This window comes from Malaclemys terrapin, chromosome 2 (assembly GCF_027887155.1).
Source record: "Malaclemys terrapin pileata isolate rMalTer1 chromosome 2, rMalTer1.hap1, whole genome shotgun sequence".
In the NCBI taxonomy this organism is placed as follows: Eukaryota; Metazoa; Chordata; order Testudines; family Emydidae; genus Malaclemys; species Malaclemys terrapin.
Genome location: NC_071506.1, coordinates 69,607,956 through 69,680,044, shown reverse-complemented (window position 1 = coordinate 69,680,044; position 72,089 = coordinate 69,607,956). Strand labels below are relative to the sequence as shown.

The window sequence follows — 72,089 nt, the reverse complement described above, 5'->3', positions numbered from 1 at the left end:
TCCCACTGACATAGGTGGATCCATCTTTTGGTTATATAGCATCGTTACTACTATAGGTTCTTTCCTTCTGTTTTCCAATAGGAAATTGTCCAGTTTTCACTGGTTATAGAAGACTAAAAAGTTTTTGAGAAGGGGTTATGGCCTATATTTACATTAATAAAGTTCTTTATGTCTCCTTCTAGGAAGAAGAGTTTAAATGACTTTTCTTATATTAGAATAGGGTTATAAGAGACCGCAAGGATCATCTGGTCTAACCCCCTGCCGAGATGCAGGATTTGTTGTGTCTAAACCATCCAGGACAGATGGTTACCAAGTCTCTTTTTGAAATCCTCCAGTGAAAGAGCTTTTCTATGCATATTCATATGCATATTGACAATGTTCAACCAGAAATTCCAAGAAACCACTAGTAAAATAAATAAACTGATGACTTTTTGCTCTTAAAGATGACTGAAAAGGAAATTAACAATCTGTGTAAAGTTGTTGAGCACAGAGAAGATACTTCCCTTTGCCCCATCAGTGTCTTCAGTGACCTTTCGTCCAGTGAGGAGGAGGTTCCCTACTGAGCCTAGAAAAGCAATGTCTTCATTCTGCCAGAGGTTGCCTGCATAGTGATATGAAACATTCTCCTTCAATGGGTCAAAGTGCTATCTTTTGACTAACCATCCTGAGAGCTATGGCAAAGATTTCAGAATTAGTGCATGATGCTGTCACTAGGCCACGGAGCTGATCTCTAATGGAGCATCTTTCAAAGATTATGGGAGTGCTATTATTTGTATTGTAGTAGCATCTTGAAATCTCCATTGAGACTGAATTCCCACTGAGCTAGACGCTGTGCATATAAGAGCTTGTCGACACTTAAAACTCTACAGTGGCACCACCGCGTCTGTGACACTGCGGCGCTTCAATGTAGACACTACCTACACTGAAGGGAGGGATGCTCCTGTCAACATAGGTAATCCACCTCCCCGAGAGGTGGTAGCTAGATTAATGGAAGAATTCTTCTGTTGACCTAGTGCTGTCTACGCAAGGATTTAGGTCAGTTTATCTATGCCGCTTAGGGGTCTGGATTTTTCACATTGCTGACCAACTAAGTTAAACAGATCTAATTTTCTAGTGTAGACCAGGCCTAAGAGACAACCTCTGTCCCCAAAAGTTTATATTCTAAACAGACAGGACTCCCAAATGAGAGAGGGGAAACTGAGGCACAGATAAATAAACTGACTTGCCCAAGATTGCAGAACAAGGAATAAGATCCAGATCACCTGACTCCCTAGCTACTAGACCATACTGCCTTTCTCATAACTTCTGTCATATTATATATGCAGATATACTAAGTTGCATGGGCCTGCTTCTGATCTCACTTACAGAAGAATTAAACCAATGTCATGCCTTTTGGCTTCAGTAGAGTAACTTCTGATTTACATGGGAATACATAAAACCAAAAATCAAGGCCTGACTCATTGATCTCAGTTCCATTTTAGATATTTCACTGTATTGCCAGTGGTGCTATTTGAGAGAAGTTGTAGACTTCCAAATAGATTACAGTCTTTGAGTTAAAAGACAGCATAGACAACTTTAAGACAGATCAACTTGTCATATTATTCCCTACAGCAGATTCTGGTCATAATTAAGTGTGAAATAAAACAGAATACATCCTCCAAACATATCAGTTCATTCATATCCAAGATATTGCTAGAAAGTAACTAATTTTTGACTCAGAGAAGAAAAAATTGGACAGATAGCTTTGCTAAAATGCAGGAATGATCATTTGAAGAAGCTTAAATGACTGCTTATTTTAAGGGAGGCATCAGACAGACAGCCACACACGATGTAAACGCAGATTAGTATCTCACTGTTTTGTCAGTGGAATCCACCAGGTGTCAGCAAAGTTTATGGCTGAATTTTTAGCATACACAAGCTATGCGCTACAACAAAATTAACCAGATGGTTGGGCAGCAGTCACCTGAATCAGCTGCACTTGGACCACAAACCAAAATAGAATAAGATCTCCTCATGCAACTGTGCTTGGCTATTAGAGGAACCAAAACAATTTTGCCATGATTTTCAAGTCCTTTACCTTCTTATATGTTGGTTTTCAGCTACCTGCTCATAGGATACCATTTTAACTTAAGTAAGTCTATATTCAAGCATTTCCCAAATTTTCATTCCCATTTTACCAGTTGTTCTAGTACTTATCAATTCTATTACTGGCTATTATAGTACAGCAAAATGTTATCTTATAAAACTACCTCTAGGTGTCAGTAGTGAACTTTTCACTTAGTGGAAAGATAAATCAAAGGTCTGGCTAATGCTAGCTATTTATTTTCTGAGTTGTTCCCCTACAAGTGTTTAGAGTGCTTTTCCAGCATCACTAGAGGGGTAGGAACCAGTTACAGAATATCCCCACTGCCTGAAAATGGAGCAACTCTCTTCATAACAATGAATTAAATCAGGAAAACCTGCACTCTGTTGAAACACAGCTTTAGGGGCGAGGACAAAAAGATCATGAAGTGGAAAGAGACCATTCATTCAAACTTGATAAGTAACATCTAGTTTCAAAAAGGAATAGTTTATTTTTAAATTATTAAAATAAAACAATATACTGTACTGTGTAACTACTTTTGGTACACTTGTTAGCATACATAAAAAAAGGCCTGTTACGCACTGATCAAGTCTGTGTAGCTGTTATTTAAAGCAATTGGGTAGTTGGCTATTACAGCCCTGCTCAAATCAAGACAGTTTTACCCTGTATGTTTTACATTTCCCAAACACCTATTGACATCTGTCATGTGACAGGGGCATTTGGCTCCAGAGCTCTAATCCAAGCTGTAACGGGGACCTAGCTTTGAAATTTGGTTCTTGCTTGCACACCTGTGTCAGACCCCCATATCAGATGATACCAGCAAGTGACCCTCAGGCCACCAATGGTCCACAGACCAAAGCTGGGAGATACTTAGTGAGTTGGATGTATGTTTCATGGAAGATGGCACTGTGTATCAGTTAACTGGATTGTCCAGTTTAGCTGCTGTAGAGGTAGTTGTTGGCCTTGATGTAGGGGAAAAATATGGTTGGCATGAATCCATTTCAAATATAGTGGTTAAAAACGGGAAAAAGTGGCATTGCACATAGAACAAGCAGTACCTGTAAAAATGATGGTCGTACACTTGAACAGAAATAATCTATTCAGTGTTCACCAGTCAGTATAAAAGGCTTTGATCTAAAAACAGTAACTCCAAATGTAATCTCAGTTGTGGGGTTAGTCTTGGATTTAACACTGTTGCTCCTGTACCAGGGAGCTGTAAATCTAGAAACTCTTTCCCCCAGCTGGATCAGCAGCACTCCGGTCTGAGGGGCAGGCAAAAGACATTGAAAAATGAGTTCTGCTATCTCACTGATCTGAAGAGATGCACAAGAAATGGGGTTACTCTCATAGCTCAGTGAGTGGAGGATTTAACCTTTATGTAGTTTTTGATCAACCACTAACGTGTTTCATTTACAGTGGGAAATGAACCATAAACCCCAATTTACCTCAAATGAAGATCTTTCTAATTTGACATTGTACAGCAGACATGTATATACCTTAAAATTATCTCGACGGTATTTCTTGTTATAATATCACATTAGCAATGATCATTCTGGTGAAAAGCATTTCTAAACAACCAGTGAATAGAGCTGGACGGAGAATGGAAAGTCCTTTTCATGGAAGATTTCAAAATTTGTTTGTGTCCTGATTAGGAACAAATCTGCTCACACCCTACATTTCCATTGAAAGCTTTCATGATAGTACATTTCAGGGGGGAAATGTTTTGGGGTGATCTGCTTATTTTGATTTTGACATTTTTAATATCATTGTGATGGGGTGGACTCCCCACACTAGCCCTGCAAGGGCTGAATTAGGACACTTGGGCCCAATCAGCTAATTAGGCTGCACACAGGGGAAATTTAGTTTGGAGGCAGCTAATTAAGGACAGGCTTACCAGTGCAGGAACAGGCAGACCATTATAAAGCCAGGTAGCTGGCTGCAGAAAGGCAGGGAAGTAAGCTGTAGACATCTCCTCAGTGGAGGGAGTTGGAGGCTGGCAAACCCAGAGAGTGAGGAAGCCAGATATGTAGGAAGAAGCCCAGGGAAACAGCAGCAAGTGGAAGGACTGTATAGGGATTGGGGCTGCTTGTAATAGGGTCCCTGAGCTAGAATCTAGTGTAGTGAGTGGGCCTGGGTTCCCCTACTAGCCACTGGGGAGTGGCAAGGGCATTGGAGGTGCCAGCCAGACAGCAGGTCTGGAAAGACTGTTGAATTCCCCAGAAGGGGATGACTTTAGTGAGCTGGCTGGAGGGCCAAGCCACAGAGAGGAAGCTGCAGACCTGGGAGTGAGCAGGGCAGCAGAGCAGGACAAGGTGGGAGAAGACAACATCAGAGGGAAAGCACAAGCTGGCAGAGCTGATGGCCAGCAGGAGGTGCTGCTCACAGTGAGTGAACCCCATGACAATACTACAAAATAAAAAAATAACATTTCAGAACCAAAAATAAAAAAAAACCCTTTTGAAAGGAAATACTGAAATGTTGTTCCAAGAAAATGTCAAAACTGTACATTTCAATGGGGTCAGAAACTTCCTTGCCCCCCAGACTTCAGCAAAATTCACAAAGCATTCTGATTTCACTGGAGCTGCATTTTGACAGAAAATGGTTCCAGCAAAATGTTTCCAACGAGCTCTACCAGTAACACTCACCCCAGTATGTTTACAATTATCATGCACAAATAATGTCAGTCGACCATTAGTTTCATTGAGAGAGCAACAGCAAGGCTAAGATTCATAAATTCAGAAATGACCATTAGACATATAGTCTGAAATTCTCTACCATAAGCCGTTAAGCTTCACCCACTAACTTCTTTTTGGCTAAAGCATATCTTCCAGAAAGGCACCTAGACTTGATCTGAAGACATCAAGAGATGGAGAATCCGTTACTTCCCTGGTTAGCTGGTTCCAAAGGTTCATCACCTGCACTTTAAAAAAAAAAAAAGTTGTGCCTTATTTGTCTGGTTTCAGCTTGCAGTCACTGGTTTTCATTATGCCAGTCTCTGCTAGATTAAAGAACTCTTTACTATCCAGTATTTCCTCTCCTTGAAGGTAACTAGACACTAATCAAGTCACCTCTCAGTCTGCTTTTACAGCTCAATCTGTTTAGTTTATTCAAAGTCTCTCACTATAAGACATTTTTCTGAAGCTCTTTTCTGCATCTGCTCCAATTTTACAACATCCTTTTTAAAACATAGACACCAGAATTGTATGCAGTATTCCAGTGTCAGTCTCACTAATGCCATATTCTGAAGTCAAAATCACCTTTCTACTTCTATTCCTCTGTTTTATATAGCTATTAATCACATTAGCCCTTTTTTGCCACAGCACTGTACTGGGAGCTCATATTTGAGTTGCTTTCCAATATGGCCCCTAAATCCTTCTCAGAGTCACTGTTTTCCAGGATATAGTTCCTCATTCTGTGAGCATGGCCTGCATTCCCTGTTCATCATGTTTTGGGGAATGATTGTTTTAATAGTCAATCTCAGAGATGCTAAATTAAAAGAGAAGGATGTATACTACATCTTTTTCCAGCCAGAGCTGGCTGAATTAACCCAACTCACCATTGTAGATCCTAGTGGACCAAAGCAGAAAGCAGCTGACTCCTTCACTCTGCCAGCTTCAGGGGATCAGTGATGTCTAAAAATGGGATTGTTATAGCAACCAGGGCATATGCTGATTCGGTGTATTGCCGCTGCAGGTGGGGATTCTATAGAAGCCTCGCTGGAACTTGTGACAGAGTGCATCTTTAAGCAGATTCCCTGAGGGAGGGTTGTCCTGGAGGCACCACTTGCCTTCCCTCCTCTGGGTGCATTTCTTAAAGTCAGCTAGCACCAGGGCCGGCTCCAGGCACCAGCATAGGAAGCTGGTACTTGGGGCGGCCAATTGAAAGGGGAGGCACTCCATCCGCTATTGGGGCGGCACGTCCGGGTCTTTGGTGGGAATTTGGCAGCGGGTCCCTCATTCCCTCTCATCCTCTTTGAGCTACCGCCGAATTGCTACCGAAGATGAAGAGAGGGAGGACCCGCTGCTGAAGTGCCGCCGCTCGCCTTTTTATTTTTATTTTTTTTTTCCCCGCTTGAGACGGCAGAAAACCTGGAGCCAGCCCTGGCTAGCACCAGTGGGGTGAATTTGGCCCAGTTGCTTTAAATGATCAGGTAATAGGTCTTATGCCACAGCATCTTATATAGAAGCACAATTCGTTTCTTTCCTTAAAAATCACACAGGGAATATGAAAGCTTTCAGCAATAAAACATCAAAACAAAAATGTATTGTAGACTAGAAAAAAGGTACAGGAGAAAGCGTGGAGTTAACTGCACTGTTCTGCGACTTTATCTCATCGTCCAGTTTGCTGGTGTGTGTGAGAAAGAACTGTTTTGTCTGGGCAATTTGGAATTTAAGCTTTTTGAAACCAAGATTGCATCTTTCTATGTTTTGTATGTCAGTGGTGCTCAATTCAAAATAGTGGTAACCATTTTTTTTCCAGATGGATTCGTCCTGAATTCCTGATTGTGACACCTAATTTCAGAAAGAAATAATCTGAGTATAAACAGGGTTAAATCGTAGAGATGAAGAAAGTTAATCCTTCAAATTGAAGATTATTCTAGCTTTCCTAAAACAAAGAAAGCAGTTACTTTAATAAACTTGTGTAAAATGTCATGTTTCTAGGGGTTAGAAATCTTTTAAAGTGCAGATAATTCGTTATGTATTGTAAAGATCTATCTTTTAAATGATCTATTAAAAGGATGTCCGTGGCATCAGTGAAAATATACCAGTTTAATAAGTTGCATCTTTGTCTCTCACACAGGGCCGGCTCTAACTTTTTTGCCGCCCCAAGCAAAAAACAAAAACAAAAAAACCCGAGTGCCGCCCCACCATAACAACCCCCCCAAGCGCCGCCTTGCTAAAACAAAACAAAACCCCCTGAGCTCCAGCCCACCGAACCAAAAAAAACAAAAAAAAAAACCCCGAGCGCCGCCCCGCTGAAACAAAACAAAACAAAAAAACTGGAGCGCTACCCCACCACCCCAATATTAGCTGCCCCTTAGAAGGTGCCGCCCCAAGCACGTGCTTGGTCGGCTGGTGCCTGGAGCCGGCCCTGCTCTCACACACATGTGAAGTACACCTGTACCCCGATATAACGCTGTCCTTGGGAGCCAAAAAATCTTACCGCGTTATAGGTGAAACCGCATTACATCGAACTTGCTTTGATCTGCCAGAGCACACAGCCCCACCCCCCCAGAGCGCTGCTTTACTGCGTTATATCCGAATTCCTGTTATATTGGGTTGTGTTATATCGGGGTAGAGGTGTATTGCCCTTTGTGACTTTGTTTTATTGCATGTTTAATACAATAGTATTCTTGAGATGCTGAAATGTATTCATCAGTACAGTATGTAAAAAGACTTAGATAACATGAATATGCCATCAATTGTCTTAAGTATTTGCAGCTTATGCAAATATAGTGTAAAGTAATTGAAGAAGTATGACCAGCCTATTTTCTTGTAAGGAGCAATGTAGTTTTGACTATGTACATCACTGTAATGTTCATAGGGGTATATTCTGATCTTAATTCATGAACAAGCTCCCGAGTGGCAGCGGGGTCATGGTCCATGACTAGGGCTCCTAGGCACTACAGTAATACAAATTTGTAATTATAATGTAATTATTAAGTCATCCTAATGTATATTGTAGACTTTGTCACAAGCATCACGTAAAATATTACGGCATTCTGACCAGTGAAAAAAAGGCTTCTGCATCCTTAAAACGGCAAGAATATTAATAAATTTGCATGTACAATGCCTCTGGGAAGATAGAGATCGCTCTGCGGAAGCAGGAATCAACAATAGGATTCCAGGTGTACATGGAGGAAAGGATGTGGGACAATGAGAGGATGTTGCACCCAGCTATAGTAAAAATTCCCAGTAAACTTTAGAGTCTGCAGCTTCAATAAACTTAAACAAACATTTGTGTATGCCAGAGAGATTGTTTGAGGCTGTAGCACATGTTGTGGTAAGTATTGTAGTGTTTCCCAGCCTGAGCAGAGCACCAGCTGGACTGATGCCTTGCTGTATGCACCCACTAATCCACAAAGGAATAAGGGGCCTACTGAAAAGCATTCTATTCTTCTCTTCCCCCTGAAGAAGTGAAGTGTTTTTTGTCATTATTATTATTATTTTTTTTTTGTTATTCCCTGTCACTGTGGGCCAGAAGCACATTTTTGGTGCTAAACAAATAAATGATGATGATATTAATGCTTTTTTGTTTCCTGCTGAGCAACATTAAGTTCAAAGGTGAAAAAAGAAGAAAACAGTCTTGAATTACAAAGAAAAAGCAGACTTTTTTTTTTCTTGGCCAAAATAGAATTGTCAAAAAGCCAAGATACAGTAGTCAATTGCTGGGCCAAGAGGGTTTCTCACAGCTCATGTGTTGACTAGCCTTCATTTTCTGGGGAGAAAAAATTACATTCTACATATTTTATCCCTTTAACAGATCTTATAGAGCTGCACTTTTCTTCGGCCCTTTCCTGGATCTATTAACCATGACATCAGGTTCCATCTGGGCCATTGGCTCCTACCTTTAATTTAAAATAGCTTTGTTAATGTGTTCCAGTCTTTGTTGGCATTCCCTGCAGAGTTCTAGGATGGATTCCATCTGAACCTGACGTCTGGCTAGTCTTCAGATATCCAGTTCCCTTGTTCTCCTCTTCTGGTAAGAATGTGATTGTCTTCAGGTTTTCCCCATCCCTCCCTTTTCTGAAATACATTTTCCTCCTCTGGAATCTGCATTTTATCTTCCTTTATGAATCTAAAAGTAAATAATTAAATTTTAAAGAATTCTAGGAATAGTCAGTGCTCTGCTTAAAAACCAGAACCAGCCTGGACTTCATTTCTTTTTCTCTAAATATATATATTTTTAAATACTAAAAGATATCTTTAACTTAAGTTTTCCCTTCCTGTAAAACACTTCTTATTTTATTCCACTCTACGGTCTGCAGTCTCTTTTGGCCAGAACCAGTTCAGTACTAGTTCAGACAGCCTAGCAGTCCTGCATAAGCTACTATTATGTCTCTTGCAAACAAGATAGTAAACTCATTGTATCTTTTACTGTATGTTTGTACTGTGATTAACATAATGGGGCCCTGTCCCAGCCTTTACGCAATTCTTAATTCAAAAAATGAGTTATAATAAAAAATCGTAGTATGTCACAACCCTCAAAACTTTACTGTCAAGTTAACTATAGATTCCAGTCACCCATCCAGCCAATTCAATACTGCATTTTAAAAATTTATAGATCGGAACCAATGTCAAAGAGGTGCACATCACTGAGATGAAAAAAGCTGGGAGTAGCATGTGATGTTTTACTGCTAAGTGACCACATGAAACTCTTCAATTCACAGCCTTCCTGACCCTCTCCATCATTGCAGATTTGTTTGATCTCCCCCAACACCAGTGTAACAAGAGTGTAGACCAGGGTGATCAGATAGCAAGTGTGAAAAATCAGGCCAGAGAGTGGAGGGTAATAGGCATCTATATAATACAAAGCCTGGAATATCAGGTCTGACCCTATAAAATTGGGATATTTGGTCACCCTAGTGCAGACTAGCCGGACTTGGTGACTAGGCAAACTGTGTCAACTGGATAATCAGTCAGAATCATAAGCTTTAAGGCCAGAAGGGACCACTGTATTATCTAGACAGATCTCCTGTGTAACAAAGGGCATAGGATTTCATCCAGTACTCCTGTACTGAGCCCATGAGATTGTGATAAGGTAAACACAATCTGTGACAGAAATGGCAGTTTCTTGAAATATCTTTGGGAGATTTTACTCTATTAAGTTTATATATCATTGTGGGCCAGGGATTGCATGTAATTCCAGGGATCAGGGTGGCCACAGTTCTTCAGAAACTAAGGGTGTGTGTGGGGAGGGCGGGGGGGGGGAGATTGGGCAAATTATCTCAGGTTGTAACCCCTTCAGAGAAGTATCACCACTTGGAGAGACTTTCATATACTAGTTCAACAGACAAGGAATGGACTTTTGGATAAATAGCCTGAGTTTAGACTGACTCAGGACCTTATATCCAAGGGGGGCTCCAACCTTTCTTGGCCTACTTAAACCCCATAAGGCTGATGGGTGACCTCTGGTAAGCTTTTGGCATACATATAGGAACTTTTATTTTCTCTGTAATGCTTTCACCTTAAGAATAAATGTGCTTGCTTAGAAAGAGTTGTGTGCTGACTTGTGACTGCTGGCAATTACAGGTGTTCATAGCCTTCAAAGAGAAACCAAAGTGCAGATGCTGGCTCATTTAAGCAGTCTGGCTTGCTGGGAATATCACAGTATAGGCAGGGAACTGTGTAGCCTAGGAAAAACCCTTTCAGCAATCAGAAAGACATAGATCACTGTCCAAGAGAGGTATTAATAAAGGAGCCAGGTACAGCAAGTGGGTGTCCTTGAGGGTCCACAGATGGGGAATACAGGTGCAGTGTCCTGAACTGTGAAAGACATCCAGTCTGATTTGAAGACATGAAAAGATGGAGAATCCACCACTTCTCTTGGTAGTTTCCGCCAATGATTAATCATCCTTCCTGCTAAAAAATTGTGCCTTTAAAGCCCACCTATATCTTTGCCACCTAGAAGAATGAGTGTATTTGGTGTGCAAAAACAGCTGCAAAATTCATGAGCAAGTGGCAAGAATTAATCTCACTCGGGGCATGAATCTGGCAGAGACACTAGTAATGAGCAACTCTGTCAAGTTTAAGACCCCCCGTGTGGCCAGTCTCATCCTAGATTGCCCATACTTCCATTCATTATCTCAATCCAGACTCCACAGACTTGTTTGGATGGTGTCTTTATCTATGCCCCAATCTCATGTAGACATTGAATTATTTATTCTAATGCTGCAGCTGGGGCATATGCAATGGAAGTGTGGAGCGGGGGGCTTCTAGCATGATGAATACACGGCAGCTTTTATCACCTGGTTAACTCAGTCAATGGCCTCATATACATGTGCAACAGGAGAGTTAACAGAACAGATACCGCCATAGTGTCTGAGAATGCACTTGGGGCAGGAAAGCAATTGCTCAACACTACACTCCAGACCTTTTCACAAAGATAGCATTTGAGCTATGCAAGAACAATGTTTGCCAGGGGTCTGAAGTTGCTGTTGCTCCCATTGCTTTTACCCCCTGCAAGGAAGCGAAGGAACTTTGCCACTGTCTGTGCCCCATGCTCGGGAATGACAACAAATCCTCTACTCCTGCTCCAGCAGCCTGGCCCCACTGACCTGCTCCTTGTAGGGTGCTAAGGACCTACAGCCAGTCTCCCCATTTCCTGGTTCTGTCCCTTTAACTTTTTGTGCATCAAATTTTGATTTTTTGGGGGGTGTGGGGGAAACATATACACTTAGCTGTAATTCACAACTCATGTATACAACAGAAACTCTGGCAGTGTGTGACTTTCTATGAAGTTTTTATTGTTTTAAGTTCATGATGACTGCAGTACTTGCAAGAGGCAGAACCACAAATTCCAGTCTTTTTCAACATATGGTAATACACATGTTATTGCATGCTACATTAAATATTTCTTTTATGCTTCATATTTTTTTCATTGTGTCAGTTTTTACTGCTTTGCTTCTTGAATTCCTTTTGGATCAAGGAGTTTTAATCACTTTTTTGATTCTTAAATGAAAGGATCTAAGCAAGTGCAACCAATTATTTTTCATTAGAATTAGCAGTAGCAATCATCCATCAGACATTTTCTGTCAATTTTATTGTATTTTCCTGGCACATTAAGGAGTTTCCAACTTTAAACTTTTAGAACTTTTAAATACCAATACACGAAGTTATAGCAATGATCTAAACTATAGCTTTTGCTAATCTGCTGTAGGAGTGGTTTAGCAGTTTAAGCTGTTTTTAGATTTAAAGTGTTTAAGCTGCTCTGAGAGTGAGATTCACACAATCTAGAGCACCCTCTGAGAGGCCCTAGTCACCTATTAAGATCTGCTTCAAAGTTGTGAGTAGCCCTTAAATAGGTTTTACATGGGGCTTAGTCTTTGTGTGGCATATTGGAGTGAATATAAAAAAACAAAGCTATTTCTGTTGTAAGATGGACTTCATGTAATTGGAAAGAAGGAACATTTCCCTAGACTCCCAGATTTACAGCACCATTAATTTTTGTTTTGACTGTATTCTGCATGTTTGTTCAGGAGTCAGGATGAGTCGTGGCAACACTTACTTATGCAAAAAGATTAATTGATCGCTTATGGGAAGTGGGTCTTATGTGAATAACGGGTCATAAAATGAGACCCATAGATTGTAATAAGGTACAAAAATACAGTAGCTATATACTTACAATACATGCATTTCAACCATGTTATCTATCTTGTTGTTTTCCAAACATAGGATGTAATCATTAAACACAAGGGGTTGTCATGAGAGCATTGTGGCAAGATTTTTTTCAGAATTCCCTTGCCTTTTTAGACTGTTATAGCCTCACCATTACTTTGCCATATTATTTGATATCTCTGTAATTCATATAACACTGGCATTCATTAAGGTCAAGGTGGTTCCTGCCATGAAGTGAATATATATACTTGTTATTAAGCAGCCAACACACATTACTATAACCTCTGGGTTATATTTCCATCCATACTTGAACTACAGCCTTTTCTTTCTGCATTCTAAAGGAACAAGAAAGTTAAAAGGACAAAAAAAATCTCTATTGGTACCATCTGCCAAGATCCTCATTCCTGGGCCTTAGTTCCCTAGCATGAGATTAGCAGAACTCCCCCCACTGCTTTTATAGACTGTTTCCCTCTGGGGCCGCGGTAGTGGAGAAAGAGCATTAGCCATGCCCACTAATGGCTATTTATACTGTCCCCTGCAGGGTACAAATGCTGTCCTCTGAACATTCCACTGAGATCTTTCCTGGCCATGCTTGGGGAAAGAGATCCCTGTGGCTATGCATCTGCACTGCGTTAGCTTTTCTATATGATCTCCATGTGTTCCTACCTACTATATAGCCCCATTGTCCACATTGTATAGCCTTTGCCTTCAGCTGCTCTATTGTATTCTTGTAGTCTTTCTATGCCTTCTTTCTGTCTCTGTGCTCTAGTGCCTTGCACAGCATTACCTTTTTTTCCTTGCGGTGCATCATACCTCCCTGTCATTATTGGCAGCTGCTTTGATCTTCCCTTAATACTTCATCATGAAGGTTGATTTCTTCATCTACATACTAGCGCCTGGGCAAAAGCAATCCAGTGCTTTGTTTCAGCAGTTCTCTTGGCAAATAAATGCCTGATCTCCATTTCAGCCCCTGGTAATTTTTGGTTGCTCGCTCTGCCTCATAACAATTACCTGTGCCATCACCATGAAAGCTGACTGCTCCACCAAATGTTGGCTACTCGATACACTCAAGTCAGGGATTAAAAGTGTGTGGTATCAAGCTCCAAGCCATAGAGGGAGCCTCCACACAAGAGACTGAAGCAAAAAGGGGGGCCAATGCCCCACTGTTGAAAGTCCCAACTCCAGGTAGTTGATGGAACCATGTGAATCCCAGAAAGACTGTAGTAATTAAGGGCCAAACTTAAAAAGGAATGGTGTCTAAATAGTATCTATAAAGTATATGCATGCGGTTAGTTGTTTGTATATGCAGGCACAACCGAGACTCCTGTGGTCTTGAAAGTGTGGCCCAGGAACAAATTTTACCATCATCAAGATTGAAAAATGCTGCATCTAAATACTTCTGGTGTGCCTTTCATGTAGTAGAATATGAGTTCAGATTTCTACTCTGATCTGTTTAGGTTTGTATTTGACAATTGGGTTGAAGGAATGTGGTAAGAAGGTGGCCACATGGGGAAGTCAAACAGTAGGTGTGTGATTCACAGCCTGGGAAAGGCTGGTTTTAACTCCAGCTCATCACAATATAGCAGCCTCTAAGAATCCTTCAAGGGCTAACCAGAAAAAGTAAACCTCTCCCCACCCAAGATTCCCAGCAAAACATGACTTACCTCAGCCAAGGCACCAGAAGAAAGCTGAAAGGCTGATTCTTAGGTTTAGTTTCTTCCTGATCTCAGTCCTGAGGGCTCACAAACTTATGTTTCTTCCCTCATTCAGTTCACTCACATCCTTTTTCTCACAACCCCAGCATCTGAGGGTGAGAAGGAGGGACTTCCCTTCTCCACATATGTTTCCATCCTCTCTTGACTATCCCTGCACTGAGAGAAGATAGCTGTGCCCTTTCCTACGGAAAGGCAATTAACCATTTCCCTGACAGTCAAGGACCAGGTCTTTACCTCCTATCATGGGGAGACAAAGCTTATGATTTAGTTACAGACCTTCAAATTCCTATATTATTATAGGTTAGCCAAGAATGACATTACATAGCCCAGATCAGGCTTCTTCAGCCTGAAAATAAGAAACTGCATGGGATTTTCTTTTAAATTGTGTCTGTGTCTACATGTTTGAAATGACCTTGGATATTATGCATCCAGCAGGGCTTGGGCAAGGTTTTCCTGCAGTGACTCTTCCTATCCATGCCTACGATGCAGAAACTCGTGTCTTTTCTCTTTTGCTCTCATGGCTTTCAGCCATATGGAGCCACTGAAAAGGAGAAAGAGGCAACCTATGGGCCTTGCTGGTAGAGAGGTAAACAGAACAGTATGGATGCATAGAAGCTCTCAGAGAACTGACTGGAGTGGGGAAAGGTATCCCCCATGAGCCTCTGATCTTCCCCTATTCTTTGACCCCAGAACTCCTGGGATCACCCAGTTTCCCTCCCATCCTGCCTCATTGCTCCTTGGAAAACTAGGAGACCATGGTCCAATTTCAGTTTGGGGCAGTCTTTCTACTACTAGAGAAGGTATGTGCACAGAAGTAAGCTTATCTGTCTCACTGAAATGTCTCAGGGAAAAGCTCCTAGAATTTCATAGGTCAGTACTTCATTAATAAGAATATTATCTCCATTATACAACAGGTCAGGGCCTGAGCTCTTCTTTACTTTGAGAAAAGTGGGATGTGATGGTAAAAAGTTTGAGAAACAACAATAACATGAATTTATAAAGGAAGAACAAATGTTACCTTAATTGCTGGAGCTGCTCAATCATCAAAGAAAGATGTACACCTCTACCCCGCTATAACGCTGTCCTCAGGAGCCAAAAAATCTTACCGCATTATAGGTGAAACCGCATTATATCGAACTTGCTTTGATCCGCCAGAGTGCGCAGCCCCGCCCCTCTGGGGTGGAGGTGTAATAGTTCAAATATTTTTGAAAAAATCTCTGAACTTGTCATATTATTGTCCAAGTTCTTACACTATGTCCAAGAGGCTTCAGAGCAGCAGCAGAAACATATATATGCAGTGTGGTATACCCTGTGTAATACAAATCTTGCTTTTCTAGGGCAGGATGGTGTATTGAACTGGCCTAATGCACTGTCCTTACTGCATCTTGCTGTGGTGCACTACACTTGTTTTGGGTGGCTGCCAGCTGGATTAGTATCTTCTAAGCATGCCCCTTGTAGCACATGCATATTGACCTCTGACATTACTTTTGTGAAAATGTTTCTACTGTTGCGGACTGTATCTTTAGCCCTCTACTAGGTGCTGTGTTCACTGTGCACTTTAGATGCATTCTGTACTCGCATACACATCTTTAATCAGCTGCAGACTGAACGTGTGGGCAAAATGTAGCTTTTAGGAAGCAAACTTTGTGAAAGTCCTATGCTATGTAAAATCAAGGGTTAGATCTCTTAACAGAATGTTATTTCAAGTTCTCCAGTGTAACTTTAGTGCCCTCATGGCCAAGATGGAGTCTGCTCTGCAGGCAGCTCTGGCCAAGAGAAGGCATGCGCAGGAATGCAGCAGGAGAAATCCCTTCCACCCCAGGGGCACCTGTTCCAAACCCCCCAGAGTGAACACACACACCCACAGGAAAAGTACAGTGGATATAACAAGAAAAATATTTATTTACAGAGGGATGAGAGGAGAACAACAACAAGGGGAAATATAGGGGGAGCAGTAAGACAGAGCTGCATCCAAGCCAAGGCCCCACAGGCCCAGTGGTAGCACAGTCTGGAAGGGCAGACACTGAGCAATGTGTCTGCACACAGAGTTCAGGAGTCCTGAGCAAAGTTCCAGTCCAGTGGTGAGTCTTGGGTGCTCCTGGTCGTTTTCAGCGCCAGTGAACTTTCCCCCAACAAACCCCTCCAGTGCCCTCTTCTGCCGCTCTCTGCAAAGCCACACAGAGCGACCACCTCCCCACTTAACTAGCTACAGCCTCCCTCCTTGTCCCCAATGCAGAGTCACAAGCCCCAGTACTCACAGCCCCATGCAGCTCTGGGCAGCAGTGACACTGGGTCCAGCTCCAGCCTGTCCTTCTCGGCAATTCCTCCCTGGCACAGTGCTCCTCCTGGCTCCCGTCCTGGGGTGTCCCCAATCGGCCCTGTCCTTCCCAGGCTTCAGGCGGGTTCCCTGCTGCTTCACTTTTCCAAGGCCTGCAGGCTGCCTCTCTCTCTCCCTCGAGCTCCAGCGCTGCCCCCTGGAGTTTCCCTCCTTTTTTTCTTACTCTCCCCCTCCCTCTTAGGAAAAAGATTTAAAGGGCCATGCTCTCTAAACCCCAAAGGGGTTACACCAGCATTACATTAGTGTTCTGTTACTATAGAGATAACATAATACTTTAGTTGTAAGTTCCAACTCCATCCAAGGTGTCAATAAAAACAACTTAGAAACAGGTTATTTTTATATTCTTTATTCCACCAAAACTGCATTGCAGTCTTCCAGTCTTTTATAGTATTTACATTATTTGCAACTCTTTCCATAAGTGCCAGTACAAATGTAACTGATGATCATCCAGAATAGCTATACAAATGTTCCTGAAAGCAAGGTGCATTTCTGGGAATTATTTTCTTATGCGCAATAATATATAATGTTTATATATTAACAAAGCTTCAGAATATACAATATCTTCCATTGAAAGTAGAACATCCCACTTACAGCTTATTCAGATTTCAGTTACATAGACTTTTGCATTTCAAGTTAGTGCAAATAATGAAAGTAAGAGCCTGAGCAAAATGGTGTAAATACAATAGAACAAGATAATCAACGGCAAAAACTAGCCAACTCTCTGCATATGATAACATTTAATTAGTATATTATTATTCTTTATATACAATATATTTAAATAATTGGCTTATTTGAGCTATAGGCAACAAATTTACAAATTAAAATAAAATAATGTTTCCTTCACACAAATATGGAATGTCCAACATATGAAAATAAAATGCATCTAGTAACAAAACAATGCTGTAAATCAAAAAGATACAAGATGTCTTTTCTATTTTCTTGGGGAAGATTTCAAGGCACTTTCTTGGCAAATCAGAGTTCTCTTGTAGTAGAAAGGACTGCAAGAAGAACAAGCATACCTAGTTTTAGAGCTGTGCAACACTGATGCAGTCCGCTTAATCCAAATACGTTTACAAATTACAATTTTGTGTGAACTAAAGAAACCTCTAGCTTTGAAGAAACCTTTAGATTAACTCTGTGGTGCCGGTGGGTCTTGCCCCCCTGCTGTGAGCACTAATGAGTTTTGCATCTGCAAATCCTGACTAATGGTGTGAGGAGGTTTAAAAGTTAGTGGTGCATGCTGGACCTTTCCAGAAAGTTTCCCATGCATTCAGTACAAATGCATTTCTATACATTGGCTGCCATTAAAATCTTCATTATTGCCATTCCCAAGTACCATTGTGTATTACCTATTCTGCAACAAACCACAGTAACTTTAATTAGACAAAACTATAAAGATTGTAATTGCAACCACGTGAGCATCCTTCATACAAACTATGTTCCTAAATGCCTTACAGTGTTGTCATTTTTCTAACCAAGCTCACAGGTCACCTAGCAGGCAATCTACACATATTGTATCGCATCAGTAGACTTCTCCATGGTCCTGAAATGGAAGCAGAGGAAACCTTTGTACATCCCTTCCTGGAAGAGTTGGTGTAATACACCTTTGGAAAGAAAGCTTGGGATTTCCAAAGGAAAACTTGAACCATAATGTACAAATACCACTCCATCCTTTTCTCCTGGGGAATGTAAAGGAGGGGGAAGAACAAGCTTGTGCTCCCCTGTATTGCAGTTGCTGTTTCTGGTTAAACAAAATTATCAAGGTCACTTACATCCTAAGATGGGCCTATTTTTTATATTAGGAGGCGGAAAAGTACTTAATATCTGAGGTGAGGTTAGGACCCTCTGAGTCCTGCTGTTGGTGCCATGAAGGAACCCAAAAGGGCTCTCTCGGATGTAACACAAGGAGCTGGTCCTACAAGGGAGGCAGGAACAACAACAATTTTGGTTCTCTGTCACCTGCTGCAGGGAGCACTACCTCTGACCTTATTGAGCCAGCAGGAGGGGAAGAATCAATCATACCAATTAAATCCTCAACTAATGGGGTAAGGAGAAGCACCAGTCCTGCCCACTGCTGCCAAGACAGATGGCGAGGGAGCAAACAAATTGCATGATGGGTAGCAGGTAGGGTAGAGGAAGGTGGGTCAAACATACCTCTTGCCCCCGCCCAAGAGAAAAGCCTCAGCTGCTGTAAGATACTAGGGTTGAAAAGGGGGGCACACAGAGCAGGCACTCAGGCTCTGATCTCCCCCGCAGGAGGATAGAACATGGGAGAGGAGAGGGAGGCAAGGAAGACTCGGACCATGTTTCTACTGCCGTCCTGTATTACCTTTTTCCTCTAACCTTTACTTTGTTTTTTTTTTAAAGAAAGCCCAAATGCATGTTAAAGAGAACATGGTGACTGGGAAGCTGCTCACATTGCCTGCCCTTCCAACCTCCAGATCAGCTCTTCATTTTCTATCCATTTGGCAAGTGAATTAGAACACCTGGGTCCATAAATCAGGAGCCACTTCTGATCTCCTTTATCCTGATTTTTAGGATAAAGCAGAAGGCAGTAAACTTTCTGGGGAATAGGACTGTACTGAGGCTACAGCAAACGTCTTCAGCTCTTCCAGTTGGAAGAGCACGTGAAGAGAAAAATGGGAACATAGAACTGTCTGTGGGAATCCTGCAGAGTGAGCTAGAGGGGTAAAAAAAGATGTGGAGGAGGGAAGATGAGGCAGAGAAGAGGAAGAAGAGAGAGGAAGGAAAACAGACCAATGAGATATAGTGTAAGAGTGAGACAAGGAGCAGAAAACAAAAGAAAAATAGAATAGCATAGAGGGGAAGATAAATATTGTAGAAACACACAGGAAGAAAATAAAAAATAGAGATACACAGAAGAGAGATGTTAGGAAAGACACCTGCTTCGAGTCAGAGTGAGGAGACAATGGGCTAGAATCAGTGGTGTGCTGTGGCAGTGGTGCAAAGCATCTCGAGATAGTGATGACTCTGGTTTAAACAAGGAAAATAAAAAATACAGGGATAAAAGAAAGAGTTGTCTCATTTCTTCTGGCACTAGAATATTGCCATATTTTTCTAAGCTTCCCCCCCTCGCCCTCGGGCACCTGGGATCTTCCCATCTTCACTTGGGAATCAAATCAGCAAAGGCAACTACTTTTTATTCTGCTCTTCTTTCCTTGTTCCCTTTCAATTTGAACTGACACCTTGATACCAAAAAAAAGACACAGCTTCTTAAATCTTAAGGCTATCACTACATTTTTAAGGGGAAATATTTTCGGAAATCATGCTACCCCGTAGAAATTTCTTTGCAAGCATTATTTGGGTGTAGTAAGAAGTTAACACCAGCAGAAGATATTTAAATAAACAAATATCAGAGTTTTTGATATTTATTAGCTATGGTAACTCCAGAGTGTTTTTAACAATCAGCATGAAAAGTTTGAACATTCTAAACATCCTTCTGAGAGTCTGTGTGACTGAGTGACATTCTTTCAAAGATGTGCATTGTTTTCTTCCTATTTGTGATACTGTGCCCCATAATTTAACCACAGGCAAGGGATTGGTATCCAGAAAGAGTGCTGCCTAAGAGTTAATAAAGCCTCAGGTTGTATTATGTTTTCTATACTCCCCTAACACCTCCACTTCCATGAATTCCACCTCCTTCATGCCTGTTCCCAGGGGCAGATTTTGGAGTTATAGATGGCCCTGGATCTGGTGCAAAGGCACAGGGCATTTTGCACTGTTCCTTTAAGGGATCCTCTCAGATATCAGGGCAACTGTGAGTTGGAAACCAGACTTTCTGGGTTTTTTTTTTCTTTGGAGGAGCAAACCCTGCCACATTGAAGGAAGAATCTGGAGGAAATACTATGAGGGAGCTTCACAGATTCCCTGCCCTCCCCCACCTTTCCAGTTTCCTTCTCAGATATGTTTATGGAAGTGGGTCATCTGAGCCATAATTATTTAGTGCCAGAAACATCATATGGAGCCACGAGTTAATGTAAGAATACTACATCGGAGCATGGATAACAGATGTCTGTACATTAATGTGCTACCTCCATGATACACCAGTAGGTGCAAAATTCAAACTGTGGCACAAAAATAGAGCACATTAATACCAAAGCAGCAGGTTATAAACACTACCACATTTCTGTTTGTTTTCTAGATAACAGGTGAAAGCTATCAGGCAAATTACTAGGTCATAAAGTAAACAAGGATCAGATGAAGAAAAAGGATACTTACACAGCAAATTTTCTAGGGTTGTGTACACAAAGGGCTCATTGCCAGTCTTGTTAGTAATCTTGCACACCTTTTGTAATCTATAAAATAAAACCATTCACAATAACAATAAATAATTGGAATTGCTATGTATTCTGGGTGAACAACATTAATATTCAGAGTGGGAACCAGGTTTATGCAAACTGCACAACGAAAAAATTTCTGTTAGAAATACATGAAATGATTTGTACTGGTTGCAAAATGATACCAGTAGCTTATTACAATTTTGCTTTTCATCACACACCTATGATACACAATTGTATTAAAGTAGAGGGTAGATTTTGTCTTTTGCACCTTACAAAATCTATATAATATGAAGGATCACATGGCTCTGTGAATCCAAATAATTGTATTTAGTAAATATACATAACGTGCAAGGCCATATATAAACTCCTGTTCTGGCAGGGTTTTGGTGTCTTATGAGACAGAAGATAGTGAGGTCACAAACCAATTAAAGGGATATTATTCAATTCCTATACACTACAGGAAAGAGGAAGTAAGTCTATTACAACAAACAAACTTATTATTTATTCTTTACAGGATCGGGCCCGGATTACTATGTTCCCACTTCTACTCAGCATAAGGATTGGACAACTAGGGCCTAGTATTACTTAATCAAGTTGGGACTTGGCTGCTCTGTCCTGTTTGAAGGCCAGATTCTGTGAGGTGCTAATGTTCGATGGGACTTAAGCTGTCAACACCTCACAAGAAGTGTTCTCTACTTTGCAGAATGATGTCATATGTCTGGAAGTGTGAGGTTTTGCATGACTAATAAATTTAAATGTTGTAGACAAACAGTGCTGTTGATTGCCAGTCAGCTTCTCTTTTCCTTTCAGTTGCACTAGAACAATTTCTTTGTTAGGAGTTCCTCCCTCTCCCCCCCCTTTAGTACATTATTTATATTAAAAAATTCTTAAACAAAGCTTTCGGACAGATTTAGCAGCTGGCCTTAAAGTCCTTGTTCAGGTAAAACTCCCATTGACTTGAAATGGGAATTTTAGCTCTGTAAGGACTGTAGGACTGGGCCTGTAATCTGTCAAATAGTAAAAGCAATGGTTCTCTTCTTGCTGGAATTATTTTTATTTGCAAAAACGAATTGAAAATTGGGAGTTCATTGGCTTTCATTCTTTAAGGTGTGTATGTAATTACAGAAAATTATTCTAAAAAATTGGCATTTTGTTTCTACAATGTAGCCATTGTTCAGAGGCCTGGTTCTCTTCTCACTTACATTAGTCTTATTTAGGAGCATCTCCACTGAAGTTAATGGAATTACACTAGTGTAAAACCGATGAAAGTGAGAGACAAATCAGACCCAGTGTATTTTCCATGGAGTGAGGATTGAATATAAGCAAAGGTCATGATCAGGCCTAGAATGGCACACATTTAGGCCTGGTTATATCAGTTATATCTGTATAGCTACATTGGTCAGGGAGTTGAAAAAAACCACATCCCAACTAATGTAGCTATGCCAACATAACCCCCAGTATAGACACAACTATGTTAACAGAAGAGGCCTTCCATCAATACAGCTAACTTCATTTGGGGAGGTGGTGTTCCTGCACCAACAGAACACACGTTTCTATTGGTGTCAGCTGCATCTACACTACAGAGATATGCTGGCATAGTCTACATAGTGAAGACATACCCTTAGAAGGCAAAACAAGCATGTTTATAAATAGAAAAGCACTGGTGTTAGAGCTAAAAATCATTTCATCTGTTACTTACATGCTGGTGTTGAACAGTCCCTTGTGTTGTGATAGAGTCGATGGAAATGCTTGCTACACTCAGCTGAGAATGATACCGGCCCTGTTTGATAACAAACAGCAGTTAGCGACAAAAGAAAATGTTTGAGTATTTCAAAGCCTGTTTGATAGCTGGTTCACGTGTATATAAATCCCCCCTGCTCCAACATTCTTCTGGATGAAACACAATCTTCAGAAACAGATCTGTGTATGCCTGAGATACTACAGGTTGAAAAAAGCAAGTCCATAACTGCTAATGTTTTACAGCCTTAATATAATTATGCTTAATCTGTTAATACAATTTAAACAATTACATTGTAATCTGATTATGAAGTCACAAGATAACAGAAAGGGAGCTACATATAAATTGGTGTGGAGGTGGTGGGAAATGTTAAATTCCAAAGTCAATATATTTTTATCATTAAATTTTCCCTTATTTCCTTTTTTTTTTTTTTTTCTATTTAGTCACTGTAATGAAGTGCTATAATATGTTCTTTCACTGATATGATCATGGTCTATGTGTCAGGAATACAGTCCTTTGAAAGTGAAACAGCTCTTTGTCTTGAAGTCCCAGAAATAAGTCCAAAGCCAGGAGTGAAATTTCCAATGAAGTAAAAAATCAAATTGTGTAGCTACCACAGTGCCCACTTAGCTCAATATACAGTAGTCTAACCCAAAAGGAATAAATATGATATAGTTTATTGTTTGGCTGCTATAATTTTTATCTCTAAAGAAGCAGCATTTTAAACAAATAAAGTTCCCAAGTCCAGCAAAGCTAAAGTAATTAGTCTACAACTTCAATTTGCTCTAGATGCTGCATGGAGACTTTTTGATTTTATTTAAAGATTTGTTTTATTAAACTGTTTTAATAGGATAGCAACTTGCAGGATTGGCCCCTAAGTGCCTCTTGCAAAGTATTATGCATTCTCAACCACCCACTATGTTTCAGAGTTAGGCCCAAAGGAAAGTAACTGGTTTGCCTCTGCTATTTTGGATCCATGACATCTTCCTAGCTGTGCTTCCCAGTCTGGGCATACGGTCAGTGGCTTCTGTTTGCATGACACAAATATGCTGAAACTGAGGAGGACTTCAGAACTTGGCTCGAGAGTTAGAGAAAGTGAATCAAAATAGCCCAAAAGTAGCTAATAGGCCAGGAAGTCAGAGGAAGGTAGTAGGATGAAACAAAATCTTTAAAATTGATTGTTATATTAGGGAACATCTGGGGTTTTAAATTAAACCCTTACTTTGTTTAATGTGTTTATTGTCCAAGAATCTTACTTACAGTACTTATTCAACATTTAAAATGAGCATAATCTCCTGTCATATTTGATATGTTGAATATTTTTCTTAATTTGGAAGCATATGGACTATGAAAAAAATGTTGATTATTTTTCTGCATGCCCTAAAACTAACAATGAATATGTCTGTATAATGGTTCATGTTATTTATGGTGATGCAAACAGGATTATAATTTGGAATAATAGGATGAAATTAAGATATTGAAAATTTAGACTTAATTTCAAGACAAATTTAATGATGGTGAGATCTACTAAAGTTGTGGAATAGTCTTTCAAGGGAAGTGGCCCCATTACTTGAGACCTTTAAAATGTAAATTGGGAACATTACAAAATATACCATAGGGAATAATCCTGGACTATGTGGAAAGACTATGTGTTCTGTGGGCTAATCCATCTTTCCCTATTTATGCAAGGAATTCTTACTGAGGTAAATAGTCTCACTAATTTCAACGGGACTACTCATATAGAAACGGACTCAAATGATTAAGGGCTTCGGGATCAGGCCCTATTTAGGGCCTTTATCCATCGCTAACTTCTGTATTCTGGTCATATGTTCTGTAGTATTCATGGATATTTTTGACCAATGTACTCTGTTTTAGGTATGATTTTTATTTCATCTAAGTTCTTATACTGTACCCACTTCAGTATTTGAGCAGTTAATGTTAAACAATATGACTAATATCAGTCAAGTGACATTTTCTTTTTTCCCCTCCCCAAAAGAGAACTCTTATGAGTGTTTTTAGTTCTTGTTGTTTTAAAATAAATAAAACGGGCATGTTAGGCACTGCTACACAGGAAAGCAAAGTCGAAGACTTTTGCTGGTGGTGGTTTTGTGTGTGTTTGTTTTTGTTTTTTTAATGTGTACTGGACAGCGGTAAGGTTTGCAATCAGTCTTAGTTCCTTCAACAGTGAATTCCAAAACTGGGTACTAGAAAATCCTTCTCTCCTCTCACACATGCTTCACTCAAAGTAGACAATTTTACCATTCCTGAGAAGAGTCAAAAGTGAAGGAGATTCCACAGGGTGAGACAATACTTTATGTAACCTGAGCCCCATCATTTAGAGCCTTAAAAATATGGACCAAGACCTTCTATTTGACCCATTGTTCTATAGGAAACTAGTGAAGTACAAGATCATGTGCTGGTTCCAATCTGTATTTCTGAGATGTGCTACTACATTACACACCATTTGTAATTTTATCAGGGCTCATATTTTCAAGCCCAGGTACACGGTCTTGCAATAAACTAGTTAGGAAATAACAACGGTATGTATGATCAAAGCCATGTCTTTATTGGTTTCTAAGGCCTCAGGTGATAGAGCACATTCTGTGCAGATGCAACTTTGCAAAAATCCACAATCATCAAGAACTCTAGAATTACCCTTAAACTGTGCTTACCTTGAAGATTTGTGGACATTTGTCCCTGAGTGAAGGAGACAGCACTTAGGTAACAAGCGCTGTGAAGCATTGCCTTTTGCCTCTAAATATCGGTATGAAATATCCAGTAAAAATATGTTCAAAACTAATTTTTATTTTTAAAGAAATCTCGCAATGATGTAGAAAAAAGTCAGAGGTGAATTTACAGAGGCATATGAAAGAGTTAGAAGGAAAGGCTGAATGGTTAGGGAAGATTCTACTGAATTTTGCTGTTAATCCACTGGTAGAAGAACTTCAGAATCTGAAGACATTTTAACAGATGGAAATGGATTTCCATTGAAAAAGGGCGGACTTTGGCACAGAGTAACAGGATAAGATAAAACAAAGTCATTTTATTAAACTAACTCTGAAGGCGATTAAGGGGGCTTGAAATGACTGAAAGCTTAGAGGGTTAAAGAGAAGGGGAAGGGGGGGGAGAAAGAAGGAGCTTTCTGCTTCTCAGAGTTATTGTTGTATTTACAAATAAAAAATAACTTGATTTGTATGTTACTGTGTTTTGAGTATATGCATTTTAAGTCATTCAGGCCACCCTTCCTTTTTTTTATTTGCTCCTATCTTGGTAAACAGTACCCATGATACACCAAGGCAACTCACTTCTTAACATCAGTAGTATCCAGAATACTTGAACAATGCAAGAGACATTGAAAGTTAAAGCTGCTGGAAGCAGGCCCTGTCCAAGAGGGGTAAAATTGTAAGCTGACTCCACTAAATCTTTCAACAAAGAGGTAGATACGGGTTCTTACAACTAGAGCAAGAACAACTAAGGAAGAATTAGTAAAAGGAGATTTGGTTATCAGTTGAATGTACATTTTTCTATTCAGCCAAAAAAAGCATAGAACAGCTGGATTCCTTTACACCACGATAGTGGCATTTGGGAACTACAGGACTTTGAATCTCATTGTGTTTCTCTTGGTCTCTTCTCCTACTCTTCCCCCTCCTTTCTCCCATATTCTCAGTCCACACTGCTGCCCCTCTACCTCCTTCTACCCTTGCAGAGAATTCTCTATATCACCTAGTTGAGTCACCTTCCACTTTGGCTGGAGCTACATCTCATCCCTCTGCTACCTGGGGTCATATCTCCTGCTCCTCCTTACCCTCCAGGACTTCGGCATCTCCCTTCTCCTCTCCAGCCTCCTCTTTGCGGCACTAAGCTGCATCTCATTCTCCTGGGCTTCTCTCTAAATTCATTTGGTTGCTGCTATTTCCCCTCCAACCTCCTGTTCCTCTCTTTTGTTCTATTTCTCTTTTTCCGAAGTCCACTATGCCCCATAATTTTTTATTTATTTATGAAGATATGCTATCTCATAGAGCTGGAAGGGACCTTGAAAGGTCATTGAGTCCAGCCCCCTGCCTTTACTAGCAGGACCAAGTACTGATTTTGCCCCGATCCCTAATTGGCCCCCTCAAGGATTGAACTCACAATCCTGGGTTTAGCAGGCCAATGCTCAAACCTCTGAGCTGTCCCTCTCCCCATCAGGAGCACTCCTCTACAGGTCTCTCACCATCACCACTCATCGGATATTCTCCTACCCCTTATTTCCTGAACATTTGCAGGAGTGGGAGAGAAGAGGGAAATGGGAAACAGGAATGAAGGGGACAGAAACATGTTGTTATCAGGCAGTTCTTATTGTTTATATTCAGAGGGTACAGTATCTTCTACTGAGGTTACAGTCGCAAAAGAAATTGCATTCTATAGTACTGATTTTTGCACTTTGAAATAAACTTTGATATTTACAGATCAATCATGGTCCTGTGTGTGATTGAACATGATAAGAACAGAGATAAGAGGCACTTCACTTTTAGGCTGATAAGTGACATAGAATTGCCTATAAATAAGCTTGGCAGAATTCAATTTTTTTTTTTAATTTTGACAGATAATATTGATGTTTATTTTTAAGTATTTTTTTAGATTTGTATTGATTAAATGTTCAGTTACATAAAATTATGGTGTAGTCACAATTATTTAATGACAGTAGACACTGAAATTCAAAACATTTAAGCTTTATAATCTGTTAAAACAAATTGTCAACAACACATGTCAACATTTACACACTTAAATCTTTAAATCAACAAATCATACCTGTTTTACTACTTGTTTGCTAGTTCTTTTGTAATAAACCTAATTCAAAAGTCTAAAGCACTGCATTTTGACTCGAATAAGTTCCCAGGTAGCATTTTCCCTACTTTGCCTATTTGCAATTCAATTATCATCGATGGAAATATTTTGTCATCGGTTTGTGTGTATAGTGAAATTGATGTTTAATTTGTTATTGATTAAATGTTAGTAAGCTTTCTGAGCCTACCTATCAACAATAAACAGAGCCCAGAAACAGCCATAATACTAATGAAGTTGAAAATAAGAACAGTAAGGTAGCTCTGACATAACTTTATGGTCAAGGACAGAATAGTGTAAAATTAGAGATGAACTCAAGGTGACTTTTCAAAATATTATCAAGAGAAAGCAGATATGATTTACATTCATGTATACCTCGTTCCCCTCATATCAGATTGCAAATGGCAATTTGATATATATATTTTGCAGTATATGGATATATTCTGTTCATCAATAGCACTGGCAAGCTGTTCATTTAAATCCAGTGAGATATAGGGACTGAACTCTCCTAGTCTCTTTTGAAAATTCCAGCCTCAATTTAATTTCACAAGTGTTAAATTCAGAACCAGACATTAAGAATGATATTAGCTATGTAACTAGTTTTTCATGCCTGTTTAGAATATACTCATGTTCACGAATTAAAGCAAAGAGTTGTCCTTACCTGTAAAGTGTTTTATGAACTTGTCTTTTAAATTGGAATCTCTTGGAAATATTTCTGAAGAAAAAAAAGTATACAGATGATACTTTTATTACAATAAACTGAGAATAATGTGTACACAAATATGCTGTACATGCACACAATAACCTCCCATATTAGTAAGCATTCTCAGTTTCATAGATATGATATATAGTTCATTAAATTAGCTTCAATATTTTTTCCAAATAATTCATAGGTCAATAGATTAATGCCAGAAGGGATGACCTCCTGCGTAAAACAGACCATATAATTTCACCCAGTAATTCCTGTATTAATTAAATCCATATCTTTTGGTAGAGTTAAACCATACTTTTTTAGAAAGACCACAATCTAAACACAGGAATGCTGTGCTACACGGTAAGTACTCAGGTACCACAGTGACTGGGGTCATATAAAAAACTAGATAGATACAAGCCAAATACAGTATCTTGTTCTTAAGTTACCTACAACTTGTGCCTTTGGAGGAAGGGGAAAACACTCCATAATGCACCTAGACCATGATTAAATTCCCATTAAAGTAAATGGAGCTTTTCCCCCGATGTCAGTAGGGGTGAGATCTTGCCCCTTCTCCATCATGCATTCCTTATATCTCTGCATTACTCGATTTACACTTTAAATATCATTGTATCAGATAGTAAATATTTGGATCACAAAATGCATGCTAATAAGTAGACAAATTAGGAGTTAACATTATGGACTTGTCACCAAACAGGTCTAGGCGCTATAAGCAATTTCCTTCTTGTTTATATAGTGTTAAAGTCTCTGTATTCTTATGCTGCTCTCTACCCAGTACCCACAGACAAACAATAGGAAATGGCTCTACCTAAGTTTTGTTATATTATCAGCAATGAACCCAGATCTGGTCTGAATTAACTCCCATTCAACTAATGACAGAAAGCATGTTCCCTTTCATAGATTGGAAGGCAGCAGCAATCTGCCAAAATAAATTGTTAGTGACTCTGGGCAGGGATTTTGGTTTGAGTTTTTTTTTTTTTTTTTGGCTAAACGGGGGCAGAGGTGGGAAGGGACTGTATTTTTAGGTTGTGGTTTTCAAAGGCATTTATGTCCCCTAATCCTACAGAATTTCAATGAGATTTAGGCATCTAACTGCCATAGGTGCCTTGGAAAATCCCAGCCTGATCTGACATGGATTTCGTTGGTTGGCCAATTCATTTCCCCCCCGGCACACTGAGGTTATTTTCATGACATTTCAGGGGGGTTAAAATTATTCTCAGTGAAATGTGAAAAGGGCCTTTACTTTCATTTCACTAGAATATTCACAGAAAGTGACCACACACACACGCACAAGCCACAAACACAGCTGAAATTAATTTGTATTACAAATGTGAATAGTCTCAGTCTTTTTGGTAGCATTTTCCCAACTGCACCTGCTAACATCAGCAATTCTACCTGAAACTAACTGGTAGCACTAGAGGAGCAACAGTAACTTTTACTCTGCAGCAGTTCTCAATTTTAAGGCAGTATGGCCAGACTATAAGGCTAACAATGAGAGTCAGCATGATGGTACTATTGTTAAGAGAGTTAATTCCCATCTTTTTAGTCAAGTCTTCTCAGTTTTAAAAGCAGGCATGTTTTCAAAATTCCCAACACCAAAGATCATCAAATTCCACCAGGGTTTAAAGGACTACCCAAATAAATAAATAAATAAATAAATAAATAAATAAAAATAAAGCCATATTCCCAAAGGACTTTAAATTAAATGAAATCAAGCCCTTGCTTGATAGTTGTATACGATGGAACCAACAACAGAGGGCAGAAGCAGAATCTTGACAAGGAGTAAGCTTCCAAAAGTTGGTGTAAAATTTCCAAGACAAGAGTTCTACGCTATTTTAGCCAGGCTTGCAACCAGCTCTTGTTAACAGTGTTAGTAACATTTCACATAGTATGCATCACCTTTTAAAGGCAAGGTAAATTCCTTAGATGCATATTCATTTCATGAAGGGGAAACAGCATTGTGTAGTAGAAATGATCTATATTTGCAAAGTTTTGTTTAAATTATGCTTACTATGGAGCTGCACTAGGCATAAATACAGCAAAATAGTATCCTATGTGTGGAAGATACAAATGAAATTTTTATATGGGTAAGCAGCATATATATTTTACTCTTTGAACATGAAGAGAATGTGGCATAGGGAGGTCAAATATAATCAAAGTACTATTTAACCATCACAAATATATGGGTATAGGATACTAAGCCATTTATGTTCTGATATAGAACAGACATGATGCAACATCTTATGCATAGATTTATAATCTTACATTTCTCTTTTATATTGATAGGCAAAGTTACAAGTGAATTATAATGACATGTACTTGTATAATATAAGCAAGAGTTCCATCCCTAGTATAATCCCAATTAATAATCATAAGAAATCTTCTTTACTTAGGGATTTCTTTCTTGGTTCCAGTGGAATCTCTCATCTTGGATGTCTAGTCTCCTTTAGATAATTAAGCACGACGGGGGCAAATCCTGCCCCTCCTTTCCCCCTCCACAGGTGGTGATGGTCATGAAAATTACTAAGGCTGGAGTAGTGATGCTAGAACTGTTCTACAATTGCTCTGATGCCTGGGGCAGGAATGATGGTTTTGTGGTTAAAGTACCAGATGGGAACTGAGAGCTAGGCTTTTCCTCAGCTCTACCCCACAGATTTTGTGCATGACTTTGCCTCTGTCTCCCTTCTCATTTTTTGTCTTGTCTAGATACACTGTGAGCTCAGGAGGTCATGAACTCTTTTCTACTCCGTTTGAACTGTTGTTAGCATAATGGGGCCCTGGGCCTTGGTTGGGCCTCTCCGTGTTACTTTAATATAGATAATAAATAACAGTAATAACTGTGGTTAAGGAATTGAACTAAGATTCCAGACATTAGAGTCCAATTCCCAGCTCTACTGCAGACTTCCTGTGTGACTTGGAGAAGTCATTTAATCTTCCTGTGCCTCAGTTTCCCATCTGTAAAATTAACACAGGTACTTTCCTTTTGTGAGAATAAATTGTTTAATGTTTTTGAGGTACCCAGATACCTACTATAACAATGAACCGCCACATTAGTAACCAAATGAAGGGATTTTCCTCAAACTTAAAAAAAAAAAAAAGCCAATGAAAAAAATCCACCTTCTATATGCAAGGAAAATTACTGCACTGTGGCTGAATCCCCAGAAATATATAAGCATATTAAACAGGAGCTTAGAATGGAAATGGTTTTGCCATCTTTACTATATTCAGCACTTAGCTTCTTTAAGTTTGGAATTATATCCAAAATGTAAGAACCTCCAATATTTCAGAATATCTACAGTAGGACACAAGATTCTTTAAGCTTTCCAGCACATATTTTTCCTTTTGTATTATACTGTACTCCATTATTTTCTTCCTACAACAAAACAAGTGACTCCATGTTCACTTTCTGCATTCCAAGGTCTGGGTTATAGAACATTACATTGTGCAAGTCTCTAGTGATCATTACTGTACAGCATTTACTTTTGTAAATATTGTGTAAGTAATCTTAAATAAATTATTATTCAAACAGAAAGCAAGGGGTATTTCACTCTGGTTATATGACCAAACATGTAAAGCTGTTTTGTTTCATCCTATTTCTCAGGAGAAATGCCTGAGAAGGTTTTTATTTTGTGGTTCTATTGAAGCCAAATGAATTCCATTACTAAGAAATCATTTGGAACAGATCCTGCACTAGTGTTTCAGTAGTATTTTTTCTATTAATCTAGTTTAGAGGCACCTAGACTTCGGGTAACTGACTGAGGCAATGACAACTTGTCATGAGCCCAATGGATACACCTACCTTGCTTATAGGAACATACTTTTTATGGATTTTACACAAAATCCCAGAATCATCACTTCTATCTTTGAATCCCTCCACTGAAATATTTAGCATTGTCTCTGCTTACTCCTCTGTGAATGATAATCTTACAAAAATATAAAATTAAGAATATCTGCCTTAAAAAAGAACCAAATGTTTACAAGCTCTGGACTTATTTCTACATATTTGGACTTCAAAGTCTTTTACAACTATGGTATTTTAAGCTCTATGTAAGCTCTTTTTTGTGTATTTTCCTAGCACCAGTATTGCAGCTAGAAAATGAGAATCGGTCTCTTCCACTATAAACCTTGATGCTCAGTCATCTCAAATCACATTTTGGCAGGTATGCCATAAATCCAAGCAACACTTGCTCCAAAAGATTATTTCAATTCATGATACTGTTTATTATGTTGTATTTGTTGTCATTGTTATTGTTTAACTATAAAGGGGATGGGGTGTAAAAAAAAGATTTTGCAAAGCTCTTATTCTTAATGTGGACTGAACTTGTTTGTTGGTTTAGGAATAAAACTTTAAAATGGCCAAGAAGATATTCTGATTTTAAACATATTAGAACATCCTCGATAGTAAAATTCAGTAGCATTCTTTGTCACAACAGAAATTCCCCATTCATTTGTATGGGGGTTTTCTTCAGCAAAAACATCCCATGATGTCTAGAGAGCCCATGGATAGCCAATTAAGACAATATTACAATGCCAAGATGAAACAAAGTTATTGTAAGATTGTCTAGATCTTGCTACACCAAGTTTAAACAAATTTATGTAAATAGAAAGTGTTACAGTGCTAAAAGCAAAATATTGCCAATGCCAGTTAATTAGTCAAATCATTCAATGTGACAATTTAGAGGAATATTTCCTCATCCATTATTTTGGAAATCCTGCAGACTCTCTCAGGTGGTGACCAAAGGGAAATGCATAGTCCAGTCCTAGGTAGACTCTATTCAGCCCTATGTGCCAAAACCCAGTTCCGACATCATATTTAGCCTGGAAAGTTCTGGCAGGATATCACACATTGTGGGAACCGTCACCTTTTCAGTTCCTGACACAATGGCTATGGAGGTTCTTAGTTTGCCGCACAGATTACTGCATAGCTTATTCAGGCAGTATTGGTTTCTTGCAACTCTAGGATACACCTCTTTGCACATTCTTGCATTCCTTGCAGACTGTTGCTAGGATTATATTTTGAGTTTGTTACTGAGAAATTATATTTACACAGTAGGTGCACTGTGCTCTCATTGTACAATATCACAGTATACACTTTCCTTAATGATAGTTTCTGGCTCTAGTTCACTCTGGGGAATCATGTTGCCCAGGGTCCCACATTTGTAAATGGCCTGAAATCCTCTTCCTGAAGCAAGTGTACATGAAGGCATAGAACTCCCTGCAATATGAGGGCTGCTAAATGAGAAAATATTCATCTCAACTGTCTAGTTCAATACTTGTCAATCAATCCATTCATGTTGCCTCCCAGATCTATTTCAGTCTTTGTTCTATTTTTGAGCTTATCTCTTTCTTTCTCCAGATACTCACAATCTAAAACCTTGGTGCAACTAATAAATGCATAGTTAACTTGGTAGATTTCTTGCCCCCTCTTCCCCTCCCCCCCACACCTAGTATATACATCATTGATTCCATCAACCTAAGTGAAATCTCTATTTTTGTTTAAGAGGAGGCACTGTATATATCTTGTGTTAAGAAACATGCACAACTCTCATTGACTGAAGGGTTTGGTATGTGTATTATGTTTTATGGGGGATAAATGGGAAATGATTTGACACTCAGCAGGGATAATGTTATACCCAAAGAAGATCTCCTTCCCATGAGTAGTACAAATCTGTTTGAAATTCAAAATGACAATGCACTGGATTGTAGTATAATGAAGATTTAAGGAAGTTAACTAATATTTTATCATTTTCTAAGGGTGGTCTATTACTGGTGACACCACAAGTGAAAATGGATTGGCTGGTTTCATCTTAATACATGACTCAGAATAAATCAATAATAAAACAAAACAAAAAAACCCACTGTCTGCTCAATAGAATATCATGAACTTATATACCACAGCCACTCCTATAGCTCTCCAAATAAAAGTCTGTTTGGGGGGATGAAAGCTGTGAGTCAAGTGTAGTGACTAATTCACAATGAAGCATTTGACTAATTTATTTTCCTTTTCTACTTACGCAATATCTTTGAACACAGCACCAACCTGGTGGGTTTATTTGCTGTATAACAAATCTGTATTCAGTATATTTACTCTAGGCATAGAGAATATTCAAAATGTAAACTGTGATAGTTGGTTGTGATTTGTCACCCAAGCCACATGGCATTGTTGTTGTTTCCTTATTAGATTAATGCATTTACGTCCTGCCTATTTGTTTATCCACATTTTAAATTTTGCTTCTGTACATATTCAAGCTAGTGAATTCACTTGTTGTGGTTTTTTTCTGAGTAACATTTTCTGATGTTCATAGAAAGTGAGCATCAAAGGGGGTATGAACATGGCCAAGAAAATTCTAATAATGTTGAAGGAAGGACATTTTATACCCTATTCTCCCAGCTCTAGTTAGGAGCACTATTACATGAACACACACATGTGCACACACACACACGCACACGTATAGTACCAGAATGTCTTTATTCAGTAACGAGTCATTAAAGAGCCAAAGACTAGAACAGTAGGGGCATGATGTGAATCAGGACTGGAGTGTAATTGCATATGCAAAGCCTGACAATGCTTTCCTGCACTATGGATGATTCATGCTAGTAATATCAGTCACTCGCTGACATGAGCACTACATTTATATATAGGGTGACCAGACAGCAAATGTGAAAAATTGGGACAGAAATGGAGGTATTGTCACAGTTTTTCCTTTTTTCCCCTTTCCAACTGAATACTAGGTGGTAAAATGAGGGTTCCGCAAGGTTCTGGATGTGGAGGGAAGGAGAGGAGGTTTCAGATGAGGCATATCCTGATCTGCTGAGAAATTCACACTACTGCCAGCAAATTTCCCACTAAATGTTATTGCCATTCAGAGCAGCATTCACTCTTAATTAGCAGGAGCCCCACAAGGAGCAAAGGTACTAGTGGACAAGCGATGCTGTCTAGAGAAGATCGAGATGGGATAAAGCACAGATGGCCAGTCTCTCTGAAGGGATATCTCCAGTTTCCTCTTGGACATGATACCAGATCCTGGTTCCTATTGTACAGCCCCAAATTCTTCCCCTACGGGGTTTGATGCCTTAGAATCTTCACACAGGGAACTAGTTCTGGGTTTATAGAATTAATTTCTTCCTCCCACGATCTTTATGCAGAAGGGGACACTATAACCATTGTTCTTAAAAGAGTTACTTATCCTTTTTTCAGTTACCTAACTAGGGATAGTTTCTGAATTAATCAGTGTTATTTGTTGCTAATGTGTTAGGATGCAATAAAAAAAATAGCTGACTGGAGCTGCACAATAATCACATGAGATTAAACTTGAAATGCCCCAAATAACACTTCCTCCCAATGTGCCATAGCCCGTGTTTGTTTCATAAATAGCACCCTGCTAAATCATATGTCTTTTATGGTGTTCTTTGTGGATATGTTTTACAACTCTAAATGATTGATATTTATTAACATACCAAGCCATTGACCCCAGGCACATAGAATTCTTCCCTCTTTAACATTAAATAAGTTTGTTGAAGAAGACTTTCTACAGTCTCCAACAAGAGGAGAGGATCACGAGTGCTGTTTTTACAGCATGTATATGAAACCATTTGTGTGAGATATTACACTTAACATGGTGCCCCATATTCTACTATGCCAGTTGTTCCCGCATAGTGGAGTTCCAAATCCTAGAGTTTTGATTTGTGGAGTTTCCTCTTTGTTCTTCTGTTGGAGGGGTGTGTGGAAAAGTTGGATTTCCCCTCCTGTCCAAGAGGCAGAGACTTCAGTCCCTTTAACTTGCTTCCATTAGGAGGCCCCTTACCTCTGCACTGCTATTCTTGAATCAGTTCCCTTTAAGAGCATACTTAAGGTCTGCTGCCTATCAATGCTCTCGCTATTTGTGCCTTCCCAAGCCCAGATTTCCAATGTTTGGCTCCCCTCTCTCATGCAAGCAGGGGACACACAAGGTCTGTTGACATTTGTAGAGAAATTAGTCCCTCAACAGTGGCTTTCACAGTCAGAAAAACTAGAAGAGAACAGACAAGGAAAATGCAAACTGACTTTACCTGCATTTCTCTTTTCCATTTTCTATTACTGTTACCTCCGTGGATAATTTATAACCCAGCTTTCTGACTTGGTGTCCATGAAGCAAAGTTGTAATCCTGTCTTTGTGACATGATAACGGCTAGTGCTGTCCAAATTTCAGCACGTATAACTTCCCTGAGGAATCAGCCAACAAAAATAACATAGGATGTTTGTATGATAAACTTTTCTTTAAACAAAAATGTTATTGGTTATTAGCAATAGTCATATGCTAAATTACAAAAAAAAAAAAAAAGCCAAAACTAAACAAATGAATGTAATATCAAAATAAATGTGTAAGTATTTCCCCCAGATTAAAGTGCTTTTTAAATAAGCATAATGTACAAATAAGTACACTAGTGTGGCTATTTCATATAGATTTCACTCATTGTTCAGCTGAAAAAAAAAATCAGGAATTCTAAAGAGGTTAACATTACAAGTGTAGAGGTTTAATTGTAGGACAACGTATTATATTGAGTGGGTACATTTAGTCGCAAAATAATACACCAGATTCATCCCTGAGGTAAATCTGCCGAAATCAACGGAGTTGCACCAGAGATGAATTTGACCCATTATGTCATTCTGAGACCAGCAGATCTGCACAGTACTAAAGTGAATCTGATCTGAGAAGTTACTTAAGTATGCCTGTGCGTACTTTTTTGACTGCATTTTATTTTGTTTCACAGTTACTCATTTCAAATCAGAATGGTAGAATTCTACACTCACTTTACACCAGTGTAAATAACTACATAAGGTGAAAGGCAAGGTTGAATAAGGTCTACAGTAGCACTTCAATAATCTCTAGATGAATTCTTCAGAAATGATGAGACAAACAAAATGTCCCTCCCTCTTTCTCAGCAAGAAGAATTTTTGGTTGTACCAGAGGTGGGATGGCCAACTCCTCGGAAGGGGACAGGAGAGCAATTTGTGCCTTAAATTACACCTGGGAATGTGCCTGGGAGGAGGGGATTCTCTGCCTTTGGTTAGTCAGGGGGTGTTGAGGGAAGCTTATTGGCTCTCATGCACCCCCTCCCTCCATTGAAACCCCTGCTATGTGTCTGGTGGCCATCTCAACACTGTTGCTGGCATGATCTCCCTCCCTATAGTTGAAGTATACTGGAGCTGTGCTTCCAGGATGTTGCAGATCTGATCAATCACTTCTTTTGGGGGGGATCAGAAAGGAATTTACACTTGTTGGCCCAAAATGGCAAGCATCTGGAGGGTTTTTTCCCTTCCTGGCATCATTATGGAGGCCCGGGGGGAGGAGGAGGGGACAAGTGGGGCAATTTGCCCCGGGCCCCACAGGGGCCCCCACGAGAATATAGTATTCTATAGTATTGTAACTTTTTTTTATGGAAGGGACCCCCGAAATTGCTTTGCCCCAGGCCTCCTGAATCCTTTGGGCGTCCCTGATTCTAGCCTCCCCTCTCAGCATTCTGAACTCTCATTTATAATTCCCAGGGGCAACCCACCCTCCTCATTACATGAAAGTAGGGTGCACCTGGACTAGAACAAAAGCACTGAGCCCGATTTCATTTAAGGGCCAGCTCTCCTATTATACTGAAGAAAAGTACAAAGGAAAATAAAAGCTGTCTGAAGACAGCACCTATGAATTTCTCTAACTATTTCAGACATTTCCCCCCACTGTTTTCCAACCACCTCTAGAAACTTGCCACTGTATTAAGTCATTTCTAGATATTCAGCTCATTTACATTATGAACAATTAAATACAATATCTATATTAATTTACCTTCCAGTCAGAATTTATACCAATACATGTTAATTTATAAATTGACTGTAGATCTTCTCAAATACTTTCCTCCTGTCATCTGTCAGCTTGTATTTCACTCTGAGTCAGTAATGCCTTGTCTAGGCTGTTAGCTAGGCAGCAGAAAAATATTTTCAATTGCACATGTGAAAGCTTCGCCCACTCTCTCTCTCTCCTTAATGCAAGACTATCAAACAAATCTAGAGTAAATTTAATTCTAGTTATGCCTAAATGATCTTTTCAAGTTTCCAGTTACTGCTCTCTTTCTCCTGATTGTTAACTTATTGCAGCAGAAACTCCATGATTAAATGTTTTTATTTAATATAAGATGTTGGTTTGAGTATTGGCCTGCTAAACCCAGGGTTGTGAGTTCAATCCTTGAGGGGGCCTAGGGATTTGGGGCAAAAATCTGTCTGGGGATTGGTCCTGCTTTGAGCAGGGGGTTGGACTAGATGACCTCCTGAGGTCCCTTCCAACCCTGATATTCTTTTTTAAAATACCAAAAGAAACACGTAACATCGGTGGCAAATTTTATAAAAGGAAATTTGCTTTAAATCTTTCGTTTTCAAGAGAAAATAACCATTTCTGATGAATATGTTAAGGGGGAAAAGATCAAACATTTTTACTGAAATGTAATCAAAGAAAAACAGATCAAGAGAATTACTCAAGTTATCTATAAAACACTAAACGCTTTCATTCAGGACACAAGTGTCATTTTTATTCCATCAGAGTTTTAAAATAAGAATGTGTTGAGAAAAGGAAAATGCTGCTAATATCATAATAGATACCGTCTAAATATTATTGATTATCTATGATCATAAAACTGGAAATTGAAATTGATGTTCATATTATGATACTTAGAATCATTCATGTCATTGTTAGAAATCTCATATCATCAAACTATAAAAAGGCTTTGTATAAAATCACAACCAAACAATGACGGACAAAAAAATACACTGTTTTAGATAACTGACTTATGTCTAGAGCAATAAACTGCAAAGCATCAGTTGCAGTTGTGTGGGGTGCCTGATAGATATATTTCCTAAAGATGTAATATTCACATGTGATACAGTTGTGGCTGCTGAAAGACATTACTGTAGTAGCAGATTTAGGGATTGATCCTGCTCCCTTTGACTTCAGTGGAAACAAGAACGGGTCCCTAATCTGTGTGTAATTCAAATGATCTACTTAGCAAAACAATTAAGTCAGAGCTCTAACAGCTGATATTTATTTTAAGTTCATTGAGCCAGATTCTCTTCTTCAGTCCAGCCTTTTTTTCTCTGCTCTGGTGGCACAAAGGACATAATACCAGTAGATTTTCCCAGTTGGAGATTCCCCCAGAATGAGTGAGTTTCCAGGTTTGTATAGTCATCTTCTATGTTATATTCCCTCCCTCTGGCCCCTTCAGTCCTTGGCATAGAAAGGGGCATGACTAGCGCACCACTGTACTCTAGTTATTCTCAGTTTGTGTACTGATCTCTTGAGGCTTTAGAGTAGCCTTGAGACTGTTTTAAACTAAGATGAGGCCAGATATGATGAGGGAACTGCAACTGGCTGTTTTGGTGCAACCCCGCAGCTCCGCCCAGCAAGATACAAGGTGCAACTGAGAATCTAAAAATTATATCTGCATATCCCCATGCCTAACAAATAAGAAGGTATCCAATAAGTGTGCAACCAAAGGAATCTACGCTTCTACTTTTTAGGACCCATTCTAAGAAGGAGCTGAATTTTTCAGAGGCTGCTCAAGATACCAACCACCACGTTGAAAGACTATGTCATGACACTTGTAACCCCAAATAAACTACCTCCCAAGAGATAACTCATTCAGGTGCATTGAGAGGAGCATGAAGATAGATTTTATACTTGCCAATCAAGATCCTAATCCCTCAGATTTGAAGAAAATCCACAATTCAGTAGCACTGGCATATTACAGAACATTCAAATGGATACAAATGATTACTCACTGAGCATGTCTTGGGGCACGTCTTGTGGTTAACTACTGTTCTCCATACGTCAGTTTGGGAGCCACCCTAACAGAAAGATCTACAAAGAGGGTGGTTTAAAGGAAACAAAAGGGGCTCACAATCTGCTCCATTGCTGCCTTTTTTTAATTTTAACTTTGAGAAATGACATGTAGACTTAAGTATCCCTGTTGTGAAATGCTAGTGTAGAGCATGGAAAGAAATTTGGAAATTTGCAGAGAAACTCACTTATTATGCTTCTGAAAGCATGTGAACTGTGCTAAGCACCAGTCACTTAAAAAAGAGAATCAGTCTTTTTTGTTTTCTTAATAATTCAAGAGCTATTCAGTTCAGACACAACTGAAAGAAACCAGGCCCCAGTCAAATATCTGAGCGGGGAATGACACCAAAAACACTAGTCAGACAAACAGAATGGTGGAGCAAGGAGGGGACAGTGAGTTTCACCTAGCCTTTAATGACCTTCTGAAGGCAGGAGAACCTGATCCTGGGTCCCTTACTTGGCCATAGGGTGACCAGATGTCCCGATTTTATAGGGACAGTCCCGATTTTGGGGTCTTTTTCTTATATAGGCTCCTATTACCCCCCATCCCCGTCCCGATTTTTCACATTTGCTGTCTGGTCACCCTACTTGGCCACCACCTTTACCTAGCCACTTGTGACTGCCTACTTGGCCCCATACTTGGACTCCCATTCTCCTTTGTGATCCCCATGTGCATCATTACAGAGGAGGGATCATGGGCCACCTCAGGCTGATTTAATGTTTGTGTTTATTTCTATATATATCAACCAATTCTATTCTCTGGGGCATGCACTGCTGCTCCATGTAGTGGCCCAGCAAATGAAGCTCATAACTACATGGGCCATGATCCCTCACTTGCCAAGGGATTTTGATTCCTTTGCCAGTGAATGAGTTAACTTATCAGATAAATAAAAATCATTAAAGAATAATATTCAAAATACAATGGTCTCTTCTAAGCCAATGCTTTCTAATCAGCTGCTTTCTAGTCATTCATTAATACTTGACTTAGAGAGTCTGAAATGTCAGCTTCTTCTTCAGCCTCAACCACAATGAAATTATCAGGATACATTTACAAGGCTAATTGTCTTTGAGCACAAAAACAGCTATAGCAATGCTTATTAGTGATTCTTCTATGGTCTCTCTCATAAAGCATATTTGTGTGAGTTAACCCTAGCCTGCAGAAATTTTGAGGTTTCACTTAACAAAAGACCATTAAGAAACATGACTTCTCTTTCTTTTCCACTGTAAGCTTCTGCTTCAATCCATCAGTTTTGCAGGAGAATGAAATAAACCAAACTTACTATATACATATATACACACATACACACACACACACACTTTTTTCCCCACTTTATACTAGATTGGCCTTCCCAGCAAGCAGTTTAAAAATATTCCAATGTAAGTAAATTTAGATGTATGCAGTTTTGCAGGTTTTATATTAAGCAAAATGAAGAAAAAAATATTTTAGTGACCATAATTTTTTATCATGAGTCTACTTATACCAAACAATGAATTTGAATTTAAGCATCATTTGGATGCCAGTTTAAAGCTCCCTAGTAAACTATTCCTCTTTCTCCTGGGTCAGAGTTCCAAATGCAGATACGTGCTTTAAAAGCCCTCTTATCAAGTATATGCCTGTTTTTTACATTTAAAAAAGGCATTGAGACAATTATATATACAACACACAAATTAAGTTGAGTGAAAGCATTATGTTATGTTAATCTATTAGATGCTATATTAATCTGAGCACAATCTGAGAGCATTAGTGAGAGATTTAGTAAAAAGAGAGGATAGGATACCCTAGCTATTTATGAGAAAAAGTAGCAGGCATACCTGATGGTGGAACAAAAATTATTTATTACATTTTGAACAAACCCTGATTTACTATAAACATGAACTGCTTATAAAGCTTTAAAAGGACAAGTTATTTAAAGTAATGAGACATATTAGGCTCCAGTTTACTTGCAGTGTAGGTGGTAATGTTTTAGTGTACTTGACATTTCCTATGCTTATTTTAGAAATGTTTCTATTTCTTCTTTGAATTAGAACAGTAATGGTGCAGTTGGAGTAATTAGTAATCCAGACTGAATATCTAAATAAAGGACATACCAGTCTATAAGGAATCCTTACACTTAAAGCTTAGGGCCAGATTCTCATTTACACCTTTAGACTGCTCTGTTAGCCTAAAAGTGCTTCAAAGTGAACACAAATTACATTTGCACCCATATTAAGGACACTTTACACTGCCAGAGTGGTATAAAATAACAATTAGACTCAAAGTATTTGCTTATCCAGTGTGTTAAGCCCAAAAGAATTAGTAACAGCCATGACTATTATCTACTTGATTGTACTCGACCAATAAAAATGGTCCAGATCCTGCTTCAGGTTCAGTCACTTTTCCCCGGATCACTGGGCAACAGCCCTAAAGTCTGCAGGGTCAGCCATAGATGGATCACCCCAGTAGATCAAATGCCACCCATAACCTATGCTACTGGCGTAGGGGCATGGCTGAGAAAAGGCAGCAGGGCCAGGGATTCCTTAAACTTTTTTGATCCTGGCTGCTCAATCTCCCCTTTAGAGCCTTTGGCAGTCAGAGTACACAAGCAACATTCCAGCAGGCGGCTAGCATAGTACCCGCTGCACTATGCAGTTCTTGGCCTGAACTAAAGATCAGGACCATTAATCTCACCTCAAGGTGCAAGGTGTTAGGCACACACTGTGACTTCCAACATCAGATGCTTTGAATAAAATTATTATTATTAAATATTATTATTAAATAATTGTATTAATAAGTGTGTTTTAAAGCTTCAGTTCAATATATTCTAAAGGTAAAGAAATAGAGAACTATGGCTTCATGGAATGAGGCATTTGATTAGAAATTCATCCTTCTACACAAACACCACATAGTTAAAGTGCCAAAATTGCATTGTAGGGAGAAAGGTGGCATGCTGGAGTGAGGATTAGGCTTAGGAGCAGGAGCTCTGTATAGCATGTTCCCCTCCAAACATGATAAATAAATATTGGATTTGCAGACAAATCCATGTGGGAGTTAATGCTACTCCCATCAGCATTAAACTCCTCCTCCAAGCTTTGGGGATCTAGGAAGACAGAACTAATTACTGCATGGCTTCTCTGGAGGTGTTGTTATTAAGGCCAGGTAGGGGAGCAACCCAAAATGGTGCAAACCTCCATAATCTGCAAGGTTGAAGTCCAGTTTCCCATGGACGCTGGCATTTGGGGGCTGTACCGTGAGGCTGTAGACCTCTCCCCTGAGAGCAAAATGGTTTTCAAATGCTTTCCCCTTGCCTTGTAGGTTTTCCATTGAAAGATATTACACTTTTTAAAATAGTAATTATTGAAAACATTTGTTTTACAAACGGTGGTGGTCATGATTTTTCAGTGGTTAAGGTCTAGTCTGGGACATAAGAAAACCATAGTTCTATTCCCTACTCTATTCCACACCTTCTCCTGGCAAGTCACTTTCTGTCTTTGCCTTGTATCCCCATGTGCAAAATGGGGATAATCTTCCCTAATTTGTGGAGGTGCTGTGAGGATAAATACATTAAAGATTATGAGGTGTTCATACACTATGGTAATGGGAACCATGTATGAATCTAGGAAAGATAAACCAAAGGGAAAAATGCGAAAACCTCACATTTAAATGGGCCAAAGTTTGGGAGGCAAAGAGTGTTGACCTTAAACAGAGCCCATCTAATCCCCTACAAATAATCTCCATATACTATGCCCCTGTTGTTTCCATGTTTGGTTTTTTTATGCCAGGCCTATCGCCACTGTAATTCTGTAATTTAATGTGTGTGTGTGTGTGTGTGTGTGTGTGTGTGTGTGTGTGTGTGTGTACGTGCCCAGCTCCCTTTCTCCCCAGCAATGATATCATTACCCACAAAACCCAGGAGGATTTTTCTAGGCAAGATAATGCTGACCTTGGTAGTACTATCTTATGCTCAGTACTGTTCATGACACCACTCTCTCCCCTAAAGGAATGAAGAGCTGTTTAGGCAGAAGTGAGGAGCCTGTGGGAACAAGGTTAGGGTGAAGTTAGTGAGCAACAGAGTCCCTGGGTCTCAATGTAGATGTGCCAACCTTCTGCAGATTCTCCTGTGATCCATGAGCTTTCCCTGCAGATCTCAGGACATCCTCATGTTAGTACGGCTATCTATAAAGCTCACCTCTCCATGGTGTGATGTGAAAGTAACTGCAAGATTTAATTTGCAGAGTATCCCAATTCTGCTATGGGTTTTCCAATATTTGGCCCTGAATACTCAGATCTATTGCTTACTATAAAAAAAGCTTGACAAGGCTAATCATGGTGTTCATTTGGAAATGGTACTTTGAAGCATTACCAAATGAAAGATTTATGCTTTGCTTCTGAATCCGCAGGAAGCAGTTTTCACAGCAATTTTTTTTTCTACCAAACATTGAACTGTGTCTTTTTCTGGTCTCCTAAATTACATTATTCAGTGCAGAAGTAGCTACAGCTATCTGAAAGCTAAACACCTTAGATCCCATGAGCACAAAGGCATTGAATTTAATAATAATAGTGAAGAGAGTTGTTGCTACAATGAAATCTATTGCAATTTGTCCAGGGAATACTGAGGGGCCACTTAAGATGAGGACAAGATTATACAATGCCTGATGTAGGTTCTCCGCAATTTACTAGAATCAGTATAGTAAGATATATTGGATTTGTAATGATTTAATTTGCTTGATTGTGGCACAAGCAGCTGGAGGCTCAAGCAGATAATTACATTTCTAAGCCACCAAGTAATCCTTCTATGGGGGTTGTGGAATAGTCACTGATGACAGAAAACCAGTTGGAAAACAACATAAGCTCATACCCACATCAGTTGTCTAGTCATACAAAGTTCAGTGAATGATTAGCAGTAGGGTGGTTAGGGGTTTCACTGCATCGAAAAGGTATCATGCTGTTATTGTCACAAAGGGTTTACTAACATCTTGTCAAAGCAGGTAAGGATTATAAATTACATTGGTTATACTGGAAGGGGTATGGTGGAAAAAGGACCACAGGCCATTTTTCTGAAACCTTTCACCAGCATTACACGCAAGAAAGAATATTCTATGGTTTCATGGTTATAACAATCTGGTGATGTAGTTGAAGACATATCAAATAACTTTAAGAAGATGTAAATGGATAAAAACAAACCATACTATATACAAGACAAAAATCCCTAGGAAATTATTAAAACTTGTTTGACAAACTAGATGTCTATTGTTGTAAATAATACTTTTCAGCAGTAGATCTCATAGCACTTTACCAGGGAGATCAAGATCATTATCTCTATTTTATAGATGAGGAAACTGAGGCACAGAGCAGCAACATAACTTGCCCAAGGTCACCCAGCAGACCAGTAATAGAGCCCAGGTCTCCTGAGTAGCTATCCAGTACTCTATCCACTATGATACACTGCCCGTACATTAGTTATGATATGTCATTAATAGACAAAGAAGGAGTAACTGCTTTATCAAAGCTATTCTAACAACATCACAGCTAACTCTTTGGCTATTTTAATCCCACAGGATTTAATAGGTTTGCCGATCTACTGTACTTATCTAGTGCGGCCACAATTATCCATTGCTGTTGCCACATGCACCGTTAAGTATGCACTACTTACTAACACTATTTCTTTAAAGGTATCTTCCATTGAAATACCTAACCTTGGTCCATAAATAGTGAAGGGGTGAGAAACTGTGTAGTTAAGGATTTAATAGGATTGTGAGCCACATTTCAGTAGCCTTTTATTAGTTATTTTTATTTTGAAGGGGCACTGTGCTTCATAAGGCAAATCTATCATTGTGCTTGTGTCATAGTATCCCTAAGCTTGTAGTAAATCTTAAAGCTGACAATAGATGCAGTAAGTGGTGGTGCAGTTTAACTTTTTTTTTTCCAATCACCATCCCCAGACACTTAGGTTCCAAACTGTGTCATAATGGAATATTTGCTAAAATGAAACTTAACTACCATAGCTGAACACACCAAGAAAAGAACTAAGACTACAATTGTTACAGCTGATTTCAATTTTGGAACAAAAACTGGCTTTTTTCTAAAATGAAATGTTTCACAAACAATTGTTGACATTGTTTAAATGTTTCATTTGTGAGACAAATTGTGCCATTTCCCCCCATTATTTTTAAAAGCATTGAAAAAATTATTGAGCTTAACCATTTTAACATTTTCAAAAACAAAACTTTAAGACAAAAAAATCACATATTTCAAAAATAAAAAGGATTGATTTCTAACACTTCAAAACAAAAAAAATCAGATTTTCATTTTTTTCATAATAGGGTCTCATTTTCAATCAGCTCTAATGTTTGCATTAAACACACTTTTCTTCTTTAGATGAGACAATTCACCTTTTGTAAGAGTAAGCACAAGATTACAGAAATCAGCAGGGTTAAACCCACTTGCACAGCATTGATTTTTACCCATTCGGCATAATAAAATATAATAGGCATAAAATGATATAAAAAATGTCAGTAGCCTGGCAAATGGTTGTATTCTTAATGTCTGATTCAGTTCTTATCAGTTTTGTGCGTACTGTACCAATGAACAATCACACAATAGCAAAACAATATTTTCACTAGAACAACCATGTTTCAACCAACTGATATTAAACATGTCATAAACATGAATAAATAGCCCATAAAAAGGTCATTAAAGCAACAACCAGTAATAACCTCTGTGTCACACACAACCATAATCAAGATCTCTCTGGCATCAGGCTGCGATTCTGAGTCCTAATCCACTGGACCCATGTGCTTTAAGCTTCCCTTTAGCTGAGCAGGCTCCAGCAGTGTCTGTGGCCTCTCTGTGACATTTTCAACCAAGTGTTCTCTCTGTTATCCCTTCACAGAAATGGGCAGTTCTGCTACCCAGAGCCACCATGACCAGTACTGACCCCTCAGATTTCCCCATAGCTTAAGCACACCTTTTCCTGGAACTCCAACCATCTGGGCATTCTGGGTTTACAGTTTAGCTCTTCATTGAACCACAGATAGACACACAGGTAGATTTGCATGGGATTCTAAAGGCAAATACTCTTTACTTAGATAGCACAAGGGAAACACAGATCTAGAAAAATGACAAATACTAATACTCATTTCCCTGCCTCAGTTTCTTCACCACTCTGGAGCATTTTCTGGAATTAGTACTGAGTCCTCTGGGGCGTCCATGATCCTCTCTCTCTAGGTCAGCTAGCTTCCTTCTTCCACAGCTGCTCACGCAATTAAACAGGACCCCCACACACACTACAAAAGCATAGAATAGAAATGTGTGGTTGGAGAGGACATCAAGAGGTCACCTAGATCATTGCTCTATGCTGAAGAAGGACCAAGTATAGCATCCCTGACAGCTGATGCCTCTTCCTATCTCTTCCTCTTTCCTGCCCAAAGCTTCCTGTGTGTTTCTGTGAGTCTCCTCTGATTCACCCAGTCTCTGTGGTTTTTAAAGGCTAGCATCAACACTTTAATTTCTTTGTTCTGCATCTGGGGATCTTCCACTCTCCAGACCCCCTCCCTGTAGACAGACTGGGTCAAACTGTTTTTCCAAGGCTTCAGCCATCCCACTATCCTAAGCTGATCATTAAGGTATTAGAACTAAACACTGTACCTCGTCTGACAAACTCCAGTCAATTTATGGCTGACTCACTATGCACTGAGACATTCCATGAGGCATCAATTTCATAACATCAGCCTGAATTCATAAGTTGTGTGCAGACAAATTTCCAAAATCATCACCAGCCCTAATGTAATAATGATGACTAATAAAAGTATGTATTCTGAAAGAAATCAGACTGTCAACTTATTAGCTATTGTAATGGTCACTTTAGAAAGTAAAACTCACTTCCAGGCAGTTCTGTGTCACGTATCAGACAGATTTTGTAAGTGGGCGAGACACAAAGCCCACTGAGGTCAATGGAAGTTCTTCCATTCTCTTTGGTGGGCTCCTCCACAGAGTCTCCAGCTAGGTATTTCTCTCCTAGTACACATTAGTCATTTTTAGAGATTTGGTAAAGTATAGTTAGACATTGCTGATTTTCCTCCAGAGTAATTGGAGGAATTATTTTCATGCATATGGAATTTATACTATTGCTTAAAAACTTATTTTATTATAAAAGTCACAAGTAATCAGTTGAAAACATGTTTGAATAGAAAATACTATCCTGCTGTGTACATATGTCCACAGACACCTTATCCTTTTCTAACAACCCATGGTCAATTCCTACCTCATAACCAAAAGCCAACCTACTCAAAGCACAAACATCAAAATATTACTCAGGGAATTATAGCTTTCAGTACAATCTCAATCAAGTACTTCTTCTACAGAAGAAAGCACTTGTGATATGTTTATATAAGTGTAATTCTTTGAAATAAGGATATATTGAGAAAATGTTTTAAAACATATTTTAAATGGCACTGTTTAGGAAAAACAAAAATGTGTTATTATTTTAGTAAATTTATTTGTGAAAAGTGCTAGATAAGCAGTGCTGTAGATTAAATCCTCTACAATACAGATGCAGTACAGGCATACTTTTACCCTGGCAAACTCCTTCCACTCTCACTTGGAAAGAACATCTGTAAAAATAAAAAATCAACCTCTGGCCTCTGCTGAAACTGGCAACAAGGCTTCCAAAAACTGCTAACTGTGATGTGGACACTTTTCTGATAGAAACTGGACTATGGCAAACTGAATCAGTTTCCATCCTACCTCTCCAGTCACTGTATTGCTAGGTGGCCCCTCATTTTCATCTTACATACTTCCCACTCTCATCCAGTTTCTCTCAGGGCCCCTTAACTACCTCCCTCCTCTTCTCACTTTTTTGTGGTATACATCGGTGATCCCACCAACTCTCACTAATTCAGTTATCACCCCTAAGCTGATGATACCCAAATCCACCTCAGCAATTCTGACCTCTCTCATTCTATCTGGCCCTGCTTCTTTAACTGGGAAATATCTCTCAAATGTCCAGTCATTGATTTAAACTCAATGTGAAAAGGAACTCCTTATTTTTCCTCCCTCAAAAAAATAAATAAATAACTCCTCTCTCCTTCTCTGTCACTGTCAACAACTTCACCATCTCTAATGACACCAAAGTTCACAGCCCTAGAGTAATCTAAGGACACCCTTTTTCCTTTCCTCCATCACATCTAGGGTTTGTCTACATGCAGGGCCAGCTCTACTGTTTTTGCCGCCCCAAGCAGTGCGCCGAATTGCCGCCGCGGACGGCGGGGGCAGTCCATGTGCTGTTAGGGCAGCACGTGCGTTTCCATGGCAGCGTCAATTCGGCGGCAGCTTCTGTCTTCAGCCAGAAGACAGAAGCTGCCGCCGAATTGCTGCCGCAGGCAGCTGAACATAGAAGCTGCCACCGAATTGCCACTGTCGCAGAAACGTGTGTGCCGCCCTAATGGCGCATGGACTGCCCCCGCCGTCCGCGGCGGCAATTCGGCGCGCTGCTTGGGGGCAAAAACACATGGACTGTCGCCCCTTGTAGATTGCCGCCCCAAGCACCTGCTTAGAAGGCTGGTGCCTGGAGCCGGCCCTGTATACATGAACAATTAGTTTGTGGCAAACTGGAGTGTGAATCTACCCTGGACTAGCACCTCATATTAATTGTCCACATGAACTCTGCTGCATTAACAGTTTGTTAATGCACTTTGACTCATCCCCTTTCAAAAAGGACTAGGTCAAAGCACATTAATTTGCTTGCTAATTAAAGGCCATTGTTAAATCCTATCTGTTCTCCACTTACAGTTTCTCTAAAATTCATCCCTTCCTCTCCATTCCTACTACTCTGGTCCTGTTGACTCCTGAAACCACCTCTCACTGGCCTCCCCAAATTTCACAGTATACCCTTCAAACTTATCTGCATCTTCTTTGTCTGGTGCTTTTGAACATCTCAGCCTTCCTGAATGTTTGCACTGGCTTCCAGTTTACCCCAATATCATATTCAAACTCCTTATCCTCACCTTTTGCACCCTGCCTATATATCATTTCTTTTCTACTCTGCTTCATGTGCCCTATGTTCTGCCACTTACGCACTTTTGAGAATCCCACACAGTATTTCTAATGCAATTATTACCGTAGTATTCCAAAACCATGATATCACACAACTTCATTCTCTGCCTGAAAAACCCTCCAGAAAACCCATTTCTTTCAGAAAGCTTTTCCCCACTGTCCTCCACTATGACCCTCATTCCAGACATAGTCCCAAACATTTAAAATTAATTTAAAACTAAATCCAAATAATAAAAATAATAGTTTAGGTCCACAGATAGATTTTTTTTTACGTATATCAAGAATGAAAGGAATCCTAACAATGGCAATGATTCCATTACTAGATGGATATGTAGAATTCTATATTTGGAGAAAAAACTGTATTCATATCATATGATGACGATGATGATGAAGAAATACTTTCCATTCCAACAGAAATTAAGGATGATATTAAACAGCATCTACTAAAGTTAAACATTTTTAATTAGCAGATCTAGATAACTTGCATGCAAGAGCTTATAAGATCTGATCAAGGCTCTCTCTGGACTGTTAATACTGATTTTCAGTAAGTTTTGTAGTAAAGGGGAAGTTCCAGAGAACTGAAAGAAAGTTAATGATGTTCCAATATTTTAAAAGGTAAATGGGATGATCCAGGTAACTACAAGCCTGGTAGCCTGACATCGATTCCAAGAAAAATAATGTAATGGCTGATAAGGGACTTGATTAATAAAGAATTAAAGGAGAGTAACATAATAATGCCAATCAATATAAGTTTCTGGAAAATAGATCTTGTCAAACTAATTTCATATCAATTTTTGATGAGATTACAAGTTTGGATAATAAAGGTTATAGTGCTGATATAATATACTTAGACTTCTGTAAAGGCATTTGACTTAGTACCACCCGACATCTTGATTAATAAACTAGAATATACAAATTTAACATGGCATACATTAAATGAATTAAAAATTAGTGAAATGATAGGTCTCAAAATGTAATTATAATGAGGGATTCATTGTCAATGGGCTGTGTTTTTAGAGGGGTCTCAGGAGGATATGTTCCTGGCATCTTTATCAATGATTTGGAGGGGAAAAAAACATAAAACAATCACGGATACAATTTTCAGATAATGCAAAGATTCAGGGGGACCCGGTAAATATTGAAATGGACAGGTCACTGATACATAGCAATCTGGATATCTTGGGTAAGCTGACTGCAAGAAAACAGTACGTGTTTCAGTATGGTAAAGTAACACTTTTTCATACAAAGAATGCTGGCCATAAAGACAGGATGGAGGACTCTATCCTGGGAAGCAGTGCTCTGAAAAAAATACTTGAAGATCATGGTGGATAATCAGCTGAAAATGAGCTCCAAGTGTGATTCTGTGGCCAAAAGAGCTAATGTGATCCTTGGATATATAAGCAGGGGAATATCAACTAGGGGTAGAAAGAGTATGTTTCCTCTGTATCTGGCACTGGTACAACCACTGCTGGAAATCTGTGTTCATTCTGGTATCCACAATTCAAGAAGCATGTTGATAAATTAGAGAGGGTTCAGAGAAGAGCCACAAGGATGATTAAAGGATTGGAAAACATGCCTTATAGTGAAAGATTCAAAGAGCTCAATCTATTCATTTTATCAAAGAGAAGGTTAAGGGTTGATTTGGTCCTAGTCTATAAGTACCAACACAGGGAACAAATATTTGATAATGCACTCTTCAGTGTAGCAGAGAAAGATATAACACTATCCAAGGCAGGAAGTTGAAGCTAGACAAATTCAGACTAGAAATAAAGGTGCAAATTTTTAACAATGAAGGTAGTTAACCATTAGAACAACCACGCCTGGATTAACCAATGTCTGTTTAGTGCACTTCCACAGGATTTGGGTTGGTGGTGCTGTGACCTGGAACACAGGGACACAGTGCTGCTCAGGTTTGGCCTGGCTGCCCGTCAGGCATGATGAGGGGGAAGCCAGGCCTAATTTGAATGATTTCCATAGTGCATAGCCCAAATATCCTTTAATCTAGCACTGGGAACAATTTATCAAAGGTTGTGTTGGATTCTCCATCAAAGGAAAATTTTAAATCAAGCTTGGATGTTTTTCTAAATTATATGTTCCAGTTCAAGCACAGCTGTTAGACTTGAAGCCAGAATTAATAGAGGCAAGTCTTATGGCCTGTGTTATGCAGGAGGTCAGACAAGATGCTCACAGTAGTCCCTTCTTGCCTTAAAAAAATCTATGGGGGTTTCTAAACTGCACACTTCGTTTGGTGGTGTGTACTGTACTTACTCATACTGCCGCTGTAGCATGGGAATAAATAGCAGTGTAAACAGTGAGGGATGGCTTAGACAAGTAAAGACATGCCTGAAGAGAGTGGATGTGTATTGAAGTACATACCCTACATGATGCTCTACTCGCCCAAACTGTGTCTCCCCAGCTACAATGCTGTTTTAGCAGTGTAGTGTCCAGCTGGATCCCCATTGCTGGAGCCTTTCCCTGGAAAAGACTCAGGCAGTGGCAAAAGGCTCTGCCAGCAGCTGAGACCTTTCCCTGTCTCAAGGCAAAACTCCAGCAGCTCCCCACTGCAGCAGGGAAAGATTCCTGTAGCTCCCCACTGCAGGAGCCTTTCCCTCACTTCAGGGGAAGACTTGACCAGCGGGGAAAAGATCAGCCTTACTGTGCTACCTATCCCCCACCAGAGCCTTTTCTCGCCCCAGTGAATGACTCCAGCAGCAGGGAGCTGCTGAAGCCTTTTCCCACTTCCTTGCCTCTGCCAGAGCCTTTCACAGCATCCACACTGCTGTCTGTAGCTACATGTACACTATATGCCGCTGAATAGATTCCTATGTAACAATAAACATATCCCATAGCCTTACCCTATTGTAACTCTTGTTCATCCAGACCAACACCCATCACCTTTGGCTCATTGCTATGCCCCTGCTGGGTTAACGAGTAATTGGATAATAATACAGAATAAAATAAATAGCTTATTGATTTATGTCATTCAACAGTTTGGTCATAGACTCATTACCAAGCTAGGCTGAGTCACATTACTGGCATAGAGGTAAAAAATCACATCCCATTATTGATCCTATAAACCATCCAGTCCTTGCCACAGATTATTTTGAAGCTAATTTATTTTACCTGTTATTTGCTTCCTTCTGTATTGGGTAAAACCTTGGCCCTATTAAAATCCATGGGAATTTTGCCATTGATTTCAATGGAGCCAAAATTTAACCCATTATTTATTGGGGCTCATTTGTCATGCTAAATATAGTTATACAATACAAACAGGATTCCAGAAAGCATCAGAAGATTTTCCCTTGTTTAGTAATGGATACATCACTGATTTTTATTTTTAACTTTTCTAATACCCAGCATCCAAAGAGGGTTCCTGGCTGTAAATCGCTAGCAGAAGCAGGGGCCTCCCTGCAGCCCAGACTTAAGTGTTTATCACTGAGAGAGGGGTGGAACTTAGCATATACCCCTCTGATTGGCAACTCCCATTGGCTAACTTTGGCAGCTTCCTGACTAGCACGCTGACTTTTGTGAATCACAGTCCGGCATCTCTCTCTTCTCGTTCATTCTACAGGGAGCCTAGGCACCTAATTCGGCATGGTGAATCGTAATGTTCTCCTGTGATTTTCCAGGCATCTAAAAGTTAGGTGCTGTGACTCTCAGAGTCACAATGCCTAAGTCCTTTTGTGTATCCAGGCCTGAAGTGCTGATCAGAGCCTGCACTAGGCATAAGATGACTAAGCAATTGCTTATACCCCTGAGCAGCTCAAGGGGGTCCCCAACTAATTATTAGTATGTGTTGTGTGTGAGGGCCTCCAAAAATATTGCTGCTTAGGGCCCCCAATGGGCACTGGTGCTGAGCACCTTACTGGGTCAGGCCCCTACTAATATTAATAAGATTTTTTTTAAAGTTACTCGCCTCTCAAAACTTGAACATTTAAAGCATTAAGTTGTATACAAATTGCTTTAAACAACTACATGAATATTACATATGTATATATTTATTATGCTGATTCTAAATTTGTATATGGTAAAAATACTGTAGTGAGCAATTTTTTAAATATATTTTTACAAATTTAAAATATAACCTGATCAGAAGACAACATGGTTGATTCGTTTACAGTTAAAAGTAACATATTTTATGGTGGATCCTGAGAGCATGTTGTGTGAACCTATGATTCCAGTTCACTGTGAATTGATTACAGATCATATGTTTATAGTTAAACAAATCATGCTGGGAAGGTGTTTTTATTTGTCTCCCTTTACTTAGGTCTTACATTGAATTAGACTGTAGGTTCTTCAGGGCATGGATAGTGAAACAGATTCTTGACTGTATCCAAACTCTGCACAGCGGCAGTGAGGGGGATTGCTGATACAGCGCCATTTACAGCTCTTTGAGCCTCACCTACACAGACCCAGCTCAACTTCCAGCTGTGAGGAATAGCTCTAACTTACACATTTGGGGTCCTTATGCCAGAGAGGCATCAGGCTTAGTAAAGTGCTATTCTACCACAGTCCCTCTCCACCCAGCCACCCCCTTCATCCTCTTCTACAGTGGGAGTGGGCAGGGCAGCTGTTACAGGAGGTAGCTGATCTGCATCTGCCAGGTTTCCATCAGTGGTGAGTTCCACCGCACAGAGGGGATTCTCCACTGTCTCTGTTTGGCCATTTTGATTAACGAAAGTGAGCATCTATTCCCCAGAGAGGTATTCAGACAAAGTAATATCTAGCAAACAAAAGACAATCTTCTGCTAGGATGTCTTCTAGAATGTGACTAAAAATACACGTTGTTCCTTTGAATAGTGTGTTATCCCTAATGGAGTTAAATTTGCTACTGCAAAATCCATACTTTGAGCCTCTATAAGCCTGAGAACTCGTCATATTAAGAAGCATATTTTTTGCTTTGAAAATTTGTTATGGGTCCCTCCTTTTTGAACCATGACTGAAATTTTCTCCCTATTCCCTATATGTAACTGTGGCTTCCTAATCATCATTACTCTGAGTACATGAGTTTTCAATTCTGCCTTTTCAGCTGAAAATTAAAGCAGTATTTTCCACAAAGATACGGTGGTCCTCAGATTATCTTCTAATTGAATGTTTGGGTAAACATGAATATTTCATTAATTTCATGAGATTTTCTTAGCTGCCTTTTATCCAAATACTTTCTGCAAAACAGGAACAGCTTTGGTGTACCCTACATGCTAAAGTAGTCCTAAAAATTAAAAGACCGTATATATTCACTATTCTCTCTTTTTGTAGAGGAAAGAGTCATCTAAATTCACAGCAGCTATGTGGCTCAAATTTTGCCTTTGCTGTGAGAGGATATTATTTTAAAAGATATCGGTTGATTTTTTTCCAGGATTTTAGGCCACAAAGCCGGGTTCTGTTCTCAGTTACACCAGTGTAAATTCAACAGACAACTTCAAATTTTAAATGATGTAATGGAGAACAGAATTGAGGCTGATGAAGAATAGAAACTTGCTAATTATTATAAAAAAAATAGGAAATTAAAAAGTATTTTCTGTCATGATGCACATGGGATATTCCAGGCAGTGCTTATGCTTTCTCCAATTAATTATTATTATTATTTATTTTCAATATTCAAATAACTTTTTCCTACTTATAGTGTGAAAGTAAAGATTTCTGGATATTGGGAAAAAAGGAAATAACAGTAACCAAAACTTTCCATTCTCCAGAATAACACGTCCACCAGACCAACCCCTAAAGCTCAGCTAAAGTAACAGATGGAGCCACTTTATAAGTAATTCTATTTTATTAAATTAAGAAGTCAAATATTTTTATTTTACTTCCTTAGTTAATCTTTCAGAGGGGTAGCCGTGTTAGTCTGGATCTGTAAAAAGCAACAGAGAGTCCTGTGGCACCTTTAAGACTGAGGGCAGGTCTTCACTACGGGGGGGGAGGGGTCGATTTAAGATACGCAAATTCAGCTATGCGAATAGCGTAGCTGAATTCGACGTATCGGAGCCGACTTACCCCGCTGTGAGGACGGTGGCAAAATCGACCTCCGTGGCTCCCCGTCGACGGCGCTTACTCCCACCTCCGCTGGTGGAGTAAGAGCGTCGATTTGGGGATCGATTGTCTCGTCCCGACGAGACGCGATAATTCGATCCCCGAGAGATCGATTTCTACCCGCCAATTCAGGCGGGTAGTGTAGACCTAGCCTAACAGATGTATTGGAGCATAAGCTTTCGTGGGTGAATGCCCACTTCATCGGATGTAACTTGGAAGGATCTGGGCAATGGAGGTTCCTGTGACTTGGGTTCTGAGTGGAGAGAGAGAAAGTGATGATGAAGCTGTCATCTTCACTGGATCTGGAAATAAGGGTCTCCATGCATAATATGAGATGATTAGTATAATCTAAGACCTCTTTCTCCAAATCTATTGAATGGCTCTTAGGAGAAGAGGGAAAGGAAGGACACATAAAATAGGTGTTTCTCCTACTGTGCCTTAGCTCCATGTACCTTTTGTTTTTGAAAGAAGAAACAAAAAGGGGTACTGAATTGTCATTTGACACAAAATGATCATTTTCAAAAATGAACATAAGAGTGATGATCCAAATAAGGAGTTCTATCTGCATCCTGATCTGAGTGAACCAGCCTTCTGACTGAGAGATCTCTTTATCAATCCAGTTCAATAGCACTTTGTGACCATCTGAAACAAAAGTTGTCACCATGCCATTGACATAAATGAAAAGAGTTGATTAACTAAGTCCAGTTTCAAGTACATGGGTGGCCACCTCAAAAACCTCAGCCATGAAAATAGGTGTAATTGGCACTCTCGCTGTCTATTGTGTCAGCAAATCCAGAAGCTGAATAAGCATGAAAATTTCTAAACTCTAGAGAAGATCTCTTTAGGTCAGGGAGGAAGCTTGCTCGGTGGTTAACCATGTTGTACCTGTTCTATGGATAACTGGAGGTCTGCAGTTTCCAAGGTTATCAGTCCTGCATTCTTCACAAGCACTACATTCTCTAAAACTAAGTATTTAAAGAGAAAGAAACCATGCTGTGTGAACTGCACTCAAAAGTATTTCTCTGTCCATCAGAAAAGATTCTAAAAAATAGACATTTATATGAGTAATGAAGCGTCACTGTTACATTAGATATGATATAAATATTTTATATGCCTATAACTTTTATATTTCAGTGCATAAGAAACTGCCTCTATGGTGGGTATTGTATAATTATGCCTTCCTTTAAAGCATCTGATATTAGCAACTGTTAGTGACAGGATACAGGATTTGATGGCCCACTAGTCTTTTCTGGTATGTCAATACCTATGTTCCCTGCTATCACCCTTCTTGTCAGCACATGAATCTGTGGGGATATTATCTGAACATGTTTTCTAATAGACTTTTTTATAACTCCCAGAGTTAGTCTGGCTGCTCTCAACACTAAGAGGTTTATGCTTCTTTTGCATCTATCATGCTTTTTTAAAAAAAAATAGCACTCCCCAGCCTGAGGATTTCTATACATAGACCAGGGAGTGCAATTATTCTGTCCTTCTACCATCCAGTCATGAGAATAAATTACTTATGGTGGAACTTGGTCAAGCATCCTGCATGTTGCCTTGAAAAGGGGACCCGTGAAAAATCAGACATATTTCCAGTTGTCTCACATGTAGTCCAAGCCAGGATAGTGAAAGATCATGCATCATGGGCACCTCTCTTTTCAGTAAACTGGTGGTCTAAACACTGGGGGAAATGTTGGAAGGTTCATTAAAGACACTCTCCTTCCTGGGACTGTATTCACTAACTGCATCTTCCTGCCTCTTTGAAATGTAGGGGTCAAGGACTGTGTATAGAAGAGGCATAAGTACAATACTGAAGGGCCAAACTTTATTTGTTTTTGCCATGTCAACTTTTCTAATGTGTCTTTTCCTCATTGCCCAGCATCATCCGGAAGAAATGGCAGTGAGCCTGATGGAAAACACCAGTGAGCCTGATGGAAAACACCAGGATATATTCACGCTTTTAATCTCCTTTTTGTAAATCTTATAATGCTACTTTCATGCAAAAATACCAGTTATGTAGAATGTACATAGCCTAACCACATAGACAAAAGACTGTGTGTCTTATCTATACACTTATCTACTAAATAATTCTGCTAATAACTAATCACTGTAACTCAGTGTATTGGCATCATTACTGGATACAAGATGTTATCACAATAAGAACTTAGTACCTGATCTGTGCTGTGCACAATTATGTTGATCACAATTGACTTTTGTGCCCAAACCCACAATTCATTCCCCTGCCATACTTTATTGCTTAATGGTACCAACGTTTCTGACCTACTCTGACCTTCTTCACACAAAAAGAAGAAAAGGTACACTGCATTTCCCCCACGCAGACTCATGAAAGTGGCTAACATTTAATTAATATATGGACCAAATGGTGCTGTCAGTATCAATAAAACAAGACATCTTGAATTAATAAATCCAGAGCTAAATGTAACATCAGTTATTTTCTCTGTGCTTAATTCTAGGAAGAAGAGAACTGCCAGCGCAGACTGTGGGTAGGAATTCGTTTTCCTGAGAATTGTTTCTGTGCTGACTCAAGGAGAGAACAAGTCAATGTAAATATGAAACGCGAGGGGCTTGGTTTAAAACCACTACTCAGTAGTTTTGTTTTTCCAAAAAATATGAAGCTCGACTTTTGCAGCCAAAGTGACAATCACATGACACCAGTAAACTCGATTCCCCCTCTCACTCCTCCGGATAAGGACCGCATAATTTGGTAAATTTGGTGTGACTTTACCTCCCCACCACACACACACACACTCCGAGGAGCCCGAGACAAGCTGAACTCCTAGTTTGGGGAATGGAGCCAAAGCGGAGGCGGCAGGATAATAAATCGCTTCCTATATTTGTTTGCTAGTACGGGTCCGAGAGGAGTCCCCTTCAGGGTGCAGCGGGCCGAAGGGGAAGGAGAACCACCGGCTCTCGATGCGCTGAGTCTCCCGCCTGCCCCGGGAGGGACGCAAAGGCAGAAACAAACCCAGGAGCTGCCGAGAGCTGCCTGGAAACGACGGCGAAGTGATAAAGAAGAAAAGCTCTCCTGGAGCAGCCCCCGGCCACTGTACTGTAAGAGGCTCCCGTGGCTCACCCCCGCCCCCAGCGGCTCTCCCTACCCAGCGCTGTGCTTTCCGCTGCCCCAGCCCATCATCCAATCTCCTGCGCCCCGCCTGCAGGTGTGTAAGGGAGCGGGACAGCAACTCACGGGTTAAACTCAGGCTCGTCTTAGCCTCGGGAGACCTGCAGCACTTAAAGGCTAACAAGGCACCCGAGGACCTGAAAGTGAATGGGAATCGCTTAGGTAGAAACTTTAAGGACAAGGTGGGGAAAGTTCTGCAGTTCAACACAGGCAGCAGCATCCAATCCCGGGCATCGGGCCACGCGCTCTGCTCCAGTCAAAACATCCGCGCGCTGCTCCTGCTCCTGCCTGCACCGAAAGTTTGCAGCTTTCGCGCTGCAGTGGCTGCCACGGGAGCCGAGCAGCAGCGACGAGGATACCAGGGCAGAGGGGGAAGGAAGCGGAGAAGCAGATTTCTGGAAGCTCGCTCTCTGCTTCTGTGTTTCTACAAGGCTGAGGCCAGCTCCTCCGCGCGGCAGGGATCCACGTGAAAGCGGCAGATCTCAGACGAGCCAGGACGACAGGCAACTTGGCTCCTGCTGGCTCTAACGCCATCAACACGTCCCGCTCCCGCAGATAGAAGGGCAGGGTCGAAACACAGATCCCCACGGAGCGCGACAAAACACGCGTGATTGCCCTCGGGGGAGCTGGGGAGACGCGCCCTTCCTCCCGGCCTAGGTCTGACAAGTACCGCAGCTGCTGAGGACAAGTTTCCTCTGTCAGGCCAGGGGATGGGGAGAGAGGCTGAGCGGTTGGTGACTCAAACCCGTCCGCCGCCTGCTGGGATCGGGGGTGCGGAGGGGAAAGGAGGGGGAAGGGACGCTGCTCTTACCTACGTGCCTGGAGCTGGTGAAGAGCCGGGGCACCTGCCCCGCTGCTCGCTCCCTGGAGGCGGAGGAGGAGGAAGTCACCCGGGGGTCTTGGTCCACAGCTGCGGAATAGAGGGCGCTGCCGCTGTAGCGCCTGGAGATCACCCTGTCCCCCTTTCGGGGTGGGTGGGGCTGGTGGCTCTGGCTGTCCCCGATAGCTTGCAAGAGGAGATCGAGCAGAATCCTCCTGTCCCCTCCTGGCGCCTCCAGGTCCCTGCTGCTGCCCTCGACCCCCGGCGGCGCAGGGGCTGAAGTGAGCAGCAGGAAGAAGATGGCAGGCAGAGCGTGACATCTCTTTGCCCCTCGCATCTCTCTGGCTCCTGAGAGAAGATAGAGCAGAGCACGGTTAGCTCCTGGCCATGCCCGCACCCAGCCCTCTCCTCATGCTGGGGCCAGCTCCTGTCCCACTGGGTGGGGAAAGCGAGCGAAGCCAATGGGGGCTGACTGAGGCCGGCAGCAGGGCGCTGGGGAAGAAGAGCGCTGCTGGGACCAGACTGGCTGGAGCGCAGCGGAGGCGCGTGTTGTTGGACGCGCAGGGAGCCAGGTGGGCGCAAGGGCGCTGGGCTCAGCACACCCCTCTCCTCTCCCGCGTCTACTGTGCGCGCTGCCGGGCTGGGGACCATGCTAGTGCTAGCGCCGCTGCGCTGGGGTGGGGGGTGGCGGGGGGGAGAAGGAGGGCTCTCCGGATTGCCTGGCCCCACCACACTTCCCCGCCCACCGCGGCAAGCGCTGCAGTTTCATCTCAGATCCCTTTAGGACACATTTATAGACACGGATTAGGACAAGGGTATTAACCAAGCAGCACATATTACAATCCAGGGCTTTATTGGGGGATTTGCCTGGCTTTCTTCTCCCAGCGTGATCACCCCTGAAGCTTTAGTCTTTCAGCGGAATCACAATCAGTTTTAACTTTCAGCTGGACACAAATAACCAAGACAGAGACTTCTTTTTTTTTTAAAGGGGGAAGGAAGGAGAAATCTTCCCAGGACTTTTAAACCGTAGAACTAGAAATCCCCACACTACTCTGGTATTGCCCTAGATTCTCATACTGATATACATTATATAAAATACACTCTCGCTGTCTCTCCACTTAGAATGACAATTTCCCCCATTGATGGGGGAAATGGCTTGCCTTTCATCTCTGTGAATCTACCGGGCACATTCATTGATCGAACTCCTGGCTTTCGGGGGGCGTTAGTGATTATGCTAGGTGACTGGTAAGAGAATTTAGGCGCTTTATTTTTCGATGTAGCCCGTGTTCTGATACGAATACATTTTAAAAGTCCAAACCTTTAGTATGTTTTACTATATCAGTGTGAGAGCTCAAAGCCCTCCTACATCCGCGCGAGCACATTACACACGTGGAGATACTACAGCCAAGATACTTCTATAAGTATCTTAGGAAAACGGAGGCTGGGGTGTTTCATTATTTTGGAGCGGAGACAAATATGAAAGGCAGTTTAAAAGGCAAACACAATAATGACGGGCTGAGACTCCTAGCAGAGAACCTAATACATCTAAGTAAGCTATTCTAAATATAGTAAATAATTAGGATTATGAAAGGGGGGAATAATTCAGTTATTTACAAACCGATTTATGTTTGCATCGCTTACAACTCCCTTTTGTCAAAAGAGCTAAAAAGATCTCGCAGCAAGCTAACTGCCCCAAAAATGGTTCGAGGTTTCCAACCCTCCGCCGGCAGCTATTGCATATGACTAGCTCTAGGAATGAATTAGGAACGGATTGAGCCTTTCATTCATTGATGCGGCGAGCGGATGCTGATTATTCTAAGTGGTGACACTACCCCTGGAATAATTAAAGAAATGCTAAACCCCAGCCACCATATCTTGACTACAAAGAAAATTGCAGCAGCCTGGCAAAATGTCTCTCTCTCTCTCTCTCTCTAAACAGAGGACAAGACGGAGCGCTTACCTTGAAGTAGAGTCAAATTTTGCTCAACTCTGGTATTTCTAAGTTGCTAAGAGACTTTCCTTCCTCTTCCTCCCAGTGAAGACTTACTTCTTTGGTTAGAGAGTGAGTGGGGAGCGATCGGTTCTAAACCCAAAACAGCAGGATGCGCCTTTAGCAGCCATTCGCCTGTCTTATATAGTTCACTTTCGGGCGTATTCATTTGAGTACTATCGACTGTAGGTGGGTGGCAGTCAGTGAAGACATCTTTGGTAATCATTCTTCGCCTCAGCGAAAGTGTTTCTGACAAACTTCCTCCTCCTTTTTCGTCCCCCGGTGGATAGCAATTGAAAGCCATCAACTGAAATGGCTCAGATCTATTTGTGAAATTAGATTTCTCTGTAGATTAGGAAATGCTTGCTCATAAACCTACACGTACAAGAGAGGAGAATACTTTTGAACGTAGTGGGATTCCCTTGTACAGCCATTAATACATTGGGAGAAAGTAAAATTAATTTTTCATACTGTTGAATGGAGAGGAAAAAGAAGCCATCAGAAAGGAACAGTGTGTGTAAATTGCACACCCAGGTTTGTCATGGTTTGAGGGCAGGTAGGGAGAGAGAGTTTTTAATGAACCAATAAAGTAAAGCACATTAAAAGTTAATACTTTTCTTTAAAAAATAATTTCAGAACATGGGGGACAAAAAATAAAATGGCAAAATAGTTATCCCTGCCTTAGCAAAATCATTAATTCCAAAATGTATGTACATTTGCCTTGAAGATTCATAAAGATGGAAAGGAAGCTTTGAAATCATTGAAAATTGGACCTTTGCACTGGAACAACAGTCAGGCACAGAAGATACTGCAGTAAATTGAAAAGCAGCACATTTAAAAATGATAAGCGGAAATACTTCACAACAGCACAGAATTAGCCTATGAAGCCCTTTGCCACAATTCGCCTGAGGACAAAGTTTAGCAGGATTAAAAAAAGAATTGGACATTTATATGGAGTAACCAAAGTTGTAAGAGTAAGGGTTTGTTTGTTTTTTTTTAAGCAAGAGTTTTGGAGGAGATATAAATCTTCATGCTTAGACATGTAAGACAAACTTTAATAGGGGAGCTAGGAAGAAACTTTCCCTTGGTCAGATAATCCCATAATTGGCTATCTCAGGGTTGTTTGTTATCATCCTTAGAAGTATTGGGGACTGGTCCTTGTCAGACAGCATGCTGTGCTACATGGAGTGACCTGGTATGGCAATCACTATGATCCTAAAGTAATCTTCCCAATCTCAGGTCTCAACACCCTAGTAAGGAGCAGGCATTTTGCAAGCTTCCCTAGTCAGCGCTGCAAATGCAGCTGAATCTTGATCAGTAACATCTTGGGGATCCTGATCTGGACGCCTGATCATCCTTTGAGCAAAAACTGCTATTCTTGCCATCCAAACTCTGTGGTGGTTCTGGGAAGCGGATGTCTGCTAGGAATTAGTATAAACCCAGCAAATTTGGTTGTAGGTAGCGATAACCTATTCCTTGACACGTATGGTCAATAATCTATAGTTATATACTGCAGAGCTCTGTATCACACTTTCATTTTATTTGATTGCCATTCATTGAATACCTTCTGGACCACCCAACTTCTTCCTTTCTCTTTTATTCCTGCTACCTTTCTCTGCCTTTATTCTCTCTTTCCAATGACCTGCACCCTAACTTTTTTGGATTAACAATATACTGGTATTCCCACCTAAAAACAATAAACACTTTCAATTAAATAAATAAATATAAAAAGAACAACTCAGGTTGCCAAAGGTGAAAGCCCAATGCACTATCCCATCTTTTACATTTTTTTAAATGTATTCCTCCTCTGTTTTCAAGAGAGTAAACAAGAAACCAAGGGAGTAAGAGAGTAAGCATAACAGATAGTAGGGCTAATCTAGCTTCCATTAAACTCACTGCAAAGATTCTCATTGACTGCAATGGGAGTTGGATCAAGCCCTAAAATAATTACAAGAACTAATTAGGACAACATGCTTCCTGAATCTCTTCTTTTAAGTCACTTTTCCTATTTTGTTAAAAAGTACCCAAGAACCTCAGAAACTATTATTATTATTTTTTTAAGATTTATTTTCTATTATTGCACAAAGCCTTACCTCTGCTTATGTTGTTTGGGAATGTGCATTCTTCAGAAAGTATTTCAAAGAAGGAGACATGAGCAGCAATTAGAGAGAGAAGACTGCTTTACTAATCCCAGGCAATTTTGATAGGTTGAAAACCTATTCTCAGGACAGGACTCCAGCAGGGCTATCTAGCAGTGGCCATCAAGAGCCCCCACATCAGTATTCTTGGAAAGAATCCCAGTGTTACTTTTATAGCAAAAGTACTTGGAAGACAGCAAAGACAGTAATTCTTAATTCTAAAGGATTTAGAGTTGACACAGCCCCTTATTTAGGACATATGTAAAGAACATGACCACAATAGCCATAAATTGTTTGAAATATTTACTTGCTATCCGAACTATAAACCACTGGTTTAGTTACTGCATTGATTAGTGGTACTTTTTTTTTCTTCTCTGACATCCCTCAGTAACATGTGTGTGTTCAGCTGGGCTGAAATTAAAGTCATACTGACAAAATCATTTCGGCTCAGTGAGACACTCTTTTGAATTTTCACCTTATCCTCAGTCAACATAGTTCAATTGCAAGTGGGTGACCTGCTTGCAAGTGTTGCTTTAGTGATGAGGTTTCTAGGTACTAAAATACACTAACTACCCAAGTTTACCCTCAAATTATCCATATAACTGAAAGCAGATAAAGTGAAGATTCAAAGGATAGGTGCCTGACTGAGTCAAAGTGAATCTGTTAGCATGTCTTTCATATCAACCCGGCTACACAAGAAAACCCAGAAGGTGAAATCCTGCTCCTATTGAAGTCAATGGGAATTTTAACTTATAATCATCAGTTTTATGTTACTCAGTACATTTGCAGGTGGTTGAGGTGGGTGCCCCAGCCTCTTCCAGAAGCATCCATGATAAAAGCCATCATCAGGGAAGTGACTGAAAACATTTCCCCCTTTCCACACATTCAAGGGGTCTAGCCACCAAATGACCACTCCCCGGACCTGAGGCAGGACCGTGTTCATGAGCCATCTGGATGTGGAGGCCAAAGTTGTAAGGACCAAAGGTGAAGTTTGGCAAGGTGCACACTGACATGTAGCCTAAGAGCTCCAGACACATAGGGACTGTCATAGTCTATTTCATCTGTGAATTGTTTATGACAGACTGAAGAGATCATAACATTTCTGTTGTCAGGTAACCACTTGCTGCTCTGGAGCTGACTAAAGCTCCTATTAACTCTACTGTGTGTGATGGTATGAGAGACAATTTACTGTAGTTCACAAGAAATCCTAGTTGAGAAAACAGGGAAAGGACACAATTTAAGGTTGTCTCAAGCTCCTGCAGTGACCTGCTGCTGATCAGCCAGTATGGGTAAATTTGGATTTCCGATTTTCATAAATGTGTTGCCATTACTTCCAGGCACTTGGTGAACACTCTTGGTGCCATGGAGAATCAGAAGGGTAGAACCCTGTATTAATAATAGGCCCCACTGTGAATCTTAGATACTTCTTGTGGCACAGGTGGATAGTGATATGGAAGTAAACATCCTGCGAATGAAGAGCTTCACACCAGTCTTGAGCTTAGAGAGACCCTCAGTAGGGCCATGGTAGCATACCTTGTGCATATGGAAGGTTTGCTGGTTGTTGGCTAGACAAATGCGACTCTTGACTAACCAGTGGCAGCTGGGTTCTATAGGAGAAGTCTGTATGTCTCTTTGTGTCGCTGATTGCATACCTTAGAGGAGAAGGTTCTTTGTTCAATGATGGGGAGAACGTATTTCTAAACAGACAGCACCTGTGTTTAAAGTGCTCCTAGTATCGGAGTCAGTACTGATGTTGGTAGATTTTTCAGCACCAATGAAGGACCTTGTTCTGTCTAAGTCTCATGCCCCAATGGGATCGATGCAGAGAGGAACATTGTCAGAGTCTGTTGCATTAATGTCATGCAAAGTTTGTAGGATTTCTCTCCAGAGGCTTTGCTGTGACTGTCCTCATGGGAGGACACTGAGCTCTTTCTTGAACTTCTGCCTTGGTGCTTGGAGAAACTCCTTTTGGTGCTCTACTTTGATGCTGGAGGTGTTGCTGTAGGCTTCAACGTTTAAGCTGACTTTAGTGCCAGTGCCAATATCTATACCAGATCTTACCTCACTGCTGTCTTCTCCATGGTGGTCTTAGATGTCATCTCCCTGCTTGATAGTATGCTTGAAGATGCTGGCTTGTCCACCAGTAGGATTCTGGAGCTTGTTTCCACAGGGTCCAATGAGATCTCCAGAGGGTGGAGTCTCTGCCTCTCATATCAAGACTGGATAAGAATACCAAGCATCAGCTCAGAAGGTGATTGCCCCAGGCAAAAGAGAAATCTACTCTGCCTGCCCTTTAGTAGAATTAGTCTATCACAGGATGGACAGAATTGGAAGTGTGCAGGTTTGAGTGTGCCATTCTGAAGAACCCTGGTATGGGTTGGGAGGTGGGGGGAATGGTCTGACTAGAAAAGTTTGGTCCAGATGGTTGGAATCAGATCATGGTGAGAGAAACAGGAGATCAGAAGTGGTTCTGAAGATTTTGAAGATTAGCCTGAGCTAAGAACTAGTGGATCAGATAGTCTCCAGATTCTGTCTCATGGCCATGGGCAGTAAGAGGGAACTGAAAGAAGGTTGTGGCCACCCCACCCTTTGTCCTTTATACAGGAGCATGAGGAGTCACAGGGCCTATGAACAGTCATGACATACACTGCTATTAACAACCCTCCAAAAAAACTATACTCTCACACACAAGGCACATGCTCATTTGCAGTGGGTTACAGACTGACACATACTTGAAGAATTACATAACTGGCTGTGGCCAAAAGGGCTGAAGTTATCTTTGGAAGTATAAACAATACAAGTCAGAGTACAAAGGTAATAGTACCACTTCATTTGGCATTGGTTTGACCACTACTGGAATACTGTACCCAGTTCTGATGTCCACAATTCAAGAAGGATTTTAATAAATTGAAGAGGGGTTAGAGAAGACACACAAGAATGTTTCAAGGATTAGAAAACATGCCTTATGGTGAAAGAGTCAAGGAGCTCAATCTATTTAGTTTATCAAAGAGAAGGTTATGAGGTGACCTGATCACAATCTATAAGTATCTACAAAGGATATGTGATAATAGCGTGCTCTTCGGTCTAGCAGACAAAGTATAACAAGACCCAATCACTGAAGATGAAGTTAGAAAAATGTAGATTAGAAATACAATGCACATTTTTAACAGGGAGGATAATTAACCATTGGAACAATTTACCAAGTCTGTTGTGGTTTCTCCAGCACTGGAAATCTATAAATCAAGACTGGATGTCTTCCACTAAAAGATGTGATTCAGTTCAAACAGGAATTAATTCAAAGAAATTCTATGGCCTGTGTTATACTGGAGGTCAGATTAGATATCACAGTGATCCCTTTTGGTTCTATAATCCATGACACTATGAAATGTGGATGTTCTTATTATCCATATAAATTAAGAACATAACAACATAACAACATAAGAAAGGCCGTATTGGGTCAGACCAAAGGTGCATCTAGCCTAGTATCCTGTCTACCGACAGTGGCCAATGCCAGGTGCCCCAGAGGGAGTGAACCCAACAGGTAATGATCAAGTGATCTCTCTCCTGCCATCCATTTCCACACTCTGACAAACAGAGGCTCCTTACCCACCCTGGCTAATAGCCATTAACAGACTTAACCTCCATGAATTTATCCAGTTCTCTTTTAAATGCTGTTATAGTCCTAGCCTTCACAACCTCCTCAGGCAAGGAGTTCCACAAGTTGACTGTGCGCTGTGTGAAGAACTTCCTTTTATTTGTTTTAATCCTGCTGCCCATTAACTTCCTTTTATTTGTTTTAACCCTGCTGCCCATTAACTTCCTTTTATTTTTTTTAAATCTGCTGCCCATTAAATTTTCAGATCATTTTTGGAATCACATAATCTCTTGGCCCCAAGTGTATTTTATTGTGAAGAGTTTCAGAGGCAAATTATGTATTATTTAGTAGTGTGGGTTTTTCTTATCAATTAAAAAAAATTGTATTTCACTTTCAGTTAATTTCCCATTTTCATGTATTATGATATTGGATGCATCAGCACACATATCTTCAAAAGCTTAAATATAATGAAAACACTAATTTTTCCTAGTTTTGTTACCTTTCTGGACCTTTCCCCTCTTTTCCCACCCTCTGTCATGGTATCCTCTGCAATGGTCTCTCTGCCTCTCCTCTAGGTGCCCCTATTTCCTCCCTTTAAGTCCTTTCTGCCATTGCTCAGTCCTCCCTTATCTATCCCTTCCATCCATCCATGTATCCACCCACACACAGAAAAATCTCTCATCCCTTATATTTCCTTTTAATTTAGAAACACACACTCTCTCTCCAGTTGCAAGATCAAACATTGGGAAGTTCCAAGAGTTAAGGCTTCAATGTTGTACATCCCATATATTTTAATAACAGACAGCAATATTTTAAGATGTATATTTAACATGAGAAAATGCTGAATATGTGCAATCTATCAGTCATATCATGCTCTTCACTGTGGTATCTGAGTTGTGCCCAAGTTATTGTTGGGCCAACCTTAACATTTTTAATTCCCTAACTTTTAATGGTCCTGCAACTATAATGTTACACTATCATTTTTGTTAGTTCCATGGGTATTTTTAAGGGAAGAAAAGAAGAAAAATTGTAAGAGAAAATCAGGAAGTGATCACTGTGAATGAGTTATAAGCTCTTCTGATGTAGGCTTTTTCTCAGTTTAACTGAAATGGAGGTTAATTTATGCTGAGTTGTACATTTCTCATTCCACACCTGTTTCTCTCCTTTCTCTACAGGTATTTGCCATGTACAAAAATTAACAAGTGCATATCTAATTGGGGCCCAATAAAACCCTTGGGATGCACACTTGAAGAGTACCATCCACATGGAATAATGGGTCATGCAACTATCTCTGCATCAACGTCTTCCTTTTTCTGGTACCTCATGGAGAGCTCTACACTGAAAACATAGACTTGCACATGGGGAGAAGACTGGACAGGTACATAAAGGGCAGAGTGGAACTGAAAAGAATGTATGTCATTCCCCCTCAAGCCTGAGGGAATCAATACAAAATATAACATGAAGCCAGACTGTACTGCATTTGGGTGGAGTCTGGCTGTGAATTCCTTTTTAAGAGGGTTCTGTGGGCAGTTAAGGTCTCCAAAGGAACTACACGGACCCGGAGTGAAAGAGACTCCAAACCCAGCATAGACACACCAGGCCTTCCCCATGAATAGTCCCAGCCTTCTCTTGGTTCCTCAAGATCAAATCAGTATCTTAGATGTCTGTATACTAATGCAATAAGTATGGGAAATAAGCAGGAAGAACATGAAATGCTAGTAAATAAATACAACTATGACATAGTTGGCATTACAGAGACCTGGTGGGATAATATGCATCACTGGAATATTGATATAGAAGGGTACAGCTTTCTCAGGCAGGGGGAAAAGGAAGGAGGTTATGCCTTATATATTACCAGTGTATTCATTTGGACTGAGGTTGAGATGGAAAAAGGAGACAGACTTGTTGAAAGTCTCTGGGTAAGGATAAAAGGGTAAAAAACAAGGGTGATGTCATGGTGGGGTCTACTACAGACTACCTAGCCAGGAAGAAGGGGTGGATGAGGCTTTTTTAAAACAATTAATAAAATCATCCAAAGCACAGGAGTTGGTGGTGATGGGGGACTTCAACTACTCAGACATCTGTTGGGAAAATAACACATCAGGGCACAGATTATCCAACAAGTTCTTGGAATGTATTGGAGACCATTTTTTATTTCAGAAGGTGAAGAAAGCTACTAAGGGAGAGGCTGTTCTAGATTTGATTTTGACAAATAGGGAGGAACTGTTTGAGACTTTGAAAGTGGAAGGCAGCTTGGGTGCAAGTGATCATGAAATGATAGAGTTCATGATTCTAAGGAATGGTAGGAGGAAGAACAGCAAAATAAAGACAATGAATTTCAAGAAGGCAGACTTTAGCAAACTCAGGGAGTTGGTAGGTAAGATCCCATGGGAAGCAAGTCTAAGGGGAAAAACAACTGAAGACAGTTGGCACTTCTTCAAAGATAGATTATTAAGGGCACAAGAGCAAACTATCCCACTGCGTAGGAAAGATAGGAAGTATGGGAAGAGACCACCCTGGCTTAACCAGGAGATCTTCAATGATCTAAAAATCAAAAAAGAATCCTACAAAAAGTGGAAATTAGGTCAAATTACAAAGGATGAATACTGTATAAACTACTAACACAATCATGTAGGGACAAAATTAGAAAGGCGAAGTCACAAAATGAGATGAAACTAGCTAGAGACATAACGGGTAACAAGAAAACATTCTACAAATACATGAGAAACAAGAGGAAGACCAAGGACAGGGTAGGCTCATTACCCAATGGGGGTAGAGAGATTAGGGGAAGGGGGAATAATAACAGAAAATGTGGAAATGGCAGAAGTGCGTAGGGAAAGAACAAGTTAAAAATTACGTAGACAAATTAGATGTCTTCAAGTCACCAGGGCCTGATGAAATGCATCCTAGAATATTCAAGGAGCCGACTGAGGAGATATCATTAGCGATTATCATGGAAGACTGGAGAGATCCCAGAAGACTGGAAAAGGGCATATATAGTGCCAATTTATGTAAAGAGAAATAAGGACAACCCAGGGAATTACAGTCCAGGCAGCTTAACTTCTGTACCCAGAAAAATAATGGAGCAAATAATTAAGCAATCAATTTGCAAACATCTAGACCAGTGGTTCTCAAAGCCAATCCACTGCTTGTTCAAGGAAAGCCCCTGGCGGGCCAGGCCGGTTTGTTTACCTGCCAAGTCCGCAGGTTCGGCCGATTGCAGCTCCCACTGGCCACGGTTCACCCCTCCAGGCCAATGGGGGCTGCGGGAAGTGGCGCAGACCGAGGGATGTGCCTTCCTACTATTTCCACATATTTGGGGCATATCAGATATTATGATCTTTTATTTTTTTTCAAGACTCAATTACTGTTAATGTACACTGGCTGTGGAACAGGGCTAGGTATTTATGACCCTGTCACATGGAAATCAGGACCTAGGATGAAAACCTTGCCCTACTGAAATCAAGAGAGTTTTGCTATTTACTTCAATAGGGCCAGGATTTTACCTCTAAGCTTCCAGTACTGGAGCATGGTGATGCAGTGGTTAAATAAGGATTCTGGGAGAACAGATCCACTGAAATCAAAGGGAATATGTGTGTTGTTAAGGGCTACTTGCTTAAATAAGGTTTGCAGGATGGGATCCATACCATGTCCACTGAGATATCACCCTAGGAAAATGAATGGATCATTGTGTGTATATGAGCATGTAGGAGGCTGAGAGTGGTGTAGAATCATTTGGTTTTGTACAGCACCTGGTTTGGTGTCCTCTTATTATGAGTTAGATAGTGAACTCCTTACTCCCATTGGTGAGCAATTATTTGCATAATGTCTGTCAAGGTTAAAACTGTTTCTATTGTTGTAAAAGAATATTTTATTGAAATTGTAACCTTTTTATCCAAAAGGATTATTGTTTTATTTATTATTAGAAAACCTCTAGAATGGTAGGTTTTGTGTCCTGCTAATGTTAAGTAGATAATTTTGGCATTAATAACTGTATTTATTCTAGGAGTACTTGTGGCACCTTAGAGACTAACAAGGTGCCACAAGTACTCCTTGTTCTTTTTGCTGATACAGACTAACATGGCTACCACTCTGAAACCTCTATTTATTCTGAAGGTCTCAGTCCCTATTATATTATTTCTATACTTGAAATATTAGATTTGGTGTTGTTAAAAAAAGAAGCATTTCACTAACATGATAAAAAGAAATGTGATATTGCTTAGTTTAGTTTGGGCTCATTCCTTGTTTCAGAAAATGTTCTTTAATCCAGTGAGATATAATAAATAATGTTTTAGAAATTATTCCAAAAAAGTCAACAAACTGTCATATTTTCTCATTGTTCCCTTTCTGTTTACTTGAAAAAATCTTAATAATGCACTTTACAAGTATTTTAGTAACCTAACACATGAAACAATCAGCTGAAATGTTGCTTATGTCAGCATGA

The 72,089-nt window shown here is 40.2% G+C and overlaps 1 protein-coding gene across 1 annotated transcript; it reads right to left on the bottom strand.

The window, feature by feature from the left end:
- Positions 1 to 16,803: 16,803 nt before the first annotated feature.
- Positions 16,804 to 60,514, bottom strand: ALKAL1 (ALK and LTK ligand 1). Its single transcript, XM_054019315.1, has 5 exons — positions 59,914 to 60,514; positions 27,998 to 28,051; positions 22,474 to 22,554; positions 20,713 to 20,789; positions 16,804 to 17,471 (listed from the first exon to the last, which is right to left on the bottom strand). The coding sequence occupies exons 1-4, from the start codon at positions 60,257 to 60,259 to the stop codon at positions 20,725 to 20,727; spliced, it is 546 nt and encodes a 181-aa protein (XP_053875290.1). The 5' UTR covers positions 60,260 to 60,514; the 3' UTR covers positions 16,804 to 17,471; positions 20,713 to 20,724.
- Between the last annotated feature and the right edge of the window lie 11,575 nt (positions 60,515 to 72,089).

Coding starts and splice junctions, on each gene's coding strand:
- ALKAL1 (XM_054019315.1), bottom strand. CDS start 60,259: ATGCGAGGGGCAAAGAGATGTCACGCTCTGCCTGCCATCTTCTTCCTG. Junction 28,052..59,913: donor CACCAGCTCCAGGCACGTAG/GTAAGAGCAGCG, acceptor TTTTTTCTTCAG/AAATATTTCCAAGAGATTCC. Junction 20,790..22,473: donor GGACTGTTCAACACCAGCAT/GTAAGTAACAGA, acceptor TTTATTTTATAG/ATTACAAAAGGTGTGCAAGA.